General features: G+C 41.4%; 4 protein-coding genes across 4 annotated transcripts; all 4 read left to right on the forward strand.

Annotated features, from left to right (window-relative positions):
• The first annotated feature begins 12281 nt into the window (after positions 1–12281).
• LOC307138907 (leukocyte elastase inhibitor-like) lies at positions 12282–18810 on the forward strand. The gene is made up of 7 exons (XM_079837601.1): positions 12282–12326; positions 12485–12661; positions 14726–14899; positions 14986–15103; positions 17132–17274; positions 17359–17526; positions 18331–18810. Exons 2-7 carry the CDS (start codon positions 12494–12496, stop codon positions 18742–18744), a joined length of 1185 nt encoding a protein of 394 aa, XP_079693727.1. The 5' UTR covers positions 12282–12326; positions 12485–12493; the 3' UTR covers positions 18745–18810.
• Positions 18811–32749: 13939 nt separating this feature from the next.
• On the forward strand, positions 32750–48653 carry LOC307139249 (leukocyte elastase inhibitor-like; the record flags this gene model as incomplete). The annotated part of the gene is made up of 7 exons (XM_079838138.1): positions 32750–32917; positions 33685–33798; positions 33949–34098; positions 34185–34302; positions 35470–35612; positions 35792–35959; positions 48240–48653. The coding sequence occupies 7 exons, from the start codon at positions 32750–32752 to the stop codon at positions 48651–48653; spliced, it is 1275 nt and encodes a 424-aa protein (XP_079694264.1).
• Positions 48654–51315: 2662 nt separating this feature from the next.
• LOC307138909 (uncharacterized protein) lies at positions 51316–55782 on the forward strand. Its single transcript, XM_079837603.1, has 2 exons — positions 51316–52335; positions 55692–55782. Exon 1 carries the CDS (start codon positions 51394–51396, stop codon positions 52330–52332), a length of 939 nt encoding a protein of 312 aa, XP_079693729.1. The 5' UTR covers positions 51316–51393; the 3' UTR covers positions 52333–52335; positions 55692–55782.
• A 9273-nt stretch (positions 55783–65055) lies between these two features.
• LOC307138908 (leukocyte elastase inhibitor-like) lies at positions 65056–67808 on the forward strand (the record flags this gene model as incomplete). Its single annotated transcript, XM_079837602.1, has 6 exons — positions 65056–65223; positions 65551–65724; positions 65838–65955; positions 66269–66411; positions 66502–66669; positions 67395–67808. 6 exons carry the CDS (start codon positions 65056–65058, stop codon positions 67806–67808), a joined length of 1185 nt encoding a protein of 394 aa, XP_079693728.1.
• Between the last annotated feature and the right edge of the window lie 4281 nt (positions 67809–72089).

The raw sequence follows: 72089 nt of genomic DNA on the forward strand, positions 1-72089 counted from the left end.
AATTAGATGCATATATGACGGTATCGTCAGCATAAAGTTGAGCTTGACAGTTTTTAAGAATAAATGGTAGATTATTTACATAAAGAGAAAAAAGCAGTGGTCCCAGTTTTGAACCTTGGGGCACACCACATTGTTGAATTCAAAATATTGGAGAGAGTTGTTTCCCCAGCCCTCTCCTCCTCAGACCCGTCGCTCATGCGGGTTGCCAGCTTGAGGACACGCAACAGGAGTAAGTGCAATTGACAATGAAAGCCACATTGCAAGTTGATGAGTTGATTTATCCACGTTGTAATATGCTCTCGTTCATCATCTGCTCTCGTGATTTTTTGATGGATGCCTTTTCAGCGTTTGTGTGAAGTTAACTTAATTTATTAAAATGTGAGAATCTAATTTTAACTCTGACTCCATGAATAATTTATATGACTCCAATTTTATGTGACTTAAATTTGTTACGTTTGTAACTTAACAGCTGATGATAAGATTAGTTGTGAATTAATTTAGATTCTTTTCAAATATTAATTCCATCATATTTGCTAACGTTCGCGATTACATTAGCTCACAGACACAAATTAGCCAGTTCTGATATTACAGAGGAGGCAGAACAACTAGTTTACCTTGTCAGGTCGTACACGCTTACTCATAACAAGTGTAATTTTAGTAATAGTCATTAAAGTTGCAACTTGCTAATAACAATCATATTCAGAAATCGGATTTCCCTCAACATGATGTGCTCCATGCTCCATTCATTGGGTCGTCGGTATGATCTGTCCTGGAAGAGAGACTTGTGGAAATACCACCTACTCCTCGTTGGTCACTACTAAAATAATGATTTCAGAATGATACAGAATAAATCAAGATTAAAATTTATTTTGGCCAGACAGAACTTAAATAAAAATAATCAAACAAGAATCCATGGTACACAACTGATCAGCATAAAATACAAAACGCAACTGCAAAGAAATATGAAAATAGTTTCAAAGAGTCATCGGTAACACTTTACAATAACAGTACATGAATAATCATGTATTAATACATTAGTACATGTTAGTACATGTTTGATCATTAATGCATTAATTAACATGTATGGGTAAACTAAATCAAACAGGATTTCTAAGAATGAATAACAAATATTTTGACTTTGAAATACATTTTAAAATGTATTATTGTCATAATTTAAACAATTTTTTTATCAGAAGCTTCATCATAAATATTACTGAAAGCCACAGGAATAGTTTTTCATTACTTTCACTGATCACCCTTATCAAACATAGAAAATACTAAATCTGCTAAATTTGATCTCAAAAGGTCTCAGTATGTTTTGTGATATTCTCTTTCCCATCAACGACTTTCCCATCCCATACTGTGACTTATAACAGTTCCTGAGAAATCAGTTACCAAAAAATAACCAAACAGGAAACATGCAGTAAAGTCAGGAAGTGAGGGATCGTCTGCTGGGATCCGTACAGTTCTCTCTCCAGCCAGACACAGGCCGTGATGATACTGTACCTCCATTCTCTTAACTGGGCTGAATACTAGTTATACTAGTTACATGTGTATTTAAGATTATGATAAATCATGAGCTGAATTTGGTAAGTAGTTAACAGTGAATTAATCATGATGTGCCCCCTCAAGTAAAGTCATGACACAATGATGCATTAACAAGCCATGAGTTGATGTTAGTGTATGATTAGTTAATAATGAATTAATCATGATGTGCCCCCTCAAGTAAAGTCATGACATAGTCATACATTAACAAGCCATTAGTTGATGTTAGTGTATGGTAAGTTAACCATGAGATAGTAATGCCGTGCCTCCTGAAGTAAAGTCATGACACAATGATGCACTAACAATTCATTCATTACAAAATGAATAAACATATACACTAAGAATCCTTTTTCCTTTACACCCTTGGTACAAAAAAAAAAAACAAAGATAAAAAGTATTTGTAGGCTAGTTATTTTATTTATATTTATATAATTAAACATATATGGACTTAAAAGAAAGCCCAAACACACGTTACCTGTAAAGACACACACATTAAGTTGCATTTAAACAATTAAAAAATACAGTTAATTAAAGTACACACCTCCAGAAATATCCCAATACAACAATCATACAAACATGTCTTAAATTATTATTTCGGTTAACCAAAGCAGTCGACATGTATTATTTGATGAAAATGCCAGCAATACCGAAGGAACACAACTAACGCGCTAGGAGCACCGAGAGCGCCACTAATGAGTATCCCACCAGAAACAAACCCTACATACTACAGTTCCGGGAAGAAAACTATCTGTGACTAAACGTTGCCTAATTGAACTATAAAAATCTGAAAACGGTTTATATCAAATTAAAATGATTAGTGATAGTTATTAGTCTATTTTCCACGTTTGATTAGACAAATGTGTGTAATTAATGGCTCACAAAAATGGCAAAAAAAATCACAAAGTTTCAGATGGCAGATTATAATAGGCTATTACAGTTTATGACATTTTATTTAATTATGACAGTATTAAATCACATGTTTAATTCAAAGTCAGAGTACATCTTATTTATTCTTAAGGAGCCTGTTTGATTTAGTTTAACCATACATGTTAATTAATGCATTAATTATCAAACATGTACTAACATGTATTAATGCTGCTGTTATTCATGCATGAATCCTTATGACTCCTGTCTTAGTTCATGATAGCTCCACATTTGTTCATGATTAGTTCATATCTTCACTAATCATGAGATCATGTTTAATAAACTATTAATTCATGTATTAATACATGATTATTCATGTACTGTTATTGTAAAGTGTTACCCATTATATATTATTATCCACTATCGATCGCCACTTACACTAAATTAATGCAGAATCATTCTAGCATTTTGATGGTTCCCTAGTTATTTTTATCATCTACGTTTTAATCAGGCTACTTGTCCGGTCGGAGCAACGTGGACAAGCAGACAAGCGTTAATGTTGAGCCCTGTTACTGTACTCATAGGATATGGTCTTTTCCCACGTTGATCAGTCTGTATCCACTTCAGCGAGCATCTGAATCAATTTTCTGTCGAGTGAGCCTGTAAATTACAGAATGTGTGGTTGGAATCAGAATGTAAACGTTGTTGCGGGAATATCTAAATCTTACCCGGATACAGCAATGCTATTTTCTGCTTGGCAGTTCGGTAGCTATATTTTATTATTTGATTAGCTGGTGCAGGGCAGGGCCTTCTGAACTCTATGGGGAACTCACTTGATTCCTCTAATAGTGGCACAACTTGTGGGCGTTATCCTGGAAATTTCTTTGCGTGAGAAGTAAAAGGTATGGCGTGTGAGCATGTGAACGGGTTGAAATGCATGCGTCTCACGCCCAATGCGTGACACTTGAGAGCCTTGTTAACAGCTGATCATATGATTAGTTGTGATTTAATTTATATTGTTGACTTCTCTTAGTATCTCATCTTTTCAAATATTAATTTCATCACAGGACCCTTAATGTTCGCGATTACATTAGCACATGGACACAAATTAGCCAGTTCTAATATTACAGAGGAGGCAGAGTGACTATTTTACTTTATCAGGTCGCACACTCTTCATAACAAGTGTTACTTTAGTAATAGTCACGAAAGCTCCAACTTTCAAATAACAGTGATAGTCAGAAATCGGATTGCCCCTATATGATGGGTTGTCAGTATGATCTGTCCTGGTAGAGAGATTTGTGGAAATACCTCTTACTCCACGTTGGTCACTACTAAAATAAGGATTTCAGAATGATACAGAATAAATCAAGGTTAACATTTATTTTGGCCAGACAGAACTTAAATAAAAATAATCAAACAAGAATCCATGGTACAAAATGGATCAGCATAAAATATAAAACACAATTACAAATTAATATGAAAATAGTTTTAAAGAGTCATCATATCTGGCACAGTACACACAGGGTCAGTGTGAGTGTCTCTAAGACACTGACCCAGCACTGCATGGGATTTCTGGCTACAGAATATTCCCAAATGGCAGCTCTGCCACCATTCCTCAAATACTCAGACTAGAACAAAAGGGTTGTAAATATTTGATACACAAACACAAAACCTGGTTTTGGGGGAGAGGATATCTTAGATATCTTGAAGAGACCACTCAAAAAGGAGAACAAAACTCTCTTAAGTTTCAATCTTTCTCATCATACTAGTGACTGCAGTGAAGTTGAGACCCTTTTACCAATCGCACTGAGACATTTAAAAAGATACCAAACATTAAAGGGGAAAAACGTCTTGGTTACGTATGTAACCCTCATTCCCTGAAGGTGGGAATGGAGACGTACGTCGGACGTCACCAATGAATTGAGATCCCTTCTGGGAGCCCTATCAGCTTTGTGTGTATACAGAACAAGCCAATGCACATTGGCGTACAAAATTTGCATCTTGTGCTCTGCCCCGCAGCATGGGTATAAATACGGAAGCAGATGCAGCGCACATTTGTTTTTCACTGAGGTGCTGAACTACTGACTCTGCAGTGGCTTTGCAGTGATGGTACAGCAACCGTGGCGACGGGACGTACATCTCCGTTTCCTCCTTTAGGGAATGAGGGTTACATACGTAGCAGAGACATTCCCTTTCAGTTGGTCACGTTCGACGTCTGTCGGACGTCACAGCGAATTGGGATCCCTATAGAAAACACCACGGCTGTTGCCACTTCAAGCACCCTGCATAAACCCCTCAGACCCCCGTCTTTTGGGGTGAGAACTTACGCAAGGAGAGTCACTGCTGCTGTTCCGTAAGACCCACTCAGCAGAGTATTGGATAATGATGGGAAATCGTTCCCCGAAGGGACGCTGCAGAGTCCACATCCTACCTGTAGGGAGGTATCATGTGGAAGATACACCTATGGACTGGCCATCCGACCTAGGCAGGAGACTACACCGGAGAGAGACGGCAGAGCGGACTCTGCCAAGGGAAAGACACGGGCTTGCCGTAGGGAGTCGTACCATGGAAGAATACACATATGGGACCGTCGTAGGGGTCACAACATACGTTTACGCCACTGGGTCTGGCATCAGATGGGCCGCCACATCTGACAGCCATTTGGTGGTGGAGGAAATCAACAGGTTTCGCCTAGCTGGGGAACTTTCTGGAGCAATAAAATGCACTTATCCGGTCCATGAGGAGGGGAATGGCGCAACAAGCCGACACTTAGAACGGACACTTCAGTGTTACTGACTGGTTGAAGCGTGCACACGGGAAGAAACCGGCTCTACATGGAGGCTATAGAATCTAGCGAACGTGTTAGGTGTTGCCCAGCCTGCAGCTCTACGTATATGTCAGCAAGGCGCCATGCGCCAGCACCCAGGAAGAGGCAACACTCCTAGCGGAGTGGGCTTTCAACCTGAGCAGGTAAGGCATGCCTTGGGTATGGTATGCCAAGGCGATGGCATCCACTATCCAGTGGGCCATCCTCTGCTTGGAGACAACCTTTCCCTTCTGCTGGCCTCCGTAACAGATGAAGAGCTGTCCTGAGGTCCTGAAGCTTTGCTTTGTATAACCGCAGAGCGCGGATGGGACAGAGAAAAGCCAGGGCTGGCTGCTCCTCTGAGGGCAGCACTTGCAGTTTAACCACCTGGTCCCGGAAGGGAGTGGTGGGAACCTTGGGCACATATCTGGGCACAATTCCTCGACTGAAAATGCGTGCAGTTCTCTACGCTCTTAATGGAAGCAAATGCAGTCAGGAGCACTGTCTTATAAGGCAAGATTTTTGAACTCTGCTGACTGCAGTGGTTCAAAGGGCTGTTAGCACCGCAGACAAGTCCCAAGAGAGTATAGAGTGAGTATTTAGAAACCTGACGATCCGATCATGCTTCACCAAGGACTTACCATCAACTACATCATGATGTGCAGCAATAGCGGCAACAATCACTTTGAGGGTGGAGGGAGACAGCTGCAGCCGGTGGGTAGGTGGAGGCAGCAGTGGCCTGCCGGGCAGGATGTGTTTGATGGCCTCCGTTTGATTTTGGGCAGCAGAGACTGTTGGGCGAAGCTCTTGACCACTTCGCCGAATAGCCCAACCTGGGAAATGGGGGAGTCCAGGAACCGATATTTATCAGCTTCCCTCATATCGGCCAGGTTGAGCCAGAGATGGTGAGCATTGCCTGACCGATTGAATGAGTGGTGATGGGGCGGGGCGCTGAGAACCAGTGCGGGCCGCCCCGAGATACCAATTATCCTATCTAGAAGGCTCGGGGCACAGTGGAGGATTCCACACGAGCCCAACCTTTTCGGCAGCCCGGGAAAGCATAGCCATCAATTCTGGGTCCGTCTCGAGCAATGCCACTCTCCCAGAGGGAGGCAACGCTGCCGAGTCTTCATCCCCTGATGACTGAAACTCCCCCTCCGATGCAGCGATTGACAAGCTGTCATCTGCTGGAGCTCCGAAAGTCACCACTGGACGCCTTCCCCTTGCAATGCCATACATCAGATGCTGTTAAATCAATGCATTTCGCTTCTTGCAAGTTGCGTCTTGCTGTGTGAGATGAAACCGTCTCCTCTTTACTTTTTTCCCCCCAGTTCTGAGACACTTGCTTTGCATTTCTCCTGCTCTTCTCATATCAAAAAATCACTCATCAAGTAATGAAGTTCTAGGTTCAGGAGGAGCCTAAAACATTCAGTCCTGTCAATCATCATTATAGGCTATAATAATTATATTATATTGTAAGCCTAATAAAGAATTGATCTCACAAAGGGATTGTGTACAAAGTTATCTAAGTTACACAACTGAGCCAACAAGTGTCAGTAACGACCTGTATATATCTGAAGCAGTGTATTCTATCTGTGTTCGTGTTATACTGAACCAGATTGCAGTTGAGACGGAGTGAAGACTGTTCTTTGTTATTGTTATATATTTGGGCAGTATTGTGTGCGTTATTGACAAGATTAAAGTTGTTTGTTATTTGGATCTCTGGACTATTGCACCTCTTTTTAATGGAAGAGTATGGCTAGAAGGCGGAAGCCAGTTTAACGTACATAATATCAGTCACAAATGGTCCTTCAAGCCGGATTTCGCTGACTGCGCCATGGCAACGTCCAGAGACTATTATGATGGTCAGCCACCAGCCTATCTGGAGGACTTCGTGTACAGCTATCCACCATCTCAAAACATCCCTCCTGTGTTGATGGAATCTAATCAAGCAAGAACAGAGATCTTCCACCCCCGTCAGGTGATGCGTACGACCTCGACACCAGTTATAACTGTCAGCAGAGACAACGAGTCAGGATTGCAGCATTTAAAGACACTGTTTAAGAGACTGGTCAGCGAAATGAGAGACTTACAGGTAGAAATGGGCAGTGTGAGACCTTCTTTGCATTATGTCCCTCTCCCTTACCTTTCAATCCTGATTGTCACTTGGAAAGTGAACTGACTCATTCCCCCATTTCAGTCATGCAATGCTTAAACTCTGATGAAGCTATACAACGCAATGAGCTGATTATGCCTGCTCCACAGTTAGCTCAGTCCCTAGGCGCTCAATGAAGTCCAGGGACTTTCAGTTCTCTACCATCAGTGTCGCTTGCTCGTCCAGCATCTGTGCCAGGGCTTCAACCAGATGTGCATCCCAAGCAGATTCCTAGGGCATGTTCAATGCCTCAGATGCCTTCACAAGTGAAGCTTCAACCGCGTTTACCGGCAACGCAGTCCTTCTTGTGGGCGCCAACAGTAACTCAAACGCACATCATTCCAGCACAGCAACCAACAATGGCACTGTAAGAGTCGGTTTTGGTGCTAAGACAAAAGCTGAGAAACACACCTCAGCAATTGAACAATAAAAGTCACTAATCTTGAGGAAAAGATCTCACAGAAACTGTGACAACACCCTGACAAACATTCCTCCCCCCTACCCATTTTGCCCTCTCCTTGTCCTGGTTTCAAGTCACCAAATGCAGATATATCAGTGATGATGTTATTTGTAAATTTATTGTTTTATCCTTTTCATGTTTGATGTCTTTTTAAAGGTCTCAGTGCGAATGGTAAAATGGTCTCAGTTTCACTGCAGTCAATGGTAGTATTAGAAAGATTGGAAAACTAATGAGAATTCAGTTCTCCTTTGAGTAGACCCCCCGTGCAAACTGCATGTAGATGTGCCAGACATGATGACTCTTTTAAATTATTTTCATATTGCTTTGCAATTGTGTTTTATGTTTTAACGCTGATCAGTTGTGTATCATGGATTCTTGTTTACGTATATACTTTTCCTGTCTGGCCAAAATAAATGTTAACCTTGATTTCTCTTGTATGGTTCCGAAATCGTTATTCTAGTATGGATCGATGTAGAGTCCTTTATTACCGCAAAATCTAGGGTTATGATAGATCACACCGATGACGGTACGACTGAAGCATGGAGCGCAGCGGACGCGATATTACGATTTCTGACTATCGCTGGGTTAGCACGTTGTAGTCCGTGAATATTACTAAAATTACACTTTTTGTTGAGTGAGCATGTGCAACCACTTAAAGGTAAAATATTCACCCTGCACCCTCTGACTAATTACAGAAGTAACCATTTTGTGTCCGTGAGCGCGCAATGTCCGGACGCGTCTGTCTCTATGCGATTTAGGGTCTCTCGATGAACGAATATAAAAACTAGGAAGATATAAAGAAAATCAACGATCTAAATTAAATCGCAACTAATCGTAAAATCAGCTGATAAACTCTAAATGTAGCACACTTTATGGAGTCACTTAGAATTGGAGTCAGATAAAATTATTAATGGAGTCAGATTTAAAATGAGATATCAATAAATTAGGAGAACTTCACCGAAAGGCTGAAAAGGCTTACACGCAGAATTCCTTCTGGCCAAGTCATTAGTATCCGGTTTTTGGGCTAATGGATGGAGATTTACAGCACCATTCTCTCCGAATCAGCCAACAACCCAAACAGCATACCATTCTCCACCCCAGCGATCATTCGCACAAAGTCATTCGCCTCATTCTTCTTATTTCGTACCACATTATGTACCTGTACCAGCTCCAGCCCTTGGCTACCCACCTCCCATGCAGGCCTCTACATTGACTGCCTCCCAAATCTGCCTGCCTTTCTAAGTCTTATGGAGATGGCTATCACTGCTTCCTATGGCATTTCGAAACCTAAGCTGTTACCTTTCTCTTCAGGAAAGGAGAGTGACTTCCTCCTACTTAAGAAGGGCCTAGACAGCATACTTGGACCTCATCCACATTTAACTGACGACTATAAGTAGAAAGTTCTCTTAGATAATTTGAAATTGCCCACTGCCTACCTGGTAGCCAGTGCTGACGCTCCCACCACGTGCTGCGCGTAGGGCACCAAGTGATCAGGGGGGCACTGTAGACACACTACTCACTAAATTACCCATCAATTACCGAGACTCCTTTGTTGAACACTGTCTGGCCCAAGGAATTCTCATAGACCGCTAAATTTGTTCCAAGGCCAGTAACGATAGCGATTTGAAGGTCGCTGCGCGTTCGGTGTTGTCAGCTGGGTAGAATGGGTTATTTCTAATTCATCTTTTATCTGACTCCATTTAATCATCTCGAATTTAGGATAGAATGCCAATTGGTTGTTGGGTCATTTATATTTAATAGTTAGTCACACATTTAGTCATTCAATTTAACCCTTCGTTGCCATAATCTACTAGAGAATTATAGAGTAAGTCAGAATAGATAAAAAAATTTACAATTTATTAACAGTCAGGTAAATGTATAATGCCAATTACACAATAGACATAAATCTTTTTTAAACGGAAACACAAAATCTGGCTATGGTTACACTTAAAATAGTTTCAAAATGGATGTTGATGGAGATGATAAAAACTTATACCATTAATTACACAGCATGAGAGAGAGAGAGAGAGAGAGAGAGAGAGAGAGAGAGAGAGAGAGAGAGAGAGAGAGAGAGAGAGAGAAGAGAGCCAAAGAGCAGGGGCCAGTTGCATAAACTAAGCCATTATGTTAAGACAGTGTCTATTTAAAAAAAATTATGAACAGTCTTAAAGGAAATGTATGTAAGATTGTGGCCAAAACTGGTACTGCAATCACTTTCAAATTACTGTAGAGCGGTGTATCCCCTCTCCCCCTCCCCCTGACTCGAGGTTGCCAGATAGGCTGCAGGATCCAGCAGGAGCGTAGGCTGCTACAAGGAGCTTCCAATGGCAAGTGACGAGTCCTACATAGCAAGTTCTTTGTTTTTTCATTGTTACAACGTTTTTCTGATTCATAACGAGGTCTTTTAGGTTTCGTAAAGTTTTTTTTTTTTTTATCCAAAAAGTTTGTAGCTGCAGCTGTGGTAACTAGAGCAGAGCTGGCAACCTAGATGCCGAAACACTACTGACTTCGTGATTGGTAGATAGGTGGAGGGTGGCGCTTCAGGCCAAAACACAACATGTCAACATCAACATCAGTTGTGGGCTGCAACTTCACTTTTAAAATGACAATATCCTGGCTGGACAACTGTTGTCAGTGATATAAGTATTTGAAATGAACATGATTTATTAATGTCTAGCGACATATCAGGGTCATTTTATGATTAATTGAAATACATTTCTTACATACAGTTCCTTTAAAGAAAAAAAATGTATGTCTAACTTGTAAGACTAGTCTTAACGGTTTATGCAACCGGCCCCAGGTCCTACGCAGAGAAAGCCAGAGCATAAAAGAGACAGAGCTACCGTTGTAAACTTCTTTTATCCTTTTCCCTGACGTCACCAAACTCAAACATGACCCATTCAAAACTAACCAATCAGACCAAAACGTGAGGCGTTCAAACTAACCAATCAGACCAAGCTTCCCCCACTGTACTAAAGGTGTGACACACATTTGGCCTGCAGGCCTTCTGTATCCTTTGTCTTCAGGAATTCCAAATGGCCCTCTGATAAGGTTAAGATGGGGGTTGGCAACAGTAAAGCAAATGTCTTTGTTCAATTTCAAATATCAAATATCTTTTATTATTTTCAACCTTACATTAACACATACTTCCAAACGTCATCAGCTATTACATTATTGGGTTGTACACACATTATGATTAATACAGCTATCATTAGTATATTTATTTATTTATTGAGTTTAGGTTAATTGCTACACACAGTTATTGAATTGTGCAATTTGTTCCTGTTCCAGGAGGATAAACATCAGTTTAATAATTACAGGGTTCGTTACAAGCTGATTTGCTGATTGGCTTAAAGCATGGGCAGTGTAGGGTGAGGCAACATTTATTACAATGAAACCAATAACTGTCGATTCATTCACCTCAGACATGCTGGAATAATTTAGATGGACAGACAGATAGATAGATAGATAGATAGATAGATAGATAGATAGATAGATAGATAGATAGATAGATAGATAGATAGATAGATAGATAGATAGATAGATAGATAGATAGATAGATAGATAGATAGATAGATAGATAGATAGATAGATAGATAGATAGATAGATAGATAGCATTGTTAAACATTTTAGTGTGGAATCACAGTATAGCTGCTTTGAAACCATCTCTATTGTAAAAATTGCTATATAAATAAAGGTGACTTGACCACATCCCAGGTTAATAATTGCATTATTTTCACAGTAATTTCACAGTAGTTTTCTTGTATCTAACTGCACAAAAAAAAGTGCAGTTGTAAAAAAAGTGCAGTTGTAAAAAAAATGGTTTTACTGTGAGTTGACAGTAAAACACAATTTACTTTAAACAAACATCATTATACTGTATTTCTTTTACATAATTATTGGGTTATATTTATATTATATAATAATATCACGTATGAAAAGGCATTTCATAATACACATGAACACATGACCTTGTTTTTTACGCAACCGACACGAACACCTTAGGAAAAACTACAGATCACAATCACTATGAAGTGCTAATAATTGTAACTCAAACGTTGTTTAGACAAGCATTTGTACTTTGGATGTGTGTGATGAGGATCATTATTTTCATTATGTTTTTATTGTTTTGTTAAAGTCTCCAACCGTCATCGGTTATTCCATTATTGGGTTGTAAACACTTTATGTTTAATATAATTATCATTTGTCTTTCTTGAGTTCAGGTAACTTTCTTCAGTTACACACATTTTTATTAACTTTAATTTTTTTTACTTATGATAAACAAATGCATAATGTGTCATGTAATTTGATGCTGTTCCAGGTGGATAAACATCAGTTTAATAATTACAGGGTATGTTACAAGCTGATTTGCTGATTGGCTTTAAGCATGGGCGTTTTAGGGCGAAGCAGCATTTATTAGAACGGCACCCATAACCAGAGATTCATTCACCTCAGACACGCTGGGAAACTTCATCATTTCTGTCGATTACTCAAGGTAATGCTTTTAGACATACTTTTATGCATGCAATTTAAATGGTAACCCACACAGTAATAACATTTATTGATTAAAACAGATCTAACATAACTAGATTGTGTGTCATGATGAAGAAGATCTTTTGCTGTTATTCAAAACTACTGCTATTTCTTGTTCAGCTTTTGAAAATGCAGCCGTTGTCTCCCGCAAACGCACATTTCTCCTTCAACCTGTTCAAGAAGATCAGTGGAGGAAACCCATCAGGAAATGTGTTCTACTCTCCTGTCAGCATCTCCTCGGCTCTGGCCATGGTGTCGCTCGGTGCAAGAGGAAACACAGCAGATCAAATTATTCAGGTGATCTCACACTTATGTAGTTATGTTTTATGATCAGTAGTTCTGAATTCAAAATGTATACATAGGCTATATGTGTCAGGGTTATGTTCTGTTTTATCTTTGTTTTCATTGTGTTCAGTTACTGTTTTCCTTTGACTGTAGTTTTCCTGTGTTTCATTGATTCATCCCATTCACCTGTTACCTTGTTCATTCGTTAGCTCCTTTGTTTGCCCTGTTTTCTTAAGCCCTTTGTACTGCGGAGGAGTTTAGGTAGGAGGGGAGAGCGGGGCACAACCTAACGCGGGGTTAGTTGTAACACAAATGGTTTAAAACTTTCCACACACGTCAGGATGACAAAACTTGGTGTATTTACCAGTTGCCATATCAACATTATTTCAAGAAAAAATTGCGGCAAAATAAAAAAATAATCTTTGGAAGATATTACTGTACATTTATTTAACCATAGCAAAAAACTTTTCTTAAGGTAATTTTTCCATCTCTGTTTTTTGTGTTTATTTAAAACTCGACAAATATGATATTTTAATCTTATATCTATTATTTACCGGTTAAGATGGTTCTTTAATGCTGATCTAACAGTAGAAGACACAAGCCAGTTTTAAATCCCAGTTGCGCAGGTGGGGCATGTTGTCACACTGTGTTACAATGAGCCCTTATTATAACTACGCTATTATATTCAATACTTTTATGAATTCTATTGAGAAACCATGAGAAAAAGGTAAATAAATACTGAGAGTCAATGTTCAGAAATGTTTCATTATTATTATGTTTTTAACTATGCTTTATAGCTGTGTTTGTTGTCAAACTCAAATTATTTTATTTAATTTTATTTGAAAAAGTTAATAATTGTAGGTTATTGGCAAAATGTTTTAGTTTGTCTTGGATATTTTTTTTAGATTATATCAGATAAACAATATATTTTAAGCTGTCATATGGTCATGTTACAATGTGCCCTCACATGTTACATGTTTCCATTCTTTCAGGGTAAATCAAGAAACAAAAGTATACACTGTATTAATGAAACAAAACCACATAATTGTACTAAACGTGTGAAATTAGTGTGGGAAAAAATAAATACTCCAAATGGATTTACACAAACTAAAGCCCTATTCGCACGGGATTAGTATTTTCTGGGGACCTCGTGTTATTTAGAAAAAAAAAATTTTTCGTTATAGATATAGCTGTATGATATAGGCTATTATAAACAACAGTTCCATGCGCATGCTGCTATATGTTATCTAGGCTTGTTGCCATAGTCGGTGTTACACCGAATACAGTACATCACTTTCCCACCGTCGTTTTGATTTTTTCCATTTGCGGGGACATTTTTCATTCACAAATTACAGACATGGCCGATTCGCATGAGATTAAGATCACAGAAAACCTCCGCAATTATTACAAATTACTAGAAAATTTCTGGGACTACCGTTCCAGTGAGTGAAATCCCAGAGTCCGTTCCAGAGAGTGAAATTCCCGAATCTGTTCCAGTGAGTGAAATCCCAGTCTGCTCCAGTGAGTGAAATCCCAGTCTGCTCCAGTGAGTGAAATCCCTGAGTCTGTTCCAGTGAGTGAAATCCTAGAGTCCGTTCCAGTGAGTAAAATCCCAGAGTCCATTCCAGTGAGTGAAATCCTAGAGTCCGTTCCAGTGAGTAAAATCCCAGAGTCCATTCCAGTGAGTGAAATCCTAGAGTCTGTTCCAGTGAGTAAAATTCCTGAGTCCATTCCAGTGAGTGAAATTCTTGAGTTCGTTCCTGAGAGTGAAGTTCCCGAGTCCGTTCCAGTGAGTGAAGTTCCCGAGTCCATTTCAGTGAGTGAAGTTCACTGAACTCATTAGCTCCTTTTTTTGCTTTTTGTACTTAAGCCCTCAGTTTTAGTCAGTTCGTTGTCCTGTATTGTGTATCCTCTATGTGTAACTGTTCGACTATCTCCAACCGTGACAATATGTGTGTTTGATGCAACATCATGTTCAGTATTTTAAACTATTATATTCTGTATTTTTAAGACTATATGTTGAACTTCAGAAGTGAGGTTATCTTTATTAATTCTTCCCACAATAATGCTGTGTAGGTCTTGGGCTTTAAAGGCCCTAGCAAATCCCAATCCGTGACTCAAGAACATCATGTGGATGAAATTCATTCCAGCTTCAAGAAGTTTATGAGTGAGCTGAACAAACCAGGAGTCCCGTATGAGTGGAGTCTTGCCAACCGCCTCTACGGAGAGCAATCCTACCAGTTTGTTGAGGTAAGACTCGGTTTATTCACTGGAGGTTCTGGAAATGTTCCCAGCTCTAATATCATTTGCACCTCAATTGGTTTGATATGTTACAGAAATTCCTTAATGACACAAAAATATACTATGGAGCCGGACTGGAGAAGGTGGACTTCAAGACCAAATCAGAGGCTGCTCGTGTCACCATTAACCAATGGGTGGAGAAAAAAACACAAGGTGAAATCCAGCATAAACTTACTCCACAAATAATTATTTGCAGGGTTTTTTTTTTTTCCTTCTGCTTTTTAAGTTTTATGGTTTATTAAGGGCCATGTTCAGCTTTATGGGTTCTTGACTTGAGCTATAAATTTCTTTGGAGGTTAAAGTTTTGACTTTAATGCACTTTTTATTTGGCCGTTAATTTTGAATTTCCATAAGAACTTTGAGACATACACTTTAATAGTGTTTTTTTTTTTTTTTTATACTTAAGTAACAATATAGGTGTTCACACTTACATATAATCAGATATAGTATAAAATATGCATGTGTGGCGAGCTGTCCAAGGAGAGGGCTCCGAATTTGGAATTTGGCCTGAATGGGAATAATCGAGATTGAGGAGTTGGGGTAGAGGAGAAAAATGTTGGAAAATCAGTCTGTCGTGGAACAGAGGTAAGTCGGCTTTACATATAAGCCTCCTCTCGTGCTGAATTGGGTAGATTATCTGAACATTCTTCCTCTCGAATTTAATAAAGCATAACCTAGAGATTCAATCAATTAGGGATGAAACGATTACCGGTTTCACGATAAACCACGGTAAAATTTAGTGACGGTTAGTAATATCGTATAAAATTTAATTATCATTAAAACCGCATGTGATTATCACGATTTTAAAACTTGCGGTAAATCTTGTCCAGTCAGCGTCAGTCTGTTGCGCGCACCGCTGTTTTCTGAATGAGAAGAAATGGCAGAAGGCAGTGACAGCACTCTGGAGATTGTTCAGCCTCTAAAAGGACCCAATCTGAGGCGTTGTCATATTTTGGCTTTTACAAAAGTCCTGAGGGAAACTTAATCGAAGATGGTCACCTGTCTGCAGAACATGCCAGAATAAAGTCGCTGTAATAGGGGAAACACTTCAAAACTACGAACGCAAGGCAAGTGGACTTTGACCTCAATACCAAAACTACGTCTGGGAAATAATAACGTGAAGCGAACGAACAAGTTCAGACAAGACTAGGATGACATTTAAGGGATAATAATCAGGGTTTGCCATTAACAACCGCCGTTTGCGGGTGTAAGTTAACGTTATTTCGGCTGCACACTAGCCACTCTGCTGTTGAACTTATTATAGTCTTCTCAAAAGCCATCTGTTATAATCGCGTTGCACATTATAACCACTCACACGTGTTTATATTGAGTTTATGAATACAATGTCTCATAATCAGAGGCGTTCAGATTATCCGGAATTTTGTTCAGAGCGCGCGCCGCTCACACGCTGAAATCTACACTAAAAGCAGAGATGTGTGTGTGATGTTTGCAAGAGATTCACTCATCATACAGAGGTTGCCTGTTTTTGTTCTATTTCAGCAGCGAAAATAGTTTCAAACAAACACAGCAGAACCACAGCGCATCTGATGTGACTGGCATAAAGTTGGTGAATTTAGGGACCGTCTCTAAAGTTACATACAGCATTGGTAACTTTATACACGTTTGAAACTTTAATAGCATTTGAAGACAATGAAAGTCATAAAACTGGCTGTAAAGTGATCATCTAGGTGTCAGGTATGCTGCAGTCATTTTGATATTTAATAAAATAAACTGTCAAATCATATGGAAATATGGATATGCATTATTTCTCTAGGATACTGTTTGGGCTCTTACACAAAACATGCTAGATTTAAATGCATCATTGCTGAACACTGATGAGAATATTGCTTGAGAATATATTTACAGAGATAATATTAGAGATTATATTTACGAGAAATTATTATTATTTATGCGTTGCTATATTGACGACGGCCATTATAAGGAAGAAAATCCCACAGAATCTTGCTTAAAAAAGTGCATAGAGCTGCTTTAGTTTGTTTGTTGATTTTCAAATATAAAACTTGAACAAAACCGTGATAATATTGATAACCGTGATAATTTGGGTCACTATAATCGTGATGTTAAATTTCCATACCGTTTCATCCCTACAATCAATTCATTAGGCCAATGAGAATCAGTTCAAATCAGTGCTCAATGTGGACCATGGACCATGTATTTTAGAGAAGATCAAGGACTTGGTGCCACCAGGAGTCATTGATGGGATGACGAGACTGGTCTTGGTGAACGCCATCTACTTCAAGGGAAAGTGGGAGAAGAAATTCCTAAAGGAAGCCACCAGTGATGGCCAGTTTAAGCTGAACAAGGTTAGATTTCATGCTTTTTTAAATATATTTTAACAGTCATGAAAAGAGAAGTTATAAAGTGTTTTTTTCACTGATGTTTGGCAGACTCAAACTAAACCAGTGAAGATGATGCATCAAACCACGCACTTTCCTCTAGCCTCAATCCCAGAGATGAACAGTCAGATTTTGGAGCTGCCGTATGTCAGGAAGAATCTCAGTATGTTGATCATCCTTCCTAATAAGATTGAAGACAGCACCACTGGCCTTCAGAAGGTGAGACTGCACAGATTGATAGTTTGAAAAAAAAAAAAAAAGGTATTGTTGTAAAAATGTCCAACTTTAGCTCATGGTTCACATGTCTTTTTCCACTGTGAATTCTTTATTGATTAATATGAAGTAAATTTAACAATAACTTTTATATTATTTTGATGAACACTTACTGGAATGAAGCAACTTGGGTTTACTTGATTTTATATTTTATAACTACAGAGCTTTGATCACAAAACGGAGCATTTAATAGCAACTTAGTAAGACATATTATTGGCAGATACAGCGTGGCAACATATACTTACATGCACTTTATATCAATAGTCTGTTATACTGTTATAAAGATCTCATTGATTTACATTTTAAGATATCAGAATTTCATCTTTTTGGCCATGTAAAATTCAGCATCTGAATAGCATATTTTTGCTCAGTTTAGGCCTGTGAATAAACTTGAGCTGTTTTTCCTCCATATTCTCATATACTATATATAACCATAAACACCTGATGAATAAAATATTATACTCAACACGTATGCATTGCACTTTTTAGAATTTTTTTTGCAACCTTTTTTTTGTTTGATTTTTTTAAATGTTTTGTCTAAATGATAATAAAATGTTCCATTTAAATGTATCAGGTTTTACAGGATAAATACTGCATACATCTAAGCCACTGAAGTGGAGGTGTATTTAAATTATAGTCTCCATGACTTGATCCGATTCCAACACAAAAAAATTATCATCACTGATGCTGTACAAACAGACCCCAGTTTATGCAAATAGACACACTTAACATGTCTCTCTTATTATCCAGCTTGAAAAGGCACTGACCTATGAGAAGCTCATGGAGTGGACCAAACCAGAAGTCATGCCTGTACAAAAGGTTCAAGTGTCTCTGCCCAGATTCAAGATGGAGGAAAAATACGACATGAAGACTCTTCTGATCAGCATGGGAATGGAAGATGTTTTTGACAAGAAAAAGGTGAACCTTTCAGGCATGACCTCCAACAAAGACCTGGTGGTGTCGAAGGTGATTCATAAAGCCTTTGTTGAAGTCAACGAGGAAGGAACCGAAGCGACTGCAGCCACCGCCGTCATCATGAACTTAACTTCAATGCCTCCAACCTCACCCCCAAAAACCTTTGTTGCAGACCACCCATTCCTTTTCTTCATCCGGCATAATACCTCCAATGTCATTCTGTTTAATGGACGCTTCTGTTCTCCTTGAAGATGACATGATAATTCTAGATGAATGTGTTCCTCTGATGAATAAAATCACTAGTAAATAAATGAGTGAAATTGTCTGTGTGCATTTACTTTAACAGAGTCATTTAAGTTTCTTGATGCGCTTCTAAAAAATAAATTAATATTTAAAAATAATTATTTTGGATGAATCTGTTCAACATTTAGTTTTTTGTATGCTGCTTACAAAAAACTAACAACAGTCTGGTTCTGGTTCTCAAATCTGACTGGCTGAGAGCCTTTTCCAGCCATGTGATATTCCCCCAGTATCAGCACGGAAACCCTTCTACCGTTTGTATCACTCCGCTTGCAGCATTTCTCACAGAGTGTCATGGCGGACGAGCAAACCACAATCATTTTACAAATACCTCTGTTATTGTGTCACAGAATGTAGTTTTAAGAGTCTTTTACTCTAGAATGTAGTTATTTAGACCTCAAATATGCAACTTATATAAACATAGCACATATTTGACAATGTTTTTAGACGTTTTTGACGTTCAGTTCTCATGTGCCCACGAGAACAGCTTTATCTTCGCCAGTCCTTCAAGAATCTCTGTTTGTTTAAACACGAGGTATAATTCATTTTGGATATATCAAGCAGGCAATCTTTGGTGTTAATATATTAATTGTTCCAGAGCTAATTGATTTGGCTAAGGGCAAAGTTAAGTTTCATAATATATAATATATTAGCCAATATACTATGATGGCTAATATTATTTTTCAATAAATAATATTTTATATAAATAACATGCCATATTTGTTATTGAGAAAGGGTCCACTAGTGCAGTGAAAGTTACATTATTACACCATTAGAAGGCAAAGACTGTATGAGTGAGTCAAGAGCAAAGATTTTCATATTGAAATGGACTGAAACAGAAACAAGTACCTTGTATTTACTTTAAACAACTTACAAATGCACTGTCTAGCGCTGTCATGGAAATGGTTGAAATGGGTACTGTAGTCCAAATTCAAAATATTGGAGAGAGTTGTTTCCCCAGCCTCCTCCTCCTCAGACCCGATGCTCACGAGGGTAACCAGCTTGAGGACGCAACAGGAGCGAGTGCAATTGACAATGAAAGCCACATTGCAAGTTGGGTCATTTTTTTGATGGATGCTTTTAGGTCGGGTAGAATCTGGAAACTCTGACCCAGTTTGTTTCCTGGCTGCCATGGCAGCAATATGCTGTGTTTTTATGGGATGATTTTAGACTCAAAAAGATTAATAAATGCACACACAATTATCCATGAACTTGATCAATGTTGCAGGCAAGGTTTACTTTCCACAAACAAATGCCTTTTAACTTGTGTGTGCAAAATGAATTACATGAATGTGCAGCGATTTGTACAAATAGAGACTAGAGAATAGTTGTGAATACAAACCTTCGATTTTGTATTAATGTAAGTCAGAATTTGCATGTGCAACGAGCAAGATGTGCATTTGTGGATCCGTTGACGCACATGCATTCATTGACTCATTTGTGAGTCGATCCTATTTGATTCATTTGGACTTTGAGACTTTCATTTCGCCGGTTTGGCCTTGCACGATCCACACACACCGCTGTCTAAGAAAACCTGCTGCCACTAGATGGCAGTATTCTGCAAAAACAGACACCGGCATCATAAGCGTTATTCTGCCTATAAGATGCTTTATGTATGGAGTCAATATAACACCACATAGATTTGCAAAAGAATAAAGTATTGCAAAAGAAAATAAATTTTTGCACACAAAAATAAAGAATTGTAAAACGAAAATAAAGTGGTCTCATTTGCAACGTTTCAGTCAAGTGTGAGTGCGATACTGTTTCCCCTTTGCTCTTCATTTTTCTGTGGGTTTCACTTTGTGGCACTGTTTTGACATGGGGGGTGGAGTCAAGAAACTGGGGCGTGTTCAGCTGACATGGTCAAGCCTCCCTCCGTGTGACATCATCTCCTCGAGATGCAGATCAGCACAGATGAAGGCACCATGGTTGAGAGGCTTGCGGGTGGATCGTTTCCTTGTACTCACACTTTTATTAGCATTTAAACGGACATGGTTTTGTTTTGTTACAACCAGATGTGTATTAAAAGCATTTGCTTAAGTTAGAGATCATGTTAAAGTGGTGTTTATTAGGGGTGTGCATTGGGACTGCCCTCACAATTCGATTCGATTACGATTCACCAGGTAACGATTCGATTCAATTCGATTCTACGATGCATTGCGATGCATCAAAATTCTACTGCACACAACAAGGCAAATTTTTAATCAGTCATGAGGCAATACAAGCAGTCAGATATTAAACAACAGATTGTATTGGCTGCTATGTGTGTATTATCACTCTCCTGTATCTTTGACATAAATGTCATTAAATAAAATAAAATAGAATGGTACAGGGTATTGGATATGGCATTTTCAAACCTGAAAAAGAAAACATAAATCACTGCTTTCAGTGCTTTGAATGAGAAATGTTTCTCTTCTCTCTGCTTTAGAACCATTTGAAATTATATAGAGCAATAATAACCAACTAAGCCAACTTTTTCCAGCAGTGAACATAAGTGTTTTTTTTTACACACAGTAAAAAGCTTTAAGACAGGGCACTTCATGAACTCCTGTGCAAATATTAATCCGTAATTACAGTCACACTATTGTAACAACAACCACCACCCAGGCACCCAGCAATAAAGATATTCAGTGCAACACACACAGTAACGTTGACACTAGGGACTCGTCAATTCTCGTGCTTGATTTTAGTGTGGCAGGCGCGTTAGCAGGGCGTAAGCAGCGCATATTTTTTTCGGCGCCCATGTGAACAGATTAGAGCATTCACATCGCACGCAGAGGCGGCGCGGCAGCGCATCGCAGGAGCAGAAGCAGCAGTGCCGCGATCGTTTCGGCGCCGAGTCTATTTTTGCCGCGCTGCTCACGCTGATTTAAAGCCACAGTGGATTGTTCTTGATCAAAACTGACCAGATTAACATGGAAAATAACAAATTTCACCATGAAATCATGTTGTGAAGTGCCCAGTGTGTTTCACAATCACCATATGACATCCAGAGCTGTTAAAAAAAATTAAAACACAACACTGCCAGAAGTTTTTGCCCAACCTTCAAAAGCCTGTTTAAATGATTAAAACTAGAAGCATATATTCACTTTAATGTTAACTTACATTTATCATGTGAACTACTTATATACAACAAGTTATATGCATGTGTGTTAGTTTGGGACAGAGGGGAACGCGGTCGCATTTGCTGCCCATCATAAATCAAAGCACGAGACAGACGGGGCTCGGAGGAGAAGACCGAAAAATGTGACATAATGTACAATATTTGTCTGTATTTGCAATATCTGCGCGAGACAAACGCTGCCAGTGTGAATCCACAATGGGGGCGCGGGCTCCGGCTCTCCATACCCACCGCTCCGCGTGAAGCCGGCGTCAGAATCCGAAATGTGCCCAGATGTCCGCTTTCCAAGCTTTGGGTACGTTTTTAATTACCCGTCTATCGCGGCCATCTCCCTCCGCCTCAGCCATCTTGATTGTTGTTGTTATGACCCTGGAAGTAATTGAAACTTCACAACTTTATTGTCCAACTCAAGTCCAGAAAATAAACGGTGACATAATCGATTATGGCCCTTAGCCGCATCGATGCTGAATCGTGCATGCCCCGCATTGCGATGCATCGCTGAATCGATTATTGTTGACACCACTAGTGTTTATTATTAGCTAAATTTCACACACATGCCAGAATGACGAAACTTAGTGTTTTTACTAGTTGCCATATCAACATTATTTAGAGAAAAAATAGCGCCAAAATTAAAAAATCTCTGGAAGATATTACTGAACATGTATTTGAACATAACAAAAGTAAATTTCTTACTTAAATTTAGTTTTCATCTCTTTTTTTGTGTTTATTTAAGACAAATCCGATATTATTTTAATCTTAAATCTGTAATGTAACAGTTGAGATCGTTCTTTAATGTTGATCTAACCAGCAGAAGACACGAGCCACGATTTAAATGCCAGTTGTGCAGGTGGGGTGCGTTGTAGCACTGCGTTACAATGAGCCCCAATTAGAACTATGCCATTATATTCTATACATTTATTAATTCTTTTGAGAAACCAAGAGAAAAGGGTGAATAATGACAGAGTTAATGTTCAGAAATTATTAATTATTATTATGTTTTGAACTATGCTGTATAGCTGTATTTAGTGATGTGTTTGTAGTCATGTGTTTTAATGATTAAAAAATGCCATTATTTTATTAAAAAAAGTTAATAGTTGTATTTTGTTGACAAAATATTTTAGTTTGTGTTGTATATTTTTTTGATTGTATCAGGTAATATTTTAAGCTGTTATTTGGTCATGTTACATTGTGCCCCTCACATGTTACAATGTACCCCACCTATGGGGCATGTTGTCACATTTCACTTCCATTCTTTCGGGGTAAATCAAGAAAAAAGTATACACTGTATTAATGAAACAAAACCACATAATTGTACTAGACGTGTGCAATTAAAGTGGGAAACAATAAATACTCTGAACCCCAAATGGATTTACACAAACTGAGAAAGTCAAAAAGCGTTAGGTTGTGCCCCGCTCTCCCCTATATTCGAGTGAAACGGCTTCTGAAATTAGAAAAAAGGTAGTGCGGGGCTTGATTTCGTCCTTCGGGAATTGATTGGATCGTTGGAAGTTGGGCGTTGGTAACAAAATGGAGGCCGATTTGAATGCCAGTTTGCACTCAGTTGTGGAGAAAAACTCGATCTATCTCTTAAATATTTTTTTTTTTGCTCTCTAAATATTTTCTTCATATGTTACTGAGCATATTTCCTCACTTTTCACTGCTTTATGCTACAGATTTCCCTTATTTTAAGCCTTTTATGGCTTTATTTGTAAAAAAAAATGTCTCAGCTCTCCCTTATAAGGGGGCGCGCTGTAAGCGCGTTCAAACACGCTGCATTCCTAAGTGCGAGCCGTCACGACAAGCTGTTCGTCCGACTATATTGAGTAATTTTTACATAAAAAAAGCTTTTATTTCTCATAAATTTCTCTCTTTTTGCCTCAAGTCCTTCCTGAAGAAGGTATTGTGTACACCGAGAAACAAGCACCTAACCACCATATTCCTACGATCAGTGACAGGTTTCTGAGAGGCAGTGCAGAAACGAGACAGGGGGCGATAACCCCACCCTTGCGCCATAGCACATGACAGGAAGAAAAGAGAAGTCGTTTCGATGGGGGAGGGAAAGTTTTAAGGGTAAGTGAATTTTTAAAAATTAATGTGCACAGATAAATCAGTTATAGTAAACACTACAATATTACATATAAAAATATGAATAGTAAAATTTGATTTCATGCCGCCTTCAAGCAAACGCTGCTAATACACATGTAATTAACAAAACCATATACTATAAAAGTGTGCAAACTGAGACTGAGAGAAATAAAGCTTTCCTGTAGCTCAAAAAGTAGAGCATGGCGCTAGCAACGCCAAGGTTGTAGGTTCGAGTCCCAGGGAAAGCAAGAACTGACAAAATGTAAAATGTGTACCTTGAATGCAATGTAAGTCGCTTTGGATAAAAGCATCTGCCAAATGCATAAATGTAAATTTAAATGTAAACAGCAGATGCTGGCTATTTTCAGACAGTTTGCGTTAGCCAGTAGTCCACAGCTAATAATAAACACCACTTTAACATGATCTCTAACTTAAGCAAATGCTTTTAATACACATCTGGTTGTAACAAAACAAAACCATGCCCGTTTAAATGCTAATAAAAGTGTGAGTACAAGGAAACGATCCACCCGCAAGCCTCTCAACCATGGTGCCTTCATCTGTGCTGATCTGCGTCTCGAGGAGATGATGTCACACGGAGGGAGGCTTGACCATGTCAGCTGAACACGCCTCAGTTTCTTGACTCCACCCCCCCATGCCACAAAATGAAACCAAGGGGGTAATCCTACACCCAGAAAGTGTACCTTCCATAGGGGCAGCCATTGCTAACCAAGCCATCACCTGCTGTTAGCATCCCATTGACTCCCATTTATTTTGGCGTTACTTTGACAGCGAATAACTTTGCATCCGAGGCGTTTAAAGACTCCATTTGTCCATTGTTTATAAATAAATGTCAATGTATAAAAGCCTCCATTACCTTGTATCTTACATTATTGCCCCGTAGAAGCTGTTTTTGTAAAAATAGGCTAACGATTGCGTCATAACCACAAGACTCTGTCGCACAGTAGATAAATTAGCGTATAGACAGGAGGAGAAGCTTGCGGGCAATCTTTTACTGTCTATGAGGCAATGGGGGGGACGTGGAGGCATAAAGTCCGATAAAGTCAAGGGAGAAGCATGGGGAGAAGCCCATAGAGAGCCAAAAGCAACGGGACAAAATATTTAGACAACGCGATTCAGATTTGACTTTGCACAACTACTAGAAGACTTACGACTGTCAGACCGGTTGCTCAGGTCACATCTACGTCGTCAAGTTCAGTCTGAGGCTGCGCAGTGCATGCTTAGCCATCAGGAAGTGAGTGCTTCGAATTGACTTCACTTTTCTCCATTGAAGTCTATGGGGTCGCGGTGTCCATTTCTTTTACTGTCTTTGTGTGAAACTCACAGAAAAATTAAGTGCAAAGGGGAAACAGTATTGCACTCACACTTGACTGAAACGCAGAATAAAAGTTGCGTTGCAAATGAAATCACTATTTTCCTTTTGCAAAACTTATTTTTTTCTCTCTCAATACTTTACTTTTCTTCTGCAGTACTTTATTTTTGTTTGCAAAACTTTTTTTTTTCTTTTGCAATACCTTTATGTGTCCTCGTTATAAAGACAAAGAAAGCGCTTAACATAACGCATAGGCTACTTTGTATAGGCAGGCAGATTAAATCAGGTTATGAACACAACATTGTTCACCACAAAATTTCTCCCCCATAGAAAACCACTATAAAATGCTTAATATGCAATATAGCGCATGTTCAATAAAGTGTATTGATGTAATAAACGTCATGTAATGAAGTTCTAGGTTCAAGAGGAGCCTAAAACATTAAATCCTGTCAATCATCATCATAGGCTATAATAATTATATTATATTGTAAGCCTAATAAAGAATTGATCTCACAAAGGGATTGTTTAGGGATTCTGGCCATCAGGGGCGTAGGAACGACTTTGACTTTGGGGTGGACATTTTGGCCAATATGAATCAACGTCCATCCCACCATAATAGTAACATACAGTATGGTGACATGGTACAACATGTATGTTTTGCTCATGTGATAATGTAACGGGAAAACAACATTCTGCATATTGAAATGTGCATGAAGTGCTCATTTATTTCACCCCCATTTCCTTTAAAAAATCTATTTTGCACTAGGTACACAAAATACTTCCTCTCAGCGTCTTTTGGACAAAAATGTCCCCATTGGAACCCCACTGGAAAATTGCAATTTTTAATCCCATTGCCATTTAACTATAAAATGATGTACTCTTTGTTAATAGGCTTTTATTCTGTTGGCAGAAAATAGGCTAAAACAAACTTGCCCTCAAATAGAATAGATATAGACAAAACCGCATATTAATAGCCTAATAGATATTGAACAGGCTACTCCAAACTGCGATTATTCTGGTTCAAATGTGTTTTTTTTTTTTTTTTTACAAATTAAAAATGTATGCAAATAACATTTTATATATTAATGTTTATATATTAATGAGACTAATAATAATTATTATATTCGATAAATACAAATATTTAACATTTGAAATATTACTATTACAATAACATTTTCATTATTTAAAAAAATGTAATAGAGTATTTAAGAATAAATAAACAATATAATAATATTAATAATAATAACATTTATATTTTACAGAAAACTGCTGGGTTACCTGTTAATATGCAGACAGCATATGACTAAAAATCATTAGAAAGGTCTAAGGATTTAATGTAAAAAATAAATGAAATTCTGTGCTTTTTATCTGTGATCAATTTCTTAAAGTCTATGTATTTAATATGCAATATGAGCCTCTTATACATCCACTGTGGGGAAAAAAACTGTACATTGGAGAAAAACATGGATTGTCATATAGATTTATTTAGAGATTTAAAGAAGTATTATTTTCCTTTTTTGTTACCCAAATGTTTAATTCATATTGGAAGCCAGAGGGCGCCCTTGAGCAGAATCTCCACATTTGCCTCAGAGAAGTAATCATTAGCCCTACTGTGAAGCTAGCAATGTAGGAAAAACAGAAGATAGAAACGCTTTGACTGAAGAAATAAACAAGACAAACACGACTGCATCAAGATATGGTGTATTTGAGTTCTTCAAGCCTAGGTATGCAGTGGTGATTGAGTGCAGACTTTATCACTGTATACTATACAGTGTATAGAATAATATAAAACAATGCTTGTCTGCCTCATTCTGTCCTACAAAATACAAAATTTTTAAACGTAGACATATTTTGCGGGCAGGTAATTGCATTTATCACGGGATTTGTGTTTTTATCACCGCATACGTGTACCAACTAGGGTTGTGCCGACGAACGATATCATCGTCCATCGTGATGGCTGACCGACATCACGATGGCTCGCCACCATCGTGATGCCACGCCCCCGTTGCGAGTGCGACACACACTAATCCGCTTCTATAGTATTAGTTAAACTAAAAACTTAGCAGGGATTGCTCTATAAATTAAATTAAGAATGTAACTAATGCATATATGCTATTTTAAATACTGTAGTCTATGCCAGATATAGCCTACATTTTGAAATCATTTGAGGCTGAAACATCCATAAGCATGCGTGTTTATTTTAGCACTTCCGTAAGTGAAACAACACCGCCTGTAAAACATTAAACGTTTTTCAGTAAATAATGGTTACCTCAAGAATATAAGAAAATTAAATATTAGTTAGAAAAATATTTGATTCATACTATTTCCCCGCAAAGATGCGTCATATACCGCTCTGCGCTTTGAGAGGAATGGGACACAAGCTGGATAGACACTTTCTCGAATATCTTCATCTTCATGTTTTCTCCTGATGTTGCAAGGCAACACTGTTTGTAAAATGTCTGAAGAGCGGATTTTATCTTCCACAAGGTCAAGACATTTAGGCAATGTTTGATTATTCACTGCCAGAGAAAAATAAACTAAAATCACCGGCGTGTGTGTGAAATGCGCTATTCAAATAAACCAAACTTGACGCACCTTACTAAGTTTAATAACAAGAACAAACTGTGTTAAATACAATTTGAAGTAAAAAAAAGTATTCGTCTCACAGTGTTTTGTTATAGGCCTACTTTCCCACAGTAAAGGATGTGAATAGTTATAATAGACTTAATTATAAGCAAACTAAAGGAAGAAAATGTTTATAATCCCCTGCGAAAATGAGTGCGACGTGAGTGAAGATTTGGGAGAAACGAGATGTCCATGTCCAATGGGATAAAATGGACTAGGCCTATTGTTAAAATTCACGGAAAATCGATTGACCAGATCCAGATCACAAAACAGAATGAAAAAGAGCGCTCTGACCATTATTTCCTTTGTAGGCTAAACAAAGCTTTGTGCTTCACTCCTGTGGTAATATTCACGTGAAACAGCATTCGCATACAAAACACTGGGTTAGTAAAATAACTAAATTAATTTTTAAAAGTAGAAAATAGTATTTATGTAAAGAGATATATTAAAATATAAAGAGCTCAACTCTTAAGTGGAAGGAAGCTATTTTTCCCCCTCACGTGCAACCTAGCGGATAAGTCATTATTTGGGTTAGTAAAAATAACTAAATGATAGTTTTGAGTAGAAAATAGTATTTATGTAAAGAGATATAGTATATTATCTACCTATTTACATAATTACCCCCCCCCCCCCAAACGACGATATCATCGACCATCACGATGTTTTACTGTAAACATCGTCAACTGCCAATTTAGGGTACATCGCCCAACCCTAGTACCAACACCAATATCCCCCAGAAAGAACTACAACACACCGAACGAACACTCTGAGGGCAGCGTAGCCCTCTAGAGCTCTGCTTTGTAGTCTACGATTCGATACCATTTTGCTACTGCGTAACGTTAATAACTTTCTGCGGCCAACGTTTTTGGAAATGAACAAGGATAAAACCTTTTTTTAGACCTAACTGAATGAAATTTAAGACCTCGGATGAAAATCTGTCAATTTTTAAGACATTTTAAAGCCTTAAATTAAAATAATAATAATTTTAGACATTTTAAGACCCCGCGGGAACCCTGTAATTTCAACCGCTTGACTTAGACTAATTTACCTCATACTAAGTCGAGTCGTATTCCATTTCAAAGCTGGTGTGCACCGGTAACGTATTTGTATGTTCCTAGTGTAATGTTAACTTCTATCTGCCAATCAGATGCTCCGAGGCCGACTATAGGTGAAAAGTGAAGAATATGAAGCTGGTGGGCGAATGGTGATTATTCAAATACTGTATAGCATGAAATGGGACCTATCACTCTGGCTTTGACTTGCTGGCAAAACCGAATATCATCTTTGTCGCACTCGCGCTTTCAAAATAAAAGGTCCAAATGTGCAGTTTTTGTCCCTGCGGTATAAGCTAATTTTTGGGTGGGACACATGCAGCATTTTCAAATATTGAGGGGGACACGTCACCTCCCCCCCCGCCCCAATTTGGAGGCCAAGTCAACACCTCAAACTTGTTGCCCATTTTTGCTTCTTGTCAGGCGCATTATCTGCTGAAAGAGCCACAGCCACAGGGAATACCGTTTCCATGAAAGGGTGTACATGGTCTGCAACAATGCTTAGGTAGGTGGTACGTGTCAAAGTAACATCCACATGGATGGCAGGACCCAAGGTTTCCCAGCAGAACATTGCCCAAAGCATTACACTGCCTTGCCTTCTTCCCATAGTGCATCCGGGTGCCATGTGTTCCCCACGTAAGCGACACACATCCGCGTGATATAAAAGAAAATTAATCAGACCAGGCCACCTTCTTCCATTGCTCTGTGGTCCAGTTCTGATGCTCACGTGCCACTGTTGGTGCTTTCGGTGGTGGACAGGGGTCAGCATGGGCACCCTGACTGGTCTGCGGCTATGCATACGCAACAAACTGAGAGGCACTGTGTATTCTGACACCTTTCTATCAGAACCAGCGTTAACTTCTTGAGCAGTTTGAGCTCCAGTAGCTCGTCTGTTTGATCGGACCACACAGGCCAGCCTTTGCTCCTCACATGCATCAATGAGCCTTGGCCGCCCATGACCCTGTGGCCGGTTCTCCACTGTTCCTTCCTTCGAGCACTTTTGATAGAGACTGACCACTGCAGACTGGGAACACCCCACAAGAGCTGCAGTTTTGCAGATGCTCTGACCCAGTCGTCTAGCCATCACAATTTGGCCCTTGAAAAACTCGCTCAAATTCTTACACTTTCCCATTTTTCCTGCTTCTAACACATCAACTTTGAGGACAAAATTTTTACTTGCTGCCTAATATATCCCACCCACTATGTATGTATGTATATGTATATGTATATGTAAATGTATATGTGTATATGTATATGTATATGTATATGTGTATATGTATGTATGTATATGTATATATATATATATTATACATAATTACTAGGTTATATTTATATGATATAATTACATCACGTATGAAAAGGCATTTCATGATACAATCATGTCTTGACATGAACACCTTAATAAAAACTTCAGATCACTACATGAAGTGCTAATAATTTTATTTCAAATGTTGTTTAGACAAGTATTTGTACTTTGGGTGTGTGGTGATGAGGATCATTATTTTTAATATGTTTTATTGTTTTGTGAAGTTTTCAAAGTGACACCTACTTCCAACCGTCAACGGTTATTCCATTACTGGGTTGTAAAGACATTATGATTAAGAATGTCTAATTATGGCCTGGTTTCACAGGAAGGGTTTAGATTACACCAGGATTAGACCTTTGTTTAAATACTACATTTAAGTAGCTTTTATAAACGTGGCTTAGAAAAGAACATTACTGATGTGCATCTTGAGCCAAAACAATGGCTATGACACTGATTTTAATATACACTATATTGCCTAATCTAATTCAGGTCCAACCACTTCATGGCCACAGGTGTATAAATCAAGCACTAGGCATGCAGACGCTTCTACAAACATGTGTGAAAGAATATGCCGCTCTCAGGAGCTCAGAGAACTCAAGCGTGGGACCGTGATTGGTTGCCACCTGTGCAATAAGTCCATTCGGGAAATTTCCTCACTACTAAATATTCCACGCTCAACTGTTAGTGGTGTTATAACAAAGTAGAAGCAATTGGAAACAACAGCAACTCAACCACAAAGTGGTAGGGCATGTAAAATCACAGCGCGGGGTCAGCACATGCTGAGGGTCACAGAAGTCGGCAACTTTCTGCAGAGTCAATAGCTCCAGACCTCCAAACTTCCTGTGGCCTTCAGATGAGCTCAAGAACAGTGTGTAGAGCTTCTTGGAATGGGTTTCCATGGCTGAGTAGCTCATTCAAGCCTTACATCACCAAGTGCAATGCAAAGCGTGGGATGCAGTGGGGTAAAGCACGCCGCCACTGGACTCTAGAGCAGAGGAGACGTGTTCTCTGGTGTGACCAATCACGCTTCTCTGTCTGGCAATCCGATGGACGAGTCTGGGTTCGGCAGTTGCCAGGAGAACAGGGGCCAGTTGCATAAACTTAGCCATTATGTTTAGACTGTGTCTTAAGAACTAATTTGACACACTAGTAATTAGTCAAGAGGTTATCAGTCTTACTTTTCTGATTCAAATTAGACCAATCTAACGTTTTATGTAACTGACTTTAAAAAGTTAAGAACAGTCTTGAAGAAAAAAATAGACGACTAACTTTTAAGACTAGTCTAAGCAGTTTATGCAACCGGCCCCAGGACTTGCCTGACTGCATTGTACAAGTGTAAAGTTTGGTGGAGGGGGGATTATGGTTGTTTTTTAGGGGTTGGGCTTGGCCGCTTAGTTCCTGTGAAAGGAACTCTTAATGCTTCAGCCTACCAAGACATTTTGGACAATTTCATGCTCCCAACTTTGTGGGAACAGTTTGGGGACGGCCCCTTCCAACATGACTGACCAGTGCACAAAGCGTCGGTCCATAAAGACATGGATGAGTGAGTTTGGTGTGGAGGAACTTGACTGGCCTGCACCTTAACCCGATAGAACACCTTTGGGATGAATTAGAGCAGAGACTGAGAGCCAGGCCTTCTCGTCCAACATCAGTGTCTGACCTCACAAATGCGCTTCTAGAAGAATGGTCAAAAATTCCCATAAACACACTCCTAAACCTTGTGGAAAGCCTTCCCAGAAGAGTTGAAGCTGTTAGAGCTGCAAAGGGTGGGCCAACTCCATATTAAACCCTACGGATTAAGAATGGGATGTCATTTAAGTTCATTTGCATGTAAAAGCAGGCGTCCCAAAGCTTTTTGCAATATAGTGTATATCAATCAATCTGCTTAATTTTGTTATTTTAAGATATGCTTTCAGTTAAAACAGCTCAAACATGCATTTTAGTCTGGGATTTGCTTAAGCCTTGTCTGTGAAACCGGGGGCTAATTGTATTAATTTTCACAGAAATGAATACAATTATCATGTATCTTTCTTGAGTTCAGGTTAGTTTCTTCAGCTACACTTTTTTGTTACTTATTTTTTTTTTTTTACTTATGCTGAACAAATAAAGAATGAATCATAATTTCTGATGCTGTTCCTGGTGGATAAACATCAATATAATAATTACAGGGGATGTTACCAACTGACTTGGCTTAATCGCTGACCGTTTTAGGGTGAGGCAGCATTTATTAGAACGACACCCATAACCAGAGATTCATTCAACTCAGACACGTTGGGAAACTTCATCATTTCTGCCGATTACTCAAGGTAATGCGTAACCCACACAGCAACATTTATTGATTTAAACAGATCTAATGGAACTAGATTGTGTGTCATGATGAAGAAGATCTTCTGCTGTTATTCAAACTACTTCTATTTCTTGTTCAGCTTGTGAAAATGGGGGATTTGACTGCAGCAAACACACAGTTCTCCCTCAACCTGTTCAAGAAGATCAGCGGAGGAAACCCATCAGGAAATGTGTTCTACTCTCCTTTCAGCATCTCCTCGGCTCTGGCCATGGTGTCGCTCGGTGCAAGAGGAAACACTGAGGCTCAGATGATTAAGGTGATCTCTCACTTATGCACATTTTTTATCACCAGTTGTTTTTCCTATAATCAAAAAGACAGATTTCTATACACTGTAAAAAAATTGTTGGTTTAACTTAAAAAAGTAAGTAACCTGGTTGCCTTAAAAATTTTGAGTTGGACATTGGTTTAATAAATAGAAACTCAAAATATCTGAACCACATAAATAAAATAAAAATGTTGTGATAAATCATGAAAAAGCACAATTTGGCATGTTTCACTGCATTTTCACAAATAAAACACTATTATGCAATATGCTTAAAAAATCTTTTAATAATATTTGAACAAAGGGTGATTCGATTCTCAAAAATGTTCAATGTATTAACTCACATTTTTAATTTCATTGAACACTTTTTTTTCGTGTACATGGAATGATTATTAATGGTTGTGTTGGAATTATGCATGATTTAACTGAAATTCAAGGCAGGATTCTCAATTCCATTTAGAATGTTGCCAAAATTCTGTTCTGAGATGTGACTTTTGTGTGATTTTTCCTGTGATGATGAGATGTGTGAATGTAGAGACAAGATGCAGTTTCTCTAGACAGGACACTGATAAATATGATCATTATGGGTTGGGCTGTTTGGGTTGTTACGGTTTCAGCTGTGACTTAACGCTCAGTCTGTGTTATTTTAATTTAATGTGTATGGAGTAAATCGAGGCTTGGGTGTGATACATCATGTTCAATATTTTAAACTGCCTGAGCATGTTATTTTTTTATAATTCTACCACAATAATGCTGTGTAGGTCTTGGGCTTTGCCAATCCTCCCAAACCCACCACCGCGACTCCAGCGCCTCCTCAACCAACCCACCCAATGACGCAACAAACCAAGAAGTTTGAGATACCTGCCGAACTCAAGGTTCAGAATGAGTATTTACATGAAACACTATAACCTCATTATTGCAGTAACTGTATTTGTGCTGTAAGTGTGCTGTATTTGCTGTAGTGGTGCATGTATCCTTGCATTGCTATTTTTAATGAAGCTGATTGATATTGTTGATGCAAACAGAAAGGTCCTACTCTACCTGGACTAAAAACTGAGGACCAAATTCATTCCACCTTCAAGAAGTTTATGAGTGAGCTGAACAAACCAGGAGTCCCGTATGTGTTGAGTCTTGCCAACCGCCTCTACGGAGAGCAATCCTACCAGTTTGTTGAGGTAAGACTCGGTTTATTCACTGGAGGTTCTGGAAATGTTCTCAGCTCTAATATCATTTGCACCTCACTCGGTTTGCTGTGTTACAGAAATTCCTCAATGACGCAAAAATATACTATGAAGCCGGACTGGAGAAGGTGGACTTCAAGACCAAATCAGAGGCTGCTCGTGTCAACATCAACAAATGGGTAGAGAAAAAAACACAAGGTGAAAACCAGCATAAACTTATTCTTTGTATTTTTGCTGCTTTTAAAAGTTCAGCAAAATGGGTTTTCAATGTCTTTATGGGTTCTTGAATTGAGCTATGACGTTTTGACTTTAATCAACGCATTTTTTATTTGGCCATTGAGTTTACATTTCCGTAAGAACTTTGAGACATACACTTTAATAGTTTGTAACCGGGGGAAAGGGAAAAGACAGACACTGGAAACAACAAAATTGCTAACACAAGGGAGCAAAAATTTCGATACAGAAAACAAACTTTGGATAGTTGAAGATTTCACTAATTAGACCATACAAAAAAAAGGGAGAAAAAAAAAACTCTTATTCACAGTTGAGGAAATCCCTATTTGAAAAATTACTTTTTAGGAAATGTGTTACTGTCACTTCCAAACAACTGGTTATAATTCAGATATGGACGTGTAACACTGTGTACAGACAGTTAAACACAAAGAAAATAGCATAATAAGAAAAAACACACCGGATTCCACCGGAGCTAACTGAATTACAAACAAAAACTTTAGAACAAGCTGAAATATGGCAGTGGCTGAGGTACAGGGAAAAAAATAAAAGCACATTTGCACAGCCACATTTCTTCTTTTTCACATATTAACCATGAACCGTCAGAATAAATCACAAAAATGTTTTCTTTCCCACCTCTGTAACAGATTATCAAATAAACATTTTATTGAAACACTATATAACAATTATGGAAATGTACATACCCAATCCTTCATTAATCACCATGAGGTTCACTCCTCACATGTACTGTCCAAATGCATCTACCAGAAAACGTACACATCAAATGCTATTTCAGAAATCGTTTCAAGGAATATTTGTGCATATTAAAAGGCATTTGAGTAATATTTACCCTTCAAGATGTCATCACATAGTAAATTAGATCGCAGCAAGCACTACAATAGCTCTCACACGCAGTGAAAACGGCTTCTCTGACTGTATTCGCACGCATTCAAAACTCGCAGTTCAGTAACGCGAGAAAAAAAATGAAATCTCTTAAAGGGGCCACAACAGTTTTTTTTTTTTTTTTTTTTTACAAAAACACTATTAATGTTACAGATCCAATCAATAAATTAAGGCTTATGCAAATCAATTTAAATCACTGCTCAAAGTGAACAATGTCCATTTGTATTTTAGAGAAGATCAAGGACTTGCTGCCACCGAAAGCCATTGATGAATTTACAAAGATGGTCTTGGTGAACGCCATCTACTTCAAGGGAAACTGGGAGAAGAAATTCCCAAAGGAAGCCACCAGAGATGGGCAGTTTAAGCTGAACAAGGTGAGATTTCATGCTCTTTAAAAAAAAAAAAAAAAAAATATATATATATATATATATATATATATATATATATATATATATATATATATATATATATATATATATATATATATATATATATATATAAATATCAGTCTTGAAAAGAGCAGTTATAAAGTGTTTCCACTGATGTTTGGCAGAATCAAACTAAACCAGTGAAGATGATGCATCAAATGGAGCACTTCCCTCTGACCTCAATCCCAGAGATGAACAGTCAGATTCTGGAGCTGCTGTACATTGGGAAGAATCTCAGTATGTTGATCATCCTTCCTAACAAGATGGAAGACGACACCACTGGCCTTCAGAAGGTGAGACTGCACAGATTCATAAGTGCCGTTTAACCCTATTTTTGTAAAAACCTTCAGCTTGTGCTATGTGTGTAACTGTCACTCTGAAATCTTTACTGATTTGTATAAGGTAAATGTAAGAAAACTTTTTTTTATTATTTTGATGAACACTTACTGGACTTAAGCAACTTAGGTTCCCATTCAGTCGGTCACGTTCGACGTACGTCGGACGTACCGACGAATTGGGATCACTTCTGGGAGCCCCTATCAGCTTCGAGCTATCTAGAACCGGCCAATGAACAATTGGCGTGCGAGATTTGCATCTTGCGCTCCGCCCCGCGCCGCGGGTATAAACAGGAAGCGAGAGCGAATGCACGCTGTCATTCACTTCGGAGCCACACGGCAGATGAAGACGACTCAAATTGAGTTCGCTGCTATCAGCAAGACATTAAAGAGTTTGAAAGAACCGGAGAAGAGGAGAAACGCGTGTTGGAGAGATGGCACATTCCAGCGGGACCGCGGAAGACTCATCAGCTGCCTCTGCGCTACAGAGAAAACTGCTGTTTTCACAGCAACAAATTTCTGTTGGTCTGGTTTGGGCGTTTTCCTGTATTGAGTACAGGCACGGGCTGCACTACAATCCCGTGCGCTGTCGCGTTTCCCCCTGAGTGCTTCAGCACAGAGCGTTTCCTCACAAAAGAGTACACGGGTGACGCTGCGTCTTTTTCAAGATGGCATTCCACCCGTGCGTTTCTGGATGCGGTTGTTTCCTGTCCTGACGGCCACGATCCCTCTCGCATAAACATGTTGAGACTGTGTCGTGGGTGATCCATGTTCTCCCAGGGGAACGGGATCACGTCGGCGCGCTGGTCATCTCACCTTCCGCGTGAGGGTTTGAGTGTTCAGCGCGCCGTGTGCCGTCTGTCTGCCGGGTGACAGCGCGGGTTGCCACGGCAACTCTGCGCGCGTCACTCGGCGCCTCCGATGCACGGTCGAGACTATGATGCCTCAAACGGGGTTGAGTCCCTTCGCTTATACCCCGATCTAGTCTCTTTTCTGGTGCACCAGAGGGGGGACTATTTTGGCTGATAAGCCTGGGTGGCCTGAGGATTACAGTGAGGTTTCCCCGCCGCGTACATCTCTGTGGGCCCCTCACTCCTCTATCGCATCGCAAGCATGTTGAGACTGTGTTCGTGGGTGGTCTATGCTCTCTCACGAGAGCATGGCCACGTCGGCGCGCTGTTCGTCTTGCCTTTTTCATAAGGGCTTGAGTGATCAGCGCGCCGTGTGCCGTCTCACGGCCACGCCCACTGTCTCACGTGTCTGCTGGTAGCTTACAGATGGGACTGCTGGTCCTTGAAAGGGGACCTAGCATTTCATTTGGGGCTCTAGCAGAGGACAGATGTCAATCGCTGCATCGGAGAGAGGGCTGTTATGTGTTGAAAATGAAGATGATGCTGAGATTCCCACCGTAATAGTGGGCGCTCGTGCTGAATCAGATTCATACTTGACAGCCATGCTTTCCCGGATGGCTGAGGCATAGTGCAATGCGTAAATCGCCTTGCCTGCCCCTTGCCTTTTTTCGGATGTGCATTGGAAGGCTTTGGCATTGTGGAACTATTGGTGCCAAAATATGGAACACCAATAGGGCCATAATCTGTATAAAGTTTTCCTCTCTTTCACTACCCTCATCGGTGGGGTGGCAGTGCCACTGGCAGGCCACCTCCGCCCTGCTTGGTGCACGAGGGTAGTTCTGAGCTGAGGTTGAGCTGCGCACAGCGCTGGCCCTTGGCTAGACGATGTCCAGGAGGAGGAGGAGGGCCGGGTGGAAAACCATTAGTAATTCTGTTCCGCCACTGATGTTAAAATCAGCCAGTGGTACCTTAAAAAAAAAAAAAAAAAAGAGCAGTTCCAATACCTCGGGGTCTCGGGAGTTCAGGAATGGCAGCGTGTGACGCTACAGAGCCTCGCCGCTTTCATTCCCCTCCCCACAAGAGGGCGAGAATCGCAGTGTGTGACGCTACAAAGCCTCGCCACTCTCATTCCCCTCTTCTCAGCGGTGCGTGGACAACAGTGCGCGACGCTATGCCTCGCCACTCTTGTTCCCCGCTGAGGAAGGAGGTGAGGCAGACCGTGCGCAACGCCACAAAGCCTTGCCACGCTCAGCCCCTCCTTCATTTGGGAGCGCGCTTGGCGGTGGTCGACGCTCCCATGCCTCGCCACCCTCAGACGCCTCTCCCTTCGCCAGCAGGGGGCGCCGGCTGTGGGAACGCACTCAAGCGGCCTCCCCACACTCGCACGCCCCCTCCGCGGACGCAGGTAAGTGTTGCACAGCACACTCAGATCCCACTTCGGGCCGCTCCATGCCGTCCGAGTCAGATCCCTGCATTCCGCGTCGCTGCCCCGCTGCGGGTACGTCTGTGGTTAATCCCCTTGCTTGGTGTCTGGAAGCCTGGCTAGAGCTTCCCAGCCCGTCTCTGGGCCATACCATCAGACTCGGCTATGCGATTCAGTTCGCCAGGCGTCCCCCTAAGTTTGGGGGCGTTCACTTCCCAGTAGCGAAGGAGAGCGCCCCCGTGCTCCGGGCGGAGATCGCAGTCCTACTGGCGAAGGACGCGATGGAGCCGGTCCCTCCAGCCGATATGAGGTCCGGGTTCTACAGCCCGTACTTCATTGTACCCAAGAAAGGCGGCGGGTTATGGCCGGTCTTGGACCTGCGATTCTTGAACCGGTCCCTTCACAGGCTGCCGTTCAGAATGCTAACGCAGTAGCACATCTTCAGGTGCGTCCGTCCCCAAGATTGGTTTGCAGCGATCGACCTGAAGGACGCGTACTTTCATTCTCGTTTCCCCTCGACCGGCCCTTATTGCGCTTCGTGTTCGAGGGACGGGCATGTCAGTACCGCGTCTTACCTTTCGGCCTGTCCCTCTCGCCCCGCGTCTTTACGAAGGTTGCGGAGGCGGCCATTGCTCCCATGAGAGAGCATGGTGTTCGCATCCTCAACTACCTCGACGACTGGCTGATTCTTGCCCAGTCGCGAGGGCAGTTGTGCGAACACAGGGACAAGGTGCTCAGTCACCTCAGCCAGTTGGGACTTCGGGTCAACTGGGAGAAGAGCAAACTCTGCCCCACGCAGAGGATCTCTTTTCTCGGTATGGAGATAGACTTGGTCGCCATGACTGCGCGCCTCACCGAGGAGCGCGTCCAGTCGGTGTTGAACTGCCTGAATTTGTTCAAAGGCAGGACAGCGGTTCCACTGAAACATTTTCAGAGGCTCCTGGGGCATATGGCATCCGCAGCTGCAGTAACGCCGCTCGGATTGCTTCATATGAGACCGCTTCAATGCTGGCTACACGATCGAGTCCCGAGATGGGCGTGGCACAGCGGTTCCCTCCGCGTCCAAGTGACTCCGAGGTGCCGCCAAACCTTCGGCCCGTGGTCGGACCCTTTGTTTCTCCGGGCGGGAGTCCCCCTAGAACAAGTGTCCAGGCACTCCGTTGTCTCCACGGATGCCTCATCCACGGGTTGGGGTGCCACGTACAACGGGCTTGCAGCTTCGGGCCTGTGGACGGGGCCTCAGCTGCAATGGCATATCAATTGCCTCGAGTTGTTAGCAGTTCGTCTTGCACTCAGCCGCTTCAAAGTGCCGCTCAGAAGCAAGCACGTTCTGGTCCGGACGGACAACACTGCGGCCGTAGCGTACATCAACAAACAGGGTGGTCTACGCTCCCGTCGCATGTCGCAACTCGCCCGCCATCTCCTCTTATGGAGTCAGAAGCATCTGAGGTCGCTTCGTGCTATTCACATTCCGGGCCTGCTCAATCGTGCGGCCGACGAGCTGTCACGTCAGCAGGTACTTCCGGGAGAATGGCGACTCCATCCCCAGGCGGTCCAGCTAATCAGGAGTCGTTTCGGGGCCGCACAGGTAGACCTGTTTGCCTCCCCAGAGACGACCCACTGTCAGTGGTTTTATTCCTTGACCGAGGGGACCCTCGGGTCGGATGCCCTGGCCCACAGCTGGCCCCGGGAAGAACGCAAGTATGCGTTTCCCCCAGTGAGCCTTCTTGCGCAGACACTGTGCAAAGTCAGGGAGGACGAGGAGCAGGTCCTGTTGGTCGCTCGTATTGGCCCAACCGGACTTGGTTCCTGGAACTAGTGCTCCTTGCGACAGCACCTCCCTGGCCCATTCCTCTGAGGCAGGACATCCTGCCTCAGAGACGGGGCACCCTATGGCACCCGCGTCCAGACCTCTGGAAACTCCATGTCTGGTCCCTGGACGGGACGCGGAGGTTCTAGGTGACCTACCGCAAGCGGTAGTTGACACCATCACTTCCGCTAGAGCCCCCTCTACGAGGCGCCTCTATGCGTTGAAGTGGAACCTGTTGGTCGATTGGTGCTCTTCTCGCCGAGAAGACCCCCGAAGATGTTCGATCGCATCTGTGCTTACCTTTCTACAGGATGGGTTGGAGCGAAGGCTGTCTCCCTCCACCCTCAAGGTCTATGTCGCCGCTATCGCCGCTAATCATGAGCTCGTAGATGGGAAATCTCTAGGTAAGCACGATCTGATCGTCAGGTTCCTTAGGGGAGCGAGGAGTTTAAATCCGCCTCGTCCTCCCTCTATACCCTCTTGGGACTTAGCTGTTTTGCTGTCTTATAACGTCTCGGTTACGTATGGTAACCCTCGTTCCCTGAAGGAGGGAACGGAGACGTACGTCGGTAATAACCGACGAATTGGGATCACTTCAGAGAGCCCCTATCAGCTTCGAGAACTTAAGAACAGGCCAATGAACAATTGGCGTGCGAGATTTGCATCTCGCGCTCCGCCCCGCGCCGCGGGTATAAACGGGAAGCGAGAGCACCGCACTGACGTTTTTCACTGAGGAGCCGAACCAGTGACTCGGCCAAGCAGTGATGGAAGGAACTGTGGCGACGGGACGTACGTCTCCGTTCCCTCCTTCAGGGAACGAGGGTTACCATACGTAACCGAGACGTTCCCTTTCAGTCGGTCACTACGACGTACGTCGGTAATAACCGACGAATTGGGATCCCTATGGAAAACGCCACAGTTACTACCACTTCCAGCGCCCAGCGAGAGCCCCTCAGACCCCGTTCTGAAGCGGGCGGGAAGATTCACGCTAGAAGAGTCATACTGCTGTTCCGCAAGACCCATTCAGCAGACTTGATTGGATAACGCTGGGAAAGCGTGCCCGAAGGACGCTGCGGGAGCCACATCATGCCCGGAGGGAGTTACCATGTGGAGAACACGTATGGGCTGGCCGTGGGCAGCACAACATACGGAGTCCCAGGGGAGGCCCCGGCCTAATGCAGGCGGGGGACGACACCGTACTGAGACGGCAGAGAACTCTGCCAAGGGAAAGACACGAGCTCGCCGTAGGGAGCTGTACCGTGGAAATACACGTATGGGACCGCCGTAGGGGTCACGACATACGGAACCCAGCCTGACACAAGTTCCACCAATGCATACGAGTGCCAGACCTGGCGTCGGACGCTCCGCAACATCCGACTGCCGAGGGGTGCGGAGGACTCAACAGGGTTCGCCTATCCTGGGGAACTCGACTGGAGAAAATAAGCGCACGTATCCGTTCCAGGGGAAGGGAATGGCGCAGCAAGCCGACACTAGAACGGGCACTTCAGTGAAGCTGACTATGGGAAGCGAGCACACGAGAAGCCACCGGCTCTACACGCAGGCTATAAAACCTAGCGAACGTGTTGGGTGTCGCCCAGCCCGCAGCTCTACAAATGTCTGTCAGCGAGGCGCCACGAGCCAGCGCCCAGGAAGAAGCTACACCCCAGGTGGAGTGAGCTCTAACCCCGAGCGGGCAGGGCACGTCTTGGGATTCATACGCCAAGACGATGGCATCCACTATCCAGTGGGCCATCCTCTGCTTGGAGACAGCCTTTCCCTTCTGCTGTCCTCCGTAACAGACGAAGAGCTGCTCTGAGGTCCTGAAGCTTTGCGTTCTGTCCACGTAAGTCCGGAGAGCACGGACGGGACAGAGCAAAGCTAGGGCTGGGTCTGCCTCCTCCGAAGGCAGCGCTTGCAGGCTCACCACTTGGTCCCGGAAGGGAGTAGTGGGAACCTTGGGCACATATCCAGGCCAGGGTCTCAGGGTCACCTGAGAATCACCCGGCCCGAATTCCAGGCACGATTCGTCGACCGAAAATGCCTGCAGGTCCCCTACCCTCTTAACTGAGGCCAATGCAATCAGGAGTATTGTCTTTAGAGACAAGATCTTAAGCTCTACTGACTGTAAAGGCTCGAAGGGCGCCCTCTGCAGTGCGGTCAGCACCAGAGACAAGTCCCAAGAGGGTATAGAAGAAGGGCGAGGAGGATTTAGTCTCCTCGCTCCCCTTAGGAACCTGACGATCAGATCATGCTTGCCTAAGGACTCACCATCAATGAGGTCATGGCTTGCGGCGATGGCGGCAACATATACCTTGAGGGTGGAGGGAGACAGCCTTCGCTCCAACCCGTCTTGAAGAAAAGATAGCACAGATCCGATCGAACACTTCCGGGGGTCTTCTCGGCGAGAAGAGCACCAGTCGACGAACAGGTTCCACTTCAACGCATAAAGCCGTCTCGTAGAGGGGGCTCTGGCGGAAGCGATGGTGTCGACTACCGCTTGCGGTAGGTCACCTAGAACCTCCGCGTCCCGTCCAGGGACCAGACATGGAGTTTCCAGAGGTCTGGACGCGGGTGCCATAGGGTGCCCCGTCTCTGAGACAGAAGGTCCTACCTCAGAGGAATGGGCCAAGGAGGTGCTGTCGCGAGGAGCACTAGTTCCGGGAACCACGTCCTGTTGGGCCAGTACAGAGCTACCAAGAGGAGATGCTCCTCGTCCTCCCTGACCTTGCACAGTGTCTGTGCAAGAAGGCTCACTGGGGGAAACGCATATTTGCGCAGAGCCCGGGGCCAGCTGTGTGCCAGTGCATCCGTGCCGAGGGTCCCCTCGGACAGGGAATAAAACAACTGGCAGTGGGTCGTGTCGTGGGCGGCAAACAGATCGATCTGTGCGGCCCCAAAGCGACTCCAAATCAGCTGGACCACCTGGGGGTGGAGTCGCCACTCTCCGGGAAGCACTGGCAACCGTGACAGCTCGTCGGCCGCACGATTGAGCAGGCCCGGAATGTGGATAGCACGAAGGGACCTCAGATGCTTCTGACTCCACAGGAGGAGATGGCGGGCGAGTTGGGACAAACGGCGGGAGCGTAGACCACCTTGTTTGTTGATGTACGCAACAGCCGTCGTGCTGTCCGTCCGGACCAGAACGTGCTTGTCTTTGAGCGACCCTTTGAGGCGGCTGAGAGCAAGACGAACTGCCAGCAACTCTAGGCAATTGATATGCCATTGCAGTTGGGGCCCCGTCCACAGACCCGATACTGCAAGCCCGTTGTACGTGGCCCCCCAACCCGTGGGTGAGGCATCCGTGGAGACAACATGATGCCTGGACACTTGTTCTAGAGGCACTCCTGCCCGTAGAAATGAAGGGTCCGACCACGGGATGAGGGTTTGGCGGCATCTCGGCGTCACTTGGACACGGAGGGACCCGCTGTGCCACGCCCATCTCGGGACTCGGTCGTGTAGCCAGTGCTGAAGCGGTCTCATATGGAGCAGCCCTAGCGGCGTTACTGCGGCTGCTGCTGCCATATGCCCCAGGAGCCTCTGAAAATGTTTCAGTGGAACCGCTGTACTGCGTTTGAGCGTACTCAAGCAGCTCAGCACCGACTGGACGCACTCCTCTTTGAGGCGCGCAGTCATGGCGACCGAGTCGATCTTCATCCCGAGAAAAGAGATCCTCTGTACGGGACAGAGTTTGCTCTTCTCCCAGTTGACCCGAAGACCCAACTGGCTGAGGTGCCGGAGCACCATGTCCCTGTGTTCGCACAACTGCTCCCGTGACTGGGCAAGAATCAGCCAGTCGTCGAGATAGTTGAGGATGCGAACACCACGCTCTCTCATGGGAGCAATGGCCGCCTCCGCGACTTTCGTGAAGACACGGGGCGAGAGGGACAGCCCGAAGGGCAGGACTTTGTACTGGTATGCCCGTCCGTCGAAAGCAAAGCGTAGAAACGGTCTGTGTCGAGGGAGAATCGAGACATGAAAGTACACGTCCTTCAGGTCGATCGCTGCAAACCAATCCTGGGGACGGATGCATCTGAAGATGCGTTTCTGGGTTAACATTCGGAACGGCATCCTGTGGAGGGAGCGGTTCAGGTAACGCAGGTCCAGGATCGGTCGTAACCCGCCACCTTTCTTGGGTACAATGAAGTACGGGCTGTAGAACCCAGACTTCATATCGGCTGGAGGGACCGGCTTTATCGCGTCCTTCGCCAGTAGGACAGCGATCTCCGCCCGAAGCACGGGGGCATCCACCCACGCAATAGACGTGAAGTGAACGCCCCCGAACTTGGGCGGACGCCGGGCGAACTGAATCGCAAACCGAGTCTGATGGTACAGATGACCCAGCGAGACGGGCTGGGGAGCGCTAGCCAGGCCCCCAGAGACCGAACAAGCGGGGTCATCGGTACCACAGACGTACCCGCAGCAGGGCAGCGAGGCGGAATGCAGGGACCCCAGGACGACATGGGAGTGGTCCGTGTAGGGGTCTGGGTCTGACACACGACCTGCATCCGCTGAGGGGGTGCGCGAGTGTGGGAAGGCCGCTTGAGTGCGTTCCCACAGCCGGCACCCCCTGCTGGCGATTTGGAGAGGCACCAGAGGCTGACAAGGCATGGGAGCGTTGTACACCGCCCAGCGCGCTCTCCAAATGAAGGAGGGGCTGAGCGTGGCAAGGCTTTGTGGCGTTGCACACGGTCTGCCTCACCTCCTTCCTCAGCGGGGAACAAGAGCGGCGAGGCATAGCGTCGCGCACTGTCGTCCACACACCGCTGAGAAGAGGGGAATGAGAGTGGCGAGGCTTGTAGCGTCACACACTGCCATTCTCGCCCTCTTGTGGGGAGGGGAATGAGGGCGGCGAGGCTTGTAGCGTCACACGCTGCCATTCCTGAACTCCTGAGACCCAGAGATATTGGAACTGTTCTTCTCTTTTTTTTTTTTTTTTTAGATATATATTTGGGTACCACTGGCTGTTTTTAACCCCAGTGGCGGAACAGAATTACTAATGGTTTTTACCCGGCCCTCCTCCGGGGGAAGAACAGTCCCGAACCAAATCCGGGTCAATGGTGTTTCTGGACATCGTCTAGCCAAGGGCCAGCGCTGTGCGCAGCTCAACCTCGGCTGAGAACTACCCTCATGCCCTAAGCAGGGCGGAGGTGGCCTGCCAGTGGCACTGCCACCCCACCGATGAGGGTAGTGAGAGAGAGGAAAACTTTATACAGATTATGGCCCTATTGGTGTTCCATATTTTGCCACCAATAGTTCCATAATGCAAAAGCCTTCCAACGCACATCCGGGAAAGGCAAGAGGCAGGCAAGGCGAATTATGCGTTGCACTATGCCTCAGCCACCCGGGAAAGCATGGCTGTCGAGCATGAATCGGATTCAGCACGAGCGCCCACTATTATAGTGGGAATCTCAGCATCATCTTCATTTTCAACACATAACAGCCCTCTCTCCGATGCAGCGATTGACATCTGTCCTCTGCTAGAGCCCCAAACGAAACGCTAGGTCCTTTTTTTTTTTTTTTTTTTATTATTTATTTATTTATTTTTTAGGACCAGCAATCCCATCTGTAAGCTACCGGCAGACATGTGAGACAGTGGGCGTGGCCGTGAGACGGCACACGGCGCGCTGAACACTCAAGCCCTTATGAAAAAGGCAAGATGAACAGCGCGCCGACGTGGCCATGCTCTCATTAGAGAGCATAGACCACCCACAAACACTGTTTCAACATGCGTAGCCGCCGAGTGACGCGCGCTGAGCTGCCGTGGCAACCCGCGCTGTCACTCGGCAGCTAGACGGCACACGGCGCGCTGAACACTCAAACCCTCACGCGGAAGGCGAGATGACCAGCGCGTCGACGTGGTCCCGTTCCCCTGAGAGAACACGGATCACCCACGAACACAGTCTCAACATGTTTATGCGAGAGGGATCGTGGCCGTCAGGACAGGAAACAACCGCATCCAGAAACGCACGAGTGGAATGACGTCTTGAAAAAGACGCAGTGTCACACCCGTGTTGCTCTTTTTGTGAGGAACGCTCTTTTAAGAGAGTGCTGAAGCACCCAGGGAAACCGCGGCAACACACAGGGGATAGTGCAGCCTGTGTTTGCACTCAAAGAATGGAACGCCCACCGATACCAACAGATTGCTGTGATAACAGCAGTTTGTTCCTTCTAGCAGCTTGAGTTCGCGGTCCCGCTGGAAAGCGCCGTCACACCAGCACACGATCCTCTTCTCTGTTCTGATGAATTCTCTTTCGCTGAAAAGACAGGAAAGCAGTCTCTGCAACTTCAAACGCCGGTTCGGCTCCGAAGTGAATGACGTCAGTGCGGTGCTCTCGCTTCCCGTTTATACCCGCGGCGCGGGGCGGAGCGCGAGATGCAAATCTCGCACGCCAATTGTTCATTGGCCTGTTCTTAAGTTCTCGAAGCTGATAGGGGCTCTCTGAAGTGATCCCAATTCGTCGGTTATTACCGACGTACGTCGTAGTGACCGACTGAAAGGGAACTGTGTTGCACCGTTCCTGTCGGATCCAATATAGAAGCACAGCATTGTGTTTTAATCTCAATATGTCTGCAAATCCAGTCTTGACCTCTATCTTGTTTACAATCGATTCCGCATCGTTTAGCTCCACGAGGCGGTTCTTCTGCGTCCTACTACATCAGTGGTCGACATATTCTGAGATCCAGGGATGTCGTTAGGCCTATTTTAGGGGGGCTGAAGCTACCCCAAAATGTTCCTAAGCCCCCCTAAATGATAATAAGAACAACAATAACAATTCGATTTATCAATAACTGTATCCTCATTCATTTATCAATAACTGTATCCTCATTCATATTTAGACGCAACAAATGATATATATCCAGCTACAAAAAAATTGCAGAAAAGTCGAAAGTTGGACAGAAGTACAAAGAGTCATTGTGCTATTAAGATGATGCACTGCGTCTCGTTGCATTGGTGTGAACTGTGGCAGCTTTCAGAGCGTTGCAGACCGGAGCGCTACTGCAAGTAACTGCCTGGAGGATTCATCTCGTCTATCTTATAGGCTATAGAGAGGAATTAGATATAGTATGCTATTAATTTATCATACATTTACATGAGCAGACATATAGCATTTAAGTCATTGCTTATAGTAACGCATCAGGAGCAAAGTCTGGCTTAAGTAAATTCCCCCATGCAGCTATGATGTGTCTAAAAGCTAACATTACAGTAACTGTTCTTTAACAGAGTAGAAATGGAAGAAGAGGATATGTCTGTCACGTTTTACTTGTTAACATCTTGGTTTCTTGACTGGTTGTTGACATAAGTGTAGCTCTAGACGTGAGTGGAAAGATTTTACAAACGCAAGTTACAAATACCCTGGGGGCTAAGCCCCCCCTGTCTTCCAATCCTAGTGACGTCCCTGCTGAGATCTCTCGTTTTCTGGGCCTGGTGTCTATAAAAGCTTTTCTTTGACTAACAAGGAAGTTTTCAGCTCTGAAACTTGCAGGATATTCTTGTATCATGATGAACTTTTATATACCAAAGGCTCAAAGGAAAGTTGATTTCTCAATTCATCACCCCTTTAATTACCTTTTCGAAATAATCAGCTAAACAAGTTGCGATTTGAAGAGCGTGTGCTAATATTTTCAGTTCCATTCGATGCGTAGTCTCAAGGACAAGCCCACAATAAGGAAATCTCATGAACATTCATGATTGCACCACCCACTGGAATCAAATATTTCACAGAATATATTGTAATACTGTTCATTCATCATTGGAAAACAGGATAGACTAATCGATTCTTGGGTTTTAAAAGGATAGTTCACCCAAAAATGACATTTCTGTCATAATTTATAAAATTGTTCTTTCTTCTGCTGAACACAAAGGAAGAGGTTTTTTTTAAGAATAGGTCCTATGGGTAACCAAACCGTTGCTGGTCCCCAATTACTTACATACTATGGAAGAAAAATACCATGGAAGTCAATGGGGTCCATTAAATCAATATTTTTTACCCAGCCCTATTAGGTTTACTTGATTATCCACGCATAATTTTTTAAATCATGCAAGTATAAAAATTATGATCTATCAGGCTTTTGCATTGCATTATATGTTTTAAAACTACAGAGCTGTGGTCATAAAACTAAGCATTTAAAAATCTGTCTCCATTTGTTATCCAGCTTGAAAAGGCACTGACCTACGAGAAGCTCATGGAGTGGACCAAACCCAGCAAGATGAGTAAACAAGAGGTTCAAGTGTCTCTGCCCAGATTCAAGATGGAGGAACCCTACGAAATGAAGACTCTTCTGATCAGCATGGGAATGGAGGATGTTTTTGACGAGAAGAAGGTGAACCTTTCAGGCATGACCTCCACCAAAGACCTGGTGGTGTCGAAGGTGATTCATAAAGCATTTGTTGAAGTCAACGAGGAAGGAACCGAAGCGGCTGCAGCCACCGCAGTCATCGTCACAGCGATAACCGCAATGCCCCCAACCTCACCAAAAATCTTTAACGCAGACCACCCGTTCCTTTTCTTCATCCGGCATAATCCCTCCAATGTCATTCTGTTTAATGGACGCTTCTGTTCTCCTTGAAGATGACATGATAATTCTAGATGACTGTGTTCCTCTGATGAATAAAATCACTAGTAAATCATTCAGTAAAATTGTCTGTGTGCATTTACTTTAACAGAGTCATTTAAGATTCCTGATGCAGTTCTAAAAAATAAATTAGTATTTTAAAATAATTATTTTGGATTAATCTGTTCAACGTTTAGTTTTTGTGTATGCTGCTTGTACAACAGTTGGTTCTGGTTCTCAAATCTGCTGAGAGCCTTTTCCAGACATGTGATATTCCCCCAGTATCAGCACGGGAACCCTTTCACCGTTTGTATCACTCCGCTTGCAGCATTTCTCACAGAGTGTCATGTTGGTCAAGCAAACCACCATCATTTTACAAATACCACTGTTGTTGTGTCACGGAATGTAGTTTTAATAATAATCTTAATTTTATATAGCGCCTTTAAAAAGAGAATCTCAAAGCGCTTTACAAGCATAGACAGATAAAAAGCACAAGATTCATATAACACAGACAAAAAAATTAAAATAACAATCACATAAAAGCCATTCTGGAAAAAATGTGTTTTAAGAGCAGATTTAAAAACATTAAGAGAATCCGCCTGTCTGATCATCATCGGAAGAGAATTCCAAAGTTTAGGTGCACAAGTGGAGAAGGCCCGGTCACCCATAGAGCATAGACGGGTAGAAGGAACAACTAAAAGACCCGAATCAGAGGCGTGTAAAAAGTTAAAAGTTTGGATAAGTAATGAAGCACTAAGCCATGAAGGGCCTAGTAAGTCAGCATGAGAATTTTAGGTAACGCTTTAGATTACGGCCCGGAAAGTACTGCGTAAGTAAAACGATTTTACAGAGTAACTTCCGCTAATTATAAAGTATGTATATGTAGGTATAAGGGAACAATAGGTAATATTTCTGGAATAAAGGGGTAACTACCAGGAAAATAAACAATTTATTTATAAAAAGGGGTAATTATTTGTGTAGTTACAGGGTAAGTGGTGCTTGTTCCTCTCTTGTTTCGAGTAGTTACAGGGTAAATACCATAAAAACACATACACAATCTGATACCCCTCAGAAACATTTATTTGAAAAACAACTTTCAAATTAGATTTAAGACATTTCTTATTTTCATTTCAAATACTAACGTACTGACACAAAAAAGCATGTTTTGTCCCTTTTTTGTTTCTCTTGCTTGGATTCTCCTCTTCCTGTTCCTCTTCTTCATTTTCATTATTTCCACTGAAGGAATCCCATGTCTTTTTCTATTGTGTATTAATATTTATTAAAATAAAAAGTACACCCAGAAATGCTCTCATAATTGACTTACCAGCGCGTGCAAAATGAGCAACGTGAAGCTTCTAGCTTTCATGACGTTCTTGCGTCGACTTTAATTTACAGCCCGTAGGTTCATACTTACCCTGTAACTACACAAAACAAGAGAGGAACAAGCACCACTTTAATTTACAGCCTCAGCCCGAATTTTGCACTGACTGTAATTTAATTAAGGTAGTTTAAGAGACCCCAGCCAGAAGAGCATTGCAATAATCAATGCAGGAAAATACAAAAGTAGTAATCAACTTTTCCGCAACAGAAACAGATAACATGGGGCGTAGTTTTGCAATGTTTCTCAGGCGAAAAAAAAATATTTTTGACTGTATTTTAGACATGTGGGTCAAATGATAATTTTTTGTCAAATATCACGTTTTCGCCGTTCAGTTCTCATGTGCCCACGGAGAACAGCTTTATCTCTGCCAGTCCTTCAAGAATATTGTGTAGATTTAAACACAAGGTATAATTCATTTTGGGTATATCAAGCAGGCAATCTTTGGTCTTAATCTATTAATTGTTCCAGAGCAAACTGATTTGGCTTTCATAACTTTATATTTTTATTTAACTGGGCTAATATATAATTAGCTAATATATACTATAATGGCTACTGATATTGTTTATTTAAATATTATTTTCCAACAAGTATTTTACTTAAATAACATGCCGTATTGAGAAAGGGTCCGCTAGTGATTGTGTTTCGACTTCAGTGAAAGTTACACCATTAGATGGCAAAGACTGAATGGGTCAGGAGCAAAGACTTTCATATTGAAATGGACTCAAAGTGACAGATTGATTGACAGCTGTCTAACTTGCGAGTCGCAAAGATGGAGAATGACTGGATTGACGCCAGTAGCTTTGCAACAGAGCGGTCATTCTCCCCCACCTTCACATGAAATGGAGGAGCGTGAGTTGTCTGTAGACACAGACCCAGAGCCTTATCAATGTGAGCCGCTGCCTCAAACTGCGTTAACTCCCGATGCCGACGATGCTAGTGAAGCAGCAGCGCAAGAGAACTGACCTAATCTATGAAAAGTCAAATCCTTTCACTGAATGCCACTAAATTGATCAGATATCTGATATACAGATATCTGATATGGGGTTGTGAGCGCGTTGTTTGTGTTTGAGCTCCGTCAAATTGATTCATAATCCTTGATTTTCTTCTTAATACTCGCTTACAAACGAATACTTTCTATTATTTACAGCGTGTGAACATATCTCCGATACGATTCTCTATAAAAAACAATCGGATTGCTTTGATATCGCTACTTATATCCGAACTTCCGCTACTAGCCGTAGCCCGCTAGCCTTGCACGCGTGGTAACTTGTTTACACCGGTAGCCCGCTAGCCTTGCACGCGTGGTAACTTGTTTAACGTTACACCCGGTAAACACTGATAGCTACAATTCGCCATCGTAGCACTTCTGCTACAATGGCGAATAACTCGGATGTGTGTCTAATGTTACCTTTGAGTGCAGGTGAGGACACGTTCGAGCTGCATTCGGTGCAGTTGGAGTTGGAGTCGTTGGCGAGTCAGATTCGCGGCCTTCTAGACAGACAAGCTGTGCTGAGAGAGCGGCGAACGGCGCTTGAAACATCACGCGCCGATGCGCACAAGTCAGTGGATACTAACATTTTGACTCCGACCTCGTCTACTCCGCGTGTTTCTCTGCACAGGACCCAAGCACCCAGGACGCGATCATCATCCCTGGTTTCGTTCACTCCGGCACCGACACAGCGCCATGGACCCTGGGTGTTTCCACAGCGGAAGACGCGAGCCAGGACCAGAGCGAGGACCTCTCCGCCCCTCCCGGTCTTCGAGATCTCCACCCGGAACCGCTTCTCCCCTCTTCGCGAGACGGAACGCGACGCTGTGGTCATCGGTACTTCCATCGTCCGGCATGTCCACGCTACCTCAGGTAAAGGCAAGGTTATCACTCACTGCTTTCCTGGTGCTCGAGTTCTCGATGTCGCTGCGCAGGTTCCCGAGATCCTGAACGGTGACGAACGCATCGGAGCTGTCGTGCTGCACGCGGGGACGAACGACACCAGGCTGCGACAGACGGAGGTTCTGAAGAGGGACTACAGGAGCCTGATCGAGACGGTGCGCAGAACATCGCCTGAAGCAGCGATCATCGTGTCCGGACCGCTTCCCACGTACCGACTAGGACATGAAAAGTTCAGTAGATTATTTGCTCTAAATGAATGGTTAATGTCATGGTGTAATGAACAGAAGCTGCTCTTTGTAAATAATTGGAATCTGTTTTGGGAGCGACCTAGGCTCTTCCGTCCTGATGGCCTTCACCCCAGCAGAATCGGAGCGGCTCTTCTGTCGGACAACATCTCCAGAGCGCTGCACACCATCATATGACTAGTAAGTCAAAGTCCAAATCACAGTATTTGCTGTCCTAACTTAATTGACATAAGTACCAATGTAGAACATTATATAGAAACTGTGTCTGAACATAACTGTGTAGAACATTATATAGAAACTGTGTCTATTCCTCGTTTAGTGAGGTCAAACATTACATCTACTGTAAGATCTAGGAAAAATCTAATTGTGATTAAACCAGAAAATCTCAATATTAGTGAACAAAACCAATTTTGTACTAACTTAATTGACATAAGTACCAATGTAGAACATTATATAGAAACTGTGTCTATTCCTCGTTTAGTGAGGTCAAACATTAAATCTACTGTAGGATCTAGGAAAAATCTAATTGTGATTAAACCAGAAAATCTCAATATTAGTGAACAAAAACAATTTCTAAAACTAGGTCTTCTAAACATTAGATCGCTCACACCTAAGGCGGTTATTGTAAATGAAATGGTCACAGATAATAGTTTCGATGTACTTTGCCTTACTGAAACCTGGCTTAAGCCAAATGATTATTTCGGTCTAAATGAGTCTACTCCGCCAGGATACTGTTATAAGCATGAGCCCCGTCTGATTGGTCGTGGCGGCGGTGTTGCAACAATATATAGAGATATTCTTAATGTTACCCAGAAAACAGGTCACAGGTTTAATTCATTTGAAGTACTAGTGCTAAATGTCACGCTATTAGATGTAAGAAAGAAATCTGTATTATCTCTAGCCTTAGCTACTGTATATAGACCTCCAGGGCCCTATGCTGCTTTCCTAAAAGAGTTTGCAGACTTTCTCTCAGATCTATTGGTCAACGTCGATAAAGCATTAATTGTTGGAGATTTTAACATACACGTAGATAACACAAATGACGCGTTAGGGGCTGCGTTTACAGATCTATTAAATTCCTTTGGGGTCAAGCAAAACGTCACTGGTCCCACTCATCGTCTTAATCACACACTAGATTTAATTATATCACATGGAACCAACCCAACCGATATAGATATTATACCACAAAGTGATGATGTCACTGACCATTACATGGTAACTTGCATACTGCGTACTGCTGAAATCTGTCATGTTGCGCCACGTTATCGACCAGGCAGAACAATCCTTCCAACCACTATAGATAGATTCTCAAATACCTTACCTGATCTGGCTCAGCTGCTAAGTGAACCCAAACAAACAGATGAACTAGAGGAAATGACTAGCAGTATGAGCACCATTTTCTCTAGTACATTAGAAATTGTAGCACCAATTAGATTAAAAAAGGTTAGAGAGAAAACTAAAGCACCATGGTACAACAGTGCTACACATGTTATCAAGAGAGAAACTCGTAACTTAGAGCGTAAATGGAAACATACTAATTTAGAGGTCTTTACAATCGCATGGAAAAAAAGTATGTCACGTTATAAAAAGGCCCTAAAAGCAGCCAGGGCTGAGCATCTCCGCAAACTAATAGAAAATAACCAAAATAACCCAAGGTTTTTATTTAACACTGTGGCTAGACTAACAAATAAACAAGCATCGCCTGAACAAAATATTCCGTTACAGTTTAGTAGTAATGATTTTATGAACTTCTTCGCTGACAAAATAGAAAGCATCAGAAACAAAATTGTAAATGTACAATCATTAATGATGTCTTATGATTCAACCGCAATTATCGCCCCTCAAGAACTACTACACCGCTTTACAACCATAGGACAGGAAGAGCTAAATAAACTTATCATTGCATCTAAACCAACAACATGTTTATTAGATCCAATACCCACTAAACTACTGAAAGAGTTGTTACCTGTAGTGGAAGAGCCTCTTCTCAATATTATTAACTCGTCTTTATCTTTAGGTCATGTTCCAAGAATATTCAAGTTGGCAGTCATAAAGCCTCTCATTAAGAAGCCACAATTAGATCATAATAACCTAGCAAATTACAGACCAATATCAAATCTTCCATTCATGTCTAAAATACTAGAAAAAGTTGTGTCCGCTCAATTGTGCTCTTTCTTGCAAGAAAATGATATCTATGAAAAATTTCAATCAGGATTCAGGCAGCATCATAGCACAGAAACTGCACTCGTTAAAATCACAAATGATTTACTTCTAGCTTCTGACCAAGGCTGTATCTCAATACTAGTTCTACTTGATCTTAGTGCTGCGTTCGATACTATAGATCATAAAATACTATTAGATCGACTTCAAAATTACACTGGTGTTCAGGGACAGGCATTAAACTGGTTTAGATCGTATTTATCAGACCGCTACCATTTTGTCTGTCTAAATGGGGAAAAATCAAAGATGACATCAGTAGACTATGGGGTGCCGCAAGGATCCGTGCTAGGCCCTCTGCTATTCTCAATATATATGCTGCCACTTGGTAATATTATAAGAAAACATGGAATTAATTTCCACTGTTATGCTGATGACACTCAATTATATATTTCATCACGACCAGATGAAAACGCTAAATTATCTAAACTGACAGCGTGTGTTGATGATATTAAACACTGGATGACGTGTAATTTTCTGCTATTAAATTCAAATAAAACGGAGGTATTACTTATTGGTCCAAAAAATTGCCCACAAAACCTCTCACAATACAACTTTAACTTGGAAGGATGTCCTGTCGCTTTATCCACTACAGTAAGAGACCTGGGTGTTATATTAGACCGCAACTTATCTTTCGAAAGTCATATTTCATATGTTACAAAAACGGCATTTTTCCACCTTAGAAACATTGCCAAGCTACGTAACATGCTATCTATTTCTGATGCAGAAAAGTTAGTTCATGCATTCATGACCTCGAGATTAGATTACTGTAATGCTTTATTAGCTGGTTGTCCTGCATCATCGATAAACAAACTGCAGTTAGTCCAAAACGCAGCTGCTAGAGTGCTTACTAGGTCAAGAAAATATGATCATATAACACCAATTTTATCATCCCTACACTGGTTACCTATTAAGTTCCGCATCAATTACAAAGTATTGCTACTGACCTATAAAGCCCTAAATGGGTTAGCTCCAGTGTATTTAACTGATCTTTTATCGCCCTACAATCCATCGCGCTCTTTAAGATCACTAAACTCGAGGCTTCTGGTCATTCCTAGGATATCTAAGTCCACTAAAGGAGGGAGGGCTTTTTCACATTTAGCTCCTAAACTCTGGAATAGTCTTCCGGATATTGTTCGAGGTTCAGACACGCTGTCCCAGTTTAAAACTAGATTAAAGACGCATCTCTTTAGCCAAGCATTCACATTATAATTAAGTTTTATACTACAGTTAAATCGCACCAACAGCATTAATATTCTGAACAGCAGCTATGCTAATTATTTCCCATCTGCTTTTCTGTTGTTATCTCGGGACACTAGTCCCGAGGTAACTAGTTCGTCAGCTCCAGTTTGTATCCAGCCTCTGATGGAGACTTCAGATGCCCCGACACCTGTGATGAGACGACTCGACGCCTGTGAAGAGACGACTCAACGCCAGCGTTGTTATGGCCTAAAATAATACATGATTGATTAACTTATCCTAACATTTTTTCTTTAACATTCTCTTTTCTAACATTTTTTAATGTACATTTATGAAATGCACTTTCTGTGAAGCTGCTTTGAAACAATGTGTATTGTGAAAAGCGCTATACAAATAAATTTGAATTGAATTGAATTGAATACATACAATGTATTTTCATTCAAATTAACTGAATCAATAAGCAGCGCAGGACCAATAAGTTCAGACCTAATAGCCTATTATAAACAGATTTCCTCAAATAAGTTACACTATATACGCCAGCACGTTATGGTATTGTTGTTCGTTACCGCGGCAACCACTTGTGTGTTAGGGTTTGAAAGTGCTTCTCATGAATGAAACTTATCTGTACACATGACGGGCGGCTATAATATTGCAAGAAAATCCTGACGTGTACTGACAGCTGCATTATTTAACTGCATTTTCTTCATTACAATGTTAAAGCAAGTGTCAAGTAAGTTTCATTCATAATGTTTCTACTTCATGTAACATTTCTGAGGGTGTCATGCCAGGGGCGTGGCTAGTGAGCCGTTGGAAGAGCCATCCTACGTCATGATGAACTGCAACGTCCAATAGGAAAATTCAACTGCAGTAGCCACCGTTCAATCTTAAGAGGGCAGCACTTTGGCGGTTTTACACCATATTTTATAGAATTAAAACACTTTATACTCAAATGTCAAAACATTTACTCGAATCAATGAACAGCATTAATAAAGCCCCAGTATTACAGATCATTAACTAAAAAAAGTTGGTTTAGGGTTTAGTTACCCTTTAAGACGCAACTTACAAATGCACTGTCTGGCGCTCACGACACAGAGAAGGGAACAGACAGGCAGGTTAGTGATAATGTTTATTTAAAGCAGAGTGTGGTGAACAGTGGGAACCGGGCGATGGAAGTGGATGGTGACTTACTGGATGTAAATGGTGACTTAGCTGGTGAGGATTCAGGTTGATATTCCATGCAGGTTATGATGGAGACGAAGAAGAGAGATCGAGAACCAGGCAGACGGACTGAAAAGACGAGACGAGACGATTACCGTTAGGTAGAATGGTAAGGGTTATGAACAGTGTATACTGTGACGAGACCAGGAGTCAGTGGCGGCTGGTCAATAGAGGGCCCCCATTAAAATTCCAGAAATATACATGTATACAAAAATGATATAAAAGTGAAATAAAAATAAAATAGTTTACTCATACGATGTGCTGGCTGTTAGTAAGAGCCTCAGCATTTAATAAAAACTGGCTTTGATCGGTTAACTATTTTATTATGTTCTTCAATATGTATCATGCGGTTTCATGCGTGAGGGACGCCGGACAAATGGATGTCTATCTGAGCCAAAAATATACGGGCAGCATGTGACCTGAATCTGGTCTCTAATTGGTTCTTAAAGATCCTCCTCCGTACGCAGGTCGCTGCGTCCCTGGTGAATCAGAATTGGATGCGTGTTATTTTATCCAATCTGATTGGTTCTCGTCACCTGTCTTTCAACTTTCCGTTCTTGGCCACTAAAGCGAAAGTGAGCGGGCGACGTCACTCCGACTCCGCCAAAACGTTGCTAGGATGATCAGTTTCGTAGAGATGGCAGCAGTTAAACCAAATTATTTCACAAGGCGTTTGTTGGAAGATCCCGAACCAGACCAACGCGATTAACAAATCCAGCAGCAGGCCAGCGACAGGACGCAGCTGCACTCGGATCTTTACACGCTTGATATGAGAAACGTAGGTGGCTGGCTGGATGTGTTGTTAGCAATGCCCTTTATTGCTTTCCCTGTCTTTTATTTCAAAGTGTCGGTACTGAAGTTTTGTGGACAACAACGGGGGTAAGAGACCTCAAATATCCGACTGAAATATGCAACCGTCATGACACTACTGAGATGACTGACTTTAATCAGAGAGTCATTGAGAAATTTGCTGGCCAGAAAGAAAGGAAAGCAAAATGTATGTTCAAGTAGTCAACATGCTAGTTTTTCTTTTGTTTTTCATTTCCTCATTCAATTATTTGTGGGAAATGAATGTGTATCACCTGCCGCCACTGCCGGGAGTGAATGGTGAACGGGGAATATAAAGGGTGAGTCTATGATGAGGGTGATTGATGGCAGGTGCGGGTGATGGTGGAGTGTGTGCAGGTGGTGAGCAGAGAGGATTATGGGAAGTGTAGTGCAGATGCGGTGAGTGAGCTGGTGACTGTGACATTAGCGCTGTCATTGGAAATGGTTGAAATGGGTACTGTAGTACAAATTCAAAATATTGGAGAGAGTTGTTTCCCCCGCCCCCTCCTCCTCAGACCCGATGCTCACGCGGGTTGCCAGCTTGAGGACGCAACAGGAGCAGGTGCAATTGACAATGAAAGCCAAATTGCAAGTTGATGAGTTGATTTATCCACGTTTTAATATGTTCTAGTTCATAGAGATTTTTTGATGGATGCTTTTAGGTCGGGTAGAATCTGCGATCCAGTTTATTTGCTGGCTTCCATATGGCAGCAATATGCTGTGTTTTCCGCTGTAAATTCCACCCATCAGCCCAACAACAGAATCCAACAGCGTGGTTGAAGGAATTCTGCGTGTATTGCTTATCAGTGTTTCTGTGAAGTTCACTTAATTGATTAGAATGTGGCCATCTAATTTTAACTCTGACTCCTTAAATAATTAAATTCTTTCTCCAATTTTATGTGCTCTAGATCGGGGTATAGGTAAGGGCAGAGACAGTCATGTTCCCGAAGTGGGTACATGAACTATACACAAACACTGCCTCAGCGTGCTGAATGCGCAGACACATAAGACAGCGATTGTGACTGTCAGCTGGTGACAGGGTGGACACGGGTGGAACTTTTAAGTGTGCTGAAGCACCCAGGGAGATGACCGCGGCAAAACACAGGGAGATAGTGCAGCCCTGTATATGCACTCACTGTACAGGAACGCCCTCACCAAGCTAACAGTTAATGCTGTGAAATCAGCAGTTTTATATCTCTCAGTGAGATTGCGGTCCACGCTGATCGTGCCTTCCCTCACAGAACCAAACTCTTCTCCTCGCTCTCTCTCTCTCTCTCTCGTTCTCTCTGACTTAACAGGAACGCCCTTCAGCAGCACGAACATTCAGCTCTGAAGTGAATGACAAATATGCACTGCATCTACTTTCATATTTATACCTGTGCTGCGGGGCGGAGCACGAGACACAAATCTCACACGCCAATGTGCATTGGCTTGTTCTGTATACACTCGAAGCTCATAGGGCTCCCAGAAGTGATCCCAATTCGTCAGGGGGTTTGGGCAGGTCGTGTCCTACACTCTTTCTGTGAGATCTTCTCTCCAGATTAGTGTGTTATATTGTTTTATTCTCAGCTTTTTGTCTTAGCAGTAAAAACAATTCTTACACTATATAAGAATTTTACTGCCACTGAAAAATAGCAATATCTCTGAAGAGGACAGAGATAGCACAACAGAACCAGCACATTGTAGTGGACGACACATTCCAGAGCCCAGTTTATGGTCGGTCCTCTCTGCCCATAACAGTGGACAAAGGTTTGCTACATTTTGATTGGATCTTGGTGGACTAACACAAACAAACTGTCCAACGCCATCAGATAAAGATGCTAGGACAACAGCCAGAGACCTCTTAGAGGCCAAGAAGACCACCTCTGGTACTAAGCCCAGGAAGGACAGGACTTCTCATTGGTCCACATGCAGTTTCTGCCCTTCACCCACCTAGAGACTAATCCCTAATGTCCTGGTCTGTGACTGCCATAAACAATTCCTCAGGACATCAGCAGTATTGGGTGAAACAAAGAAAGACCACAGTGATCCATCCAAATCCATTCATAACTATGTTTGGAAACCTTAAGACTGATGTAAACTACACACATCCATTTCATACTTATTCAGAGAAATAAGTATTCTCAGTGACACCTTTTTGTTATGCAACATCTTACACAGATTCAGCTGTTAATGAACAAATGAATGAATGCATGACAGTTCAATCTTTTTCCATCATGTTTGGTGTCTTTTTGTTTAGAATATTGCCAAGGATATTCTGATGGTGGTTTGGAAAGTGAAAAATGCATTGGTAAACTTAAAGACACTTTAAAGACTTCTAACTGTGTACAGTATGCAAATGATTTCCACAGGGGAAAGAAGGGTGGGCCACACTGTGTGTCCCCTCTGATGTCAGCAGCCAATTGCAACACTGGAATGGAAAAGCGCCAAATTGCAATCTCTTCCTATATGGAAAAGGATAAAGGTACCCTTTCAACAGACACCCTTGTTCTGGGTTTCTCCTTGAGAGAGACAAACAGATCACCAAGTTCTGGGTTTCTCCTTGAGACAAACAGTTCACCAAGTTCTTAGTGTGTTCACCAAGGATGAGACATATCAGATACACTGTACCATTCTGAGCCTCTGGTTAATCCAGAGAGACAACAAAAGATCTGAGGATCTGAGTCTTCAGCTTGTGAGGCAGCAACAGATACGACCACGTTCTGAACATCCAGCCTGTGAGGAAAGAGACATTTAACAAACACTACATTCAGAATTTTAGTCCAGCGAGACAGTGACAACTACAGCACGTCCCGAGTCTCTGGCCCAGAGAGCCAGAAGATACACAGACATTTGCAACAAGGTTTAAGCTCAGAAGAGCAAACCTTCACTTCAAGGTTCCTTCGTCTGCGTGTTCCAGATTTTAGGACCCTTTGGTGATCCAGGAGATCAGCATCCCACAAATCTTCATGTTCACGGCTGTTGAAACGTATTCCAGCTCCTTTCCCCACTGCATTGTCACCCAGCACAACCAGTGAAAGAAGTCACAGCCATCGGACTGCTTACTCAACCAAGTGGAATGTAAATATCACTTAACCAAACCTCTTTCCAGAAACCTTGGCAATGTTGTATATTATCAGTACATGATTTTCGAATTTATATTAGCGGTAATATAACTGATGCTAATAACAAATAATCTTTCGTTTATTTCTTTGATGCATAATATGGTTCTTCACCTTAGTTTCAAAGAGAAACAACAGTTTATCTTTCCATAAGATAACGCAACTCTTCCATAGCCACACTCAACTTATGCACTTTATTCCTTTATCATTCATTGTATTCATTTAGCAGTTGTGTTAGTTATTCTTACTTATCTTTGTTAATAAAATGTATTTTATTTAAATTGTGTCTTCCTTGTGCTGATAATACAGAAGACGCTCTACAAGTTAGAAATCTCACCAATCTTTCAGATAAATCAGCTGACCAACTCTTCCCACTTTACATTCATTCTTAAAAATTGGACAGGCTCCTGTGTGGAGTGATCTCATACAACCAAGGTAAAAGACCTTGACTAGTGTCCAAAACTAAGAGAGGGGAAGGTAGTCATCTGATGTATTCATAACCACACCTTAAGTGACGGATGATCCAAAAATCACAACGTCAGCGGGGACGTGAGTACCAATCACTACCTTACTTAACGTCCTTGGATGGACGAAAGTAAAATCACTTCAACATGAACTGTTTGATTTTAAACTTGGTTATATTATATAGTCATGTAAACAACACATAGCACTGGCAGCATTACGTTAACATTTGTTGCTCAAGTCTGTGGAAACATGCGACAGGCTACAGTTCGCCTGGCCGAGAACAGGCTCTGGCTCCAGAACGTGAAACCATTCAGGTGGAAAATGGGTAAGCGGGGACCAGACACTTCTCAGTGTACGTCTTCCCCTCACAATGCCATCAGATGCTGTTAGATCAGTGCATTTCACTTCTGCACATTGTGTCTTGCTGTGTGAGATGAAACAGTCTTCTCTTTACTTTTTTTCCTCCAGTTCTGAGACACTTGCTTTGCATTTCTGCTGCTCTTCTCATATCCCAAAAATCACTCATCACGTAATGAAGTTCAAGGTTCAGAAAGAGCCTAAAACATTCAGTCCCCTCAATCATCATTTTAGGCTATAATAATTATATTATATTGTAATCCTAATAAAGAATTGATCTCACAAAGGGATTGTTTAGGGATCTTTGCCATTAAAAAGTTTGAAATAGTATTTCTTGGTAAAATGTCTCAGTCAAACTAACATGTGCTTAATTTAGTGACTTCTACATTAACTGCTTTAAAAATGATTTAATATATCACTAAGTTACAACAAGGGTATAATTATAAAAGTAAAAAAGTAAAAATAATATTATTTTATTAATAATAAAAGTTATAACGGCATGATGAAAACACTTTTTGTGAGTGTTTATGTGCACTGTACAGGTCTGATATAAAGGATGTTTTTGCTCAGGTGACCAAAATGTCCGCCCAATAGAGAAAAGACATTACAGGGAACACTGATTACGAGTGCACTATATAAGCAGCAGACGGCGTGCCATCCCCTTGACTAATTCTTCCAGCAGCCCTTCTCCTCCCCATCTCCTCCTCTAATTCTCTCTCTCCTCCAATGTGCAGTTCTGTTATAAGGGGGTTTTAACTCTGAACTCGAGCCGTGCCACGGGTTCCAGCCTCCTTCAAGGACAGCAAGCTATTAATAGTAAATACTATTTAGTATTAATCTTTAAGGCCAAATGGACAGGCGAACTCGTTAACTGAAAGCTTAAAGTGAATCCATGAAAGGGTGTACATGGTTTGCAACAGTGCTTAGGTAGGTGGTGCATGTTAAAGTAACATCCACATGGATGGCAGGACCCTGCCAGCAGAACACTGCCCAAAGCATCACTGCCTCCGACACATTTCCATTGCTCCGTGGTCCAGTTCTGATTCTCATGTGCCTACAGTTGACACTTTCGGCAGTGAACAGGAGTCAGCATGGGCACTGCTATGCACCCCCATTCACAACAAACTACAATGCACTGTGTATTCTGACACCTTTCTATCAGAACCAGCATTAACTTCTTGAGCAATTTGAGCTCCAGTAGCTCGTCTGTATGATCGGACCACAAGGACCAGTCTTCGCTCCCCACGTGCATCAATGAGCTTTGGCTGCCCATGACCCTGTCGCTGGTTCAACACTGTTTCTTCCTAGGACCACTGCAGACTGGGAACACCCCACAAGAGCTACAGTTTTGGAGATGCATCCAGCTATCACAATTTGGCCCTTGTCAAAACACCTCTCTGTGGTCATAATGTTATGCCTCATGTTATGTGTATATAATACATAATGACATTAATTATTATACATAATTATTAGGTTATATTTATATGATATAATTATATCTCGTATGAAAATGCATTTCATGATACACGTATGCAAAACACATGACCTTGTCTTGACACCTTAGTAAAAGCTTCAGATCACTACATGAAGGGCTAATAATTTTATTTCAAACGTTGTTTAGACAAGCATTTGTACTTTGGGTGTGTGGTGATGTGGATTATTATTTGTATTATGTTTTATTGTTTTGTGAAGGTTTCACAGTGACTACTTCCAACCATCACCAGTTAATCCATTATTGGGTTGTACATACATTATGATTAAGAATGACTAATCATGGCCTGGTTTCACAGACAGTTACATAGTCAATAGCTACAGACCTCCAAACTTCTGTGGCTTTCAGATGAGCCCAAGAACAGTGTGTAGAGCTTCATGGAATGGGTTTCCATGGCCGAGCAGCTCATCCAAGCCTTGCACCATCAAGTGCAATACAAAGTGTGGGATGCAGTGGGGTAAAGCACGCCGTCACTGGACTCTAGAGCAGAGGAGACGTGTTCTCTGGAGTGACCAATCACACTTATCTGTCTGCCAATCCGATGGACGAGTCTGGGTTTGGTGGTTGCCAGGAGAACAGGACTTGCCTGACTGCATTGTGCCACATTTAGGGTTTGGTGGAGGGGGGGATTATGGTGTGGGGTTGTTTTTCAGGGGTTAGGCTTGGACCCTTAGCTCCAGTGAAAGGAACTCTTACCAAGACATTGTGGACAATTTCATGCTTCCAAATTTGTGGGAACCGTCCAACATCAGTGCCTGACCTCACAAATGCGCCTCTAGAAGAATGGTAAAAAAAAATCCCATAAACACACTCCTAAACCTTGTGGAAAGCCTTCCCAGAAGAGTTGAAGCTGTTAGAGCTGAAGGGTGGGCCAACTCCATATTAAACCCTAAGGATTAAAAATGAGATGTCATTAAAGTTCATGTGCATGTAAAGGCAGGCGTACCAAAACTTTTTGCAATATAGTGTATACAGTATCAATGCAAGTTGCTTTCAGTTAAAACAGTCTGGGACTTGCTTAAAGGGGTGGTTCCGTGTTTTTTTTTCTAGGCTTGGTTGTGTTTATGGGGCGCAGTATAACATGTCTTAATACTTATTTTTTTTAAAACGCCATATTTTTCTTATATTTTACCTTTATTCCACACCGCTGTCTCCACTGTCCTTTGCACGGCTTGTTTGCTACCTGCTTCTGTGAAGCCCATCCCTCCGAAAAATGCAATGGTCTTAGATTGGTTAGATGGCCAAATGTAGTTTGTAGTTCTGCAACAGCTCTTTCTCTTTCGTAATGACTGCGACGTGGCCTCGTCCACTTTGTTGCGTGTTCGCGGGGGCTGTGTTTATGTTAATAGCAAGGGTTTATGATGTCACCAACCCGGGAAGAAGCTTGTTGAAGTCCAAACCGGCCGTTTTTGTTGGCAATAAACTGCCATAACTTTAAAAGAAAATATCTCCGTTTGCATTGAACTTTCAGCGCTGTAACTTTGCAGATACTGTTTATGCTCAAGCAACAACATTACACACTTTCTAAAGTTAAAAAAGTGAAATCACTTGCAACCACCCCTTTAAGCCTCGTCTGTGAAACGGGAGGTAAGATTAATACAATTATCACGTATCTTTCTTGAGTTTCTTGAGTTTTTTACTTATGCTGAACAAATGAAGAATCAATCACAATTTATGTCTGATGCTGTTCCTGGTGGATAAACATCAATATAATAATTACAGGGGATGTTACCAACTGATTTGGCTTAATCGCTGGGGGGTGAGGGTGAGGCAGCATTTATTAGAACGACACCCATAACCAGAGATTCATTCACCTCAGACACGCTGGGTGTGTTTAAATCATTTCTGCCGATTACTCAAGGTAATGCTTTTAGAGGTAGTTTTATGCATGCGATTTAATACCCACACAGTAATAACATTTATTGATTAAAACAGATATAACAGAACTAGATTGTGCATCGTGATGAATAAGATCTTCAGCTGCTATTCAAACTACTTCTATTTCTTGTTCAGCTTGTGAAAATGGAGCATTTGTCTGCAGCAAACACACAGTTCTCCCTCAACCTGTTCAAGAAGATCAGCGGAGGAAACGCATCAGGAAATGTGTTCTACTCTCCTTTCAGCATCTCCTCGGCTCTGGCCATGGTGTCGCTCGGTGCAAGAGGAAACACAGCAGATCAGATGATTAAGGTGATCTCACACTTATGTGGTCTATAGTTCTGAATTCAAAATGTGTATTTATAGGCTGTAGATGTGTGTTCTTGATGCATCTTAATGTTCATTTTAAACCATTATATGTGGTATTTTAATAATTTTACACTCTGATAGGTTGTTTCAAACTATGTTTGGGTTAACTGTTGGTTTAAAAATGTAATAAAAAATTTTTTTAACCAATGGTTAGGGTTAGTCAATATTTGACCCAAACATGGGTTGAAACATTTTGTAGAGTGTATATGTTGAACTTACCAGAATAGTGAGGTTATCTTTAATAATTCAACTCACAATAATGCTGTGTAGGTCTTGGGCTTTAAAAACCCTCCCAAACCCCACACCACGACCCCAGGACATCATGTGGACGAAATTCATTCCAGCTTCAAGAAGTTTATGAGTGAGCTGAACAAACCAGGAGTCCCGTATGCGTTGAGTCTTGCCAACCGCCTCTACGGAGAGCAATCCAATGAGTTTGCTGAGGTAAGACTGAAACCAAATAATCCTAGGTTTGCTCATTTTATTAAAGGACGAGGTTCTGGAAATGTTCTCAGCTCTAATATCATTTGCAGCTGAATCGGTTTGTTATGTTACAGAAATTCCTTAATGATGCAAAAATATACTATGAAGCCGGACTGGAGAAGGTGGACTTCAAGACCAAATCAGAGGCTGCTCGCGTCAACATCAACAAATGGGTGGAGAAAAAAACACAAGGTGAAATCCAGCATAAAATAATTCTTTGTGTTTTTGCTGCTTTTTAAGTTCAGCAAAATGGGTTTTCAATGACCATGGGTCAGCTTTATGGGTTCTTGAGTTGAGCTATAAAGTTTTGATTTTAATCAATGCATTTTTTTATTTGGCCATTAAGTTCACATTTCCATAAGAACTTTGAGGCAGTCACTTACATTTTTTTTTTTTTACAAAAAAAAAAAAACTATTAGTGTTAGAGATTGAATCAATACATTTAGGCTTATGCAAATCAATTTAAATCACTGCTCAAAGTGAACAATGTCTATTTGTATTTTAGAGAAGATCAAGGACTTGCTGTCACCGAAAGACATTGATACATTTACAAAACTGGTCTTGGTGAACGCCATCTACTTCAAGGGAAACTGGGAGAAGAAATTCCCAAAGGAAGCCACCAGTGATGGGCAGTTTAAGCTGAACAAGGTGAGATTTCATGCTCTTTTTAAAAATATTAATTTTATAAAATAATCACGTAAAGAGCAGTTATAAAGTGTTCCCACTGATGTTTGGCAGAATCAAACTAAACCAGTGAAGATGATGCATCAAACCACGCAGTTTCCTCTGGCCTCAATCCCAGAGATGAACAGTCAGATACTGGAGCTGCCGTATGTCGGGAAGAATCTCAGTATGTTGATCATCCTTCCTAACAAGATGGAAGACGACACCACTGGCCTTCAGAAGGTGAGACAGCACAGATTCATAAATGCTATTTAACTCTATAAAGTGTGCTGTATATGCTATGCAAATTTCTTAGGCCTCTACAAAAAAAAAACCCTGAAAAAAATTACGTATTTGTTTACAAACACTTAAAATACACTCAAGGAGTTTTTTTTTTATAAATAATAAAGTTATAATACTAATTTTCTAACAATTAGCCTACATAATATATTTCTACTCCAATTAGTTCTTTAATATTTTTTAATATATGCCTAAACATTTAAATGGTGTTTGTCAACTTGACAGATTTATTCAAACATGCATTATACAATGAAGAACATTAAAATATATATTGATTATGTAATATAGTGCATATATTTAGAAAAATGCTTCTCTCTAGAGTTCATTTCTAGCTGACTTTTGTCAGGTAAATGTGAGGTAAAATGTTACCCGACGTGTTTACAAGTGGTTTCATTGACTTCTTTCCGCGGTTGAAAGACTGATTGAACGATTACATGAGACATGATACTGATTTCGCTAAGATGTACTGAATCTTTTAACATACCCAGATGTTTGTTCATGTTTATTTCACGTTGTAACTGGTATTAAAGCAGAGGAGATGAACAGATCATGTGCAGTGTTACAATATATTTGGTTCCAGGCTTTTGCATTGCATTATATGTTTTAAAACTACCGAGCTTTGATCATAAAACTAAGCATTTAAAACTCTGTCTCTATTTATTATCCAGCTTGAAAAGGCACTGACCTACGAGAAGCTCATGGAGTGGACCAAACCCAGCAAAATGATTCCAGAGGAAGTTCAAGTGTCTCTGCCCAGATTCAAGATGGAGGAACCCTACGATATGAAGGAGTTTCTGATCAGCATGGGAATGGAGGATGTTTTTGATGAGAAGGTGAACCTTTCAGGCATGAGCTCAAACGACGACCTGGTGGTGTCGAAGGTGATTCATAAAGCCTTTGTTGAAGTCAACGAGGAAGGAACCGAAGCGGCTGCAGCCACCGCAGTCATCATCACAGAGATAACCTCAATTCGCCCAACCTCACCCCCAAAAACCTTTGTTGCAGACCACCCGTTCCTTTTCTTCATCCGGCATAATCCCTCCAATGTCATTCTGTTTAATGGACGCTTCTGTTCTCCTTGAAGATGACATGATAATTATAGATGACTGTGTTCCTCTGATAAATAAAATCACTAGTAAATCATTCAGTGAAATTGTCTGTGTGCATTTACTTTAACAGAGTCATTTAAGGTTCTTGATGCAGTTCTAAAAAATATTTTTTTATTTAAAAATAATTATTTTGGATTAATCTGTTCAACATTTAGTTTTTTGTATGCTGCTTATATTTATACAACAGTTGGTTCTGGTTCTCGAATCTGACTGGCTGAGGGCCTTTTCCAGACATGTGATATTCCCCCAGTATCAGCACGGGAACCCTTTCACCGTTTGTATCACTCCGCTTGCAGCATTTCTCACAGAGTGTCATGTTGGTCAAGCAAACCACCATAATTTTACAAATACCACTTTTATTCCCACAAATTTATTCTAGAATGTAGTTATTTAGACCTCAAATATGCAACTTATATAATTATAATTTATTAGCCAATATACTATAATGGCTGCTGATATTGTTTATTTAAATGTTATTTTTCAACAAGTATTTTATTTAAATAACATGCCGTATTTGGTATTGAGAAAGGGTCCGCTAGTGATTGTGTTTTGAATTCAGTGAAAGTTACACCATTAGATGGCAAAGACTGAATGGGTCAGGAGCAAAGACTTTCATATTGAAATGGACTGAAACATAGAACCAAGGACGTTGGATTTACTTTAAACAACTCCTTAACCCCTGTGGGATTACAAATTTATACATTGTTATATCTAGGTTCCAATGTAATAGAATATAACTGAAAACATTATCTATATTTGTGTTTTACATTTTGAAGTAAACTTGAGGAAATTCTAAGGAGATTACGTCAGGCTGTGTAAGTGGTTGAGACATTAAGTCTTTTGTCTTTATGCATTTCCTGACTATATACCATGACAAGTTTAGAGCAATACTGCCTGAGTGATTGGATTAGAATCTATGCATTTGAATGGCACTGTTATGCTGATTGAATCTGGACGAGAGACACAGTTATGTAGGGTGTGTCCTTTTTACCTATACAACATTTGCATTGTATTGTTCAGAGTGTCTCCTGCTCTGCTGTATAACCCCTCCCCCTGAAATGATAAATTGCATTATTTTGTACTGTTAAATCAGACTGTTTGCGGACGACCTGCAGCACAGAGAGTTCTCATTAAAAGAATCACTTCTGTTTGATCCCGACATCATGGTCTCTACTTCAAGAAACAACAGAAGTTCACAACACCCCTTAACTGTCACCCCCCTTTTTGAGAATGCACATTAAAATGCACTATCCAAACTTAAAGGGCTGTAATTCAAGAATGCTTTGGAATATAGACCTAAGTTTGGTCTTGTTTTAAAGCAGACACTCGGCAGATTATTGCTGAAAGTATGAAAAAGTTATGGAAGTTTAAATTTACTGTAAATAAAAAATACTGTACTAAATATTTTTTTATTTTATATAAAATATATATTTTACAAAAATGTTTTAATCTAAAATTACTATAAAATCAAAGCCATATGTCTAACCAAGTTGTGTTCCAAATTTGAAGTTGATATCACAAAAATTGAAGTTCCCATGAGATATTGTTTAGGCGCAATACCAAAAATAGCCACCAGGTGTCATTTAAATTCCATTGATTGTTTTTTTGATGCATTTTCCTGTAATTTTCTGTCCAAATGTCACTTCCATCACAAAACGGTCACCAAATATGGAACCTTGAGACTGTGTTTTGTCAAGATTAGAAAAGATTTTGATTATAAAGTAATTAAAATAAATGTTGCAATATAGGAAAAAAAGGCGATCAAAAAAAGAGTGCCAGGTGTCCCGCCAGCGGGATGGTGACAGTTAGACGCAACTTACAAATGCACTGTCTGGCGCTCACGACACAGAGAAGGGAACAGACAGGCAGGTTAGTGATAATGTTTATTTAAAGCAGAGTGGTGAACAGTGGGAACCAGGCGATGGGAAGTGGATGGTGACTTACTGGATGTAGATGGTGACTTAGCTGGTGAGGATTCAGGTTGATATTCCATGCAGGTTATGATGGAGACGAAGAAGGGAGATCGAGAACCAGGCAGACGGACTGAAGAGACGAGACGAGATGATAACCGTTAGTTAGAATGATAAGGGTTATGAGGAGAAACAGTGTATAATGTGATGAGACAAGGAGTGAATGGTGAACGGGGAATATAAAGGGTGAGTCTATGATGAGGGTAACTGCTGGCAGGTGCGGTTGATGGTGGAGTGTGTGTAGGTGGTGAGCAGAGAGGATTATGGGAAGTGTAGTGCAGATGTGGTGAGTGAGCTGGTGATTGTGACACTAGCACTGTCATTGGAAATGGTTGAAATGGGTACTGTAGTACAAATTCAAAATAGCCTATTGGATATGGAAGACCAAATTACTCAAAATTAATGAATTCAATAAATAATGAATTCAATAAAACAACAATTAAATGTACCAGTTTATTCTGAAATAATTAATTAATTTGGTAATTAACTAATTAAATTAATTAATTAAATAAACGTATCTATTTAAAATTACATGAAAACACAACACTAATTGTAAAATATATTAAACAATAAATGTTATGTTAACACACTGTTATGTTTTAAAATCTATTTTTTCATTATTTCACTGTGCTTTTTCAAAAAGCCGTTTTTCATAATAATATACTGCATTTACAAATGACGCCTATTTGACGAATCATGCATTTCCAAAGCACCATTTATCCCAAAGATTTTTTTCATAATAATTCAGTTGTTAAGTCTGACGTCACACAGCAGATCTTCCGGGTCCAAACGCTCATACCAATCTCATACCACAAGAAAAATAACAAACGGTGCTAATATATGGAGGACCAAATTACTCAAAATTAAATAATTAAAAAAATAAATAAGGAATTCAATAAAACAACAATTAAATGAACCAGTTTATTCTGAAATAATTAATTAATTAATTAATTAATTTAATTCATTATCAATTAAATAATTAAATAAATAAATGTAACTATATATTTTGTAACATTACAAAATAATTTATTGATTCAAAATATTTATTGAATTATTTCATTTTGAGTAATTTGGTCCTCCATATTAATATACACACACAATGTGGTGTAATACTACTACAAAAAATTGTAATCAAACCTTTATATCAGTGCTAAAATTCCAGATGGCCAGACAGTGATTTGTCTTTTATAAATCGTTAAAATATTAATGTCTGTGACGCATTATTCTGAAATAATTAAATAATTAATTAAATAAATGTATCATTTTGTAAAATTACATGAAAACACGACATTTATTGTTTAATATATTTCACAATTACCTCTTCTACACACTGTTATGTTTTAAAATATATATTTTTTCATTATTTCATTGTGCTTTTTCAAAAAGCCGTTTTTCATAATACACTCTAAAAAATGCTTGGTTAAAAATAACCCAAGTTGGGTTGAAAATGGACTAAGACTGTTGTGTAGACTGTACGGATTTAAAATGTTTAACTTCTTTAAATGTTTGATGTTTAATATGAATAAAGAGCGCTCATAAACGGCCGTCAATGGCATTCTCAAGTGAAACAAGTTGAGGCTTGGACCCAGAAACGGCGTTCTTGCGTCACGACTTAACAAGCAGATAGAGGACATTTCACAAATACCAATCAACAGGCAGTGCTGCTTGGCGCCGGTTGAATAATCCTTTCAGATTGATTACTTTTGTCTGTCTGGGTCTGGCAAGTGGCAGGGGGAAATTGGGGAATTGATTGGAAATGAATATGGCGGTAGGAATTGATCAAGTTATAAACGCACTGCTTTTATTTGCAGATGATTTTTCATCTGCTATTTATTCATATTAGACATCAAACATTTAAAGAAGTTAAACATTTTAAATACGTACAGTCTACACAACAGTCTCTGTGCTCACAGCGTCACAGACATTAATATTTTAACGATTTATATAAGAGAATGGTTTGTTTGTATGAAAATGAATTAATTTCTAAAATAACCTAACTTCATCAACATAAGGGCAGATCCCTTGAGCGAGGCTGATAGCACTTTGACCCACAAGTGATCAAGAATATTCCACTATACACTCACCTAAAGGATTATTAGGAACACCATACTAATACTGTGTTTGACCCCCTTTCGCCTTCAGAACTGCCTTAATTCTACGTGGCATTGATTCAACAAGGTGCTGGAAGCATTCTTTAGAAATGTTGGCCCATATTGATAGGATAGCATCTTGCAGTTGATGGAAATTTGTGGGATGCACATCCAGGGCACGAAGCTCCAGTTTC

The sequence above is a fragment of the Gobio gobio genome, assembly GCF_949357685.1.
Source record: "Gobio gobio genome assembly, chromosome: 15".
Lineage (NCBI taxonomy): Eukaryota > Metazoa > Chordata > Actinopteri > Cypriniformes > Gobionidae > Gobio > Gobio gobio.

Excerpts from the sequence above, each read along its gene's own strand:
- LOC307138907 (XM_079837601.1), top strand. The coding sequence starts at position 12,494 with ATGCAGCCGTTGTCTCCCGCAAACGCACATTTCTCCTTCAACCTGTTC. Across the intron at positions 12,662-14,725 it reads CAGCAGATCAAATTATTCAG|GTCTTGGGCTTTAAAGGCCC; the intron begins GTGATCTCACAC and ends AATGCTGTGTAG. Across the intron at positions 17,275-17,358 it reads GCCAGTTTAAGCTGAACAAG|ACTCAAACTAAACCAGTGAA; the intron begins GTTAGATTTCAT and ends GATGTTTGGCAG.
- LOC307138909 (XM_079837603.1), top strand. The coding sequence starts at position 51,394 with ATGGCGAATAACTCGGATGTGTGTCTAATGTTACCTTTGAGTGCAGGT.